We start from the raw sequence: 72089 nt of genomic DNA, 5'->3' as shown, positions 1-72089 counted from the left end.
AAAATCAGGAAATCTTTCACGAACTGAAATGGATGTCCGAAACTGTGCATAATCCTTTCCTAGACCATTCAAGGTCACAGAAACTAAATCATCATCTTCCACTGGTGACCCAATGGAAGCAAGTGCATCTGCAATCTTCTTCACCTTCATGTGGTAGTCGTTGATGCTCATATTTTCTCTTTGCACATTGTGTAACTCTTGCTTGAGCTGCATTTTCCTGGCTTGTGTATTTGTGCTATACATTTTTGACAAAGTATCCCATGCCTCCTTTGGCGTACTTGCATCCTGAATATGCACAATCATAGAGTCTGAAATGCTGATAGACAGCCAATACATAACTTTCCTGGCTCTCTCATGCCATGCTTTAAATGCCTGCATTTGCTGTTGATTGGGAACATCAGGAAGAACTGGTTCTTCTTCATTTCCTGCAACAAATTCCCAATATCCTTTTCCCATAAGGAAATTCGTCATTCTAAACTTCCATGCTTGGAAGTTGTTCTTATCAAGCTTTTCACTGACAATCTATGAAAGAGAATCAGATGCCATTACAAAAGACTGCAAAAAATTCTGTCAGTGCAAAAACCACAGCTTCACCCTCACAAGGGAAAATCTGCAAAACTGGCGAAAGTGGTATTTGACCACACAGTCACTTCCTAGTGACGATTTTGCATCAACAGGCAACAGGGATGATTGTGTAACTCCCAATGTCTCTGCGCACAAGCATACAATGCAATTTTTACAGTAACTATTCACCGACCTGTAGAACAGTGGCTGCACAGCATAAAACTGGGCCTTTTCCTGAGTGCGTGCAGAAAACTTCCGCCTCCAAAACAGGCCCCGAAATGGCCTCAAATCAAAAAAACAAGGTCGCCAAGGGGTAAAGCCCTCTCCCGCAGCATATACTGCCCTCTTGCTTCACCGTGAAGGACGTCTCAACCTGAGACAATGCACTCCTGCACTTTCCGGCTGTGCTACCTGCAGAGATCTGCTCCCAAAACAGAAAATGAAAGCAACACTGCTCCTCTTACCAGAACACTGCGAGCTTGGCTTGCTTTCTTGAGCTCCTTACCACGAACAAGGCTCTGATACCATGTCAATATTGTGGGAGAGAAGGAAGGAGTCTCACTTGAAGCTTTCTTGCTTGCACAATGGGGAAATACACACAAGGGTGGAGGCTGAAAACAGTTTTCCTCTTCTTAGTTGTGTAAGCCAAAAAGAACTCAAGTACAAAGAAATAGAAGAACCCTATATATGGGTCTCAAACCAAACTCAACTAACTAAGGTGGCATACTAACTGAGCCACGAACTAGAGTAGATAAGGATAGCTATCATGTAGCTATTATTCATGGGCGGTGTACCAACCGCGTCTGCAACTGACAAGTCGGTGACATAAATACACAATGGTCACCCTGGCGTATCACGAGTGGAGCTCGATATCTCAACAGTAAGTTGTCATGAAAACTGTCATGAATTGCAGGAAACTGTCCTAAATAGGAAGAAAGTGGTCCTAAACTATAGGAAAATGAGTCAATTACTTACAGGTTGTATACATCACTGAGTACCTAAGTTGTAACTATGACAAATGCTCAAGTCACTAATAATATCACTCAAATTGTGGGAGAAAAGTTGGACAACAAAAATTTTGCTTTATGGAAGTTCCGTATGAAGAATTTTTTGGTTGGAAGAGGTTATTGGGACTTATGTACAGGTGATGAGAATGGACCTGAAATGGATGAAAGGAATCTGACAAATGATCAGAAAAGGGCTCACAAGCTATGGACTGAGAGAACATCCAAGGTATTACATTGGTTTTCCTTATGTATATTAGGTGCTATGGTTATACAGATTATTGGATGCAGTTCTCCAAAGGATGCATGGGACATACTCGTGAAGACTTATGGAAATGATGCCAGGAGGCATATTCCACGGTGGATTCCGTGAGGTTTTACGGTGGATTCCGTAAACTTAGATGACCGGGGCTCATACACAAAGAGGATTCTTTGTGTGAGAAGTTGATGGGGACGCCTGTCCTTTTCAGGCGTTTCATTAATTTAGTGTGTACATGGGTGATTCCATAGCGGGTGATTCCGCAAAATGCATATTAAATTAATAAACGTTTATGAGTTTAGAGTGCGCACTCGTAATAAATTAAGGTTAGGATTTATTTCTAACCAATTGATTTATTTATGTAGCTGAAGACTGCTAGGTATTCACTTTTGTCGGTTTAATTGTGTTATTTTACTAACGATTGTGAATGCTTCAGTTGATGTGTAGAGATAGCAGCAGTGGCGGAGGAAAGCATTGGAGTCTAGCGGGTTTTCGACTCTTGGACTAGATTTTGATAGGCGCCACGCCTATATTTTGTTATGTCTATTGAGACATCGATTATTTATTATTATTTTGTATGCGCTTATGCACCTGGATATGTTATTTCTATTTGGACATTGAGATTGGGCGTGCCAGACACTATGGGCACCGTCCATTAGCTTTATTTTACTATTTTTGTAGAAAGCAAACTCAAAAGCTAAAAGCTTGTCATATTTTTGTAATTGGGCTATTATTGAACATGAAGATTGGAAATATACATAAAATACATACTTTGTGAAGCGCTCACACAAGGCATGGGGGAGATTGAACCCAATTTGTCTCTTGCCTCTTGTCGTGCTTGCTTTTACATGGGTTTTTGTGCTAAAAAGTAGAGTACTTTGTTCTTGGGGACCTTCCAGGATTCACCACGTGAGCTATCTGCGACCGATCTGCGCACCAGTGGTATCAGAGCGGAGCAGAGATCAAGAGCTTCCAATCGCTACCAATCTCGGGCGAAGGCGGAGCTCCAGGAACAAACGGCCTCTACAGTCAACCTCGTCACGAACCGTCGATACAGGCAGACTTCTGGCGATCAAGAACCCCTGTTTCCACTGTCAGATCGCGAAGGACCAAGCTCTGCAAGCGGAGGACCACTCAAACATCTCCATCATCAAGTCGTGGAGTTACAGAGATAAGCTTCATTAATTTTCTTATTACTTCATTGGAAAAGCTTAAGACAAAGCTTAAGAAGCTTAAAAGCTCCTAAAAATTATCATCGTGGCCTCAGAGGAGGTCCGAATTTTTCACGCGGCTAAAAAAACGGACCCCCCCCCACGAAATTGACGACGGCCTGCCATTAAGCTATTAAGCTTAACTTCTTTAAGTTAAGCCAAATCACTCCAGTCACACAGGGCAAACAAGTCTGTAAACTCCGGGTCCTGCGCATCAGAAGTCAAGTTCAGCAAGTCAATTGGAATCAAGTACTGCAAGTTCTGCAAGTCGGCCTAAGTCCAGCAAGTCAACAACTCTGCAAGTCTGCTAAGTCTGCAACTTTGCAAGTCAGACTAAATCAGAACTGACTAGTGCTTAAAACTCATAGAAGACTTGTTCGTATGCAAAAACTCTAAACTGGAAAGTTGTTCGCAGCAAGCTGTTCTATCTATCTACAAGTTCGTTGAAGTACTTTCAGCAAATGGAGACAGAAATATTGCAGAATTTCTGAAAATTGAAGAAGAAAATACCCAAAAATACATAGCCTTGTAACCCCAAATTTGAGCTACGCTCATTCCGCTAACTGATTTTGAGTGAGAAAGGTTTGTTGAGTTTTATAGGATGACTACCCCACATATGGATGATCCTATGGCTGAAGACGATCTACCCGAGCCTACCATGGAACAAAAGCTGGATCTTATCATGCTGCAATTGGAAGAAGAGCGAAGAGCTAGGCAAGCCTTGCAAGCGCAATTGACAAAGCTACAAGGAGCGTCCACTGACAAAGAAGAACCCCAAGCTGAAGATTTGATTCGCCGTACCATCAACGCCACTCTTGAAGCACAAACAATTCTCAAGGAATCCAAGATAAGTAAATGAAGTTTCAAGTTTCGCACTTTCAATGGCATAAGAGAAGGAAAGACTGTTTTATCATTCATTAGCCAGTTTGATGACTATTTTCATGAGGAAACTTATCCTGAAAAAGATAAAATCAAGTGTGTTACTAATCATCTGATAGACAGAGCATCACTTTGGTGGACTGTAGTCCGCAAGAGCATAGAATGTCCTGCTACATGGGAAGATTTCAAGAAGAAGTTCATGCAAAATTTCCTACCACTGCAATTTCATGAGAAGGCTATCAAGCAATGGGATTTACTTCAACAGCGCGATCGTGAGCCTATTCCACAGTATATAGAGCGTTTTTGGAATGCACTCCTACAGCTACGCATGCTTGAAGACGTACCAGAGACGACACATAAGCGGAAGTATATGTCTGGACTTCTTGGACATTACTACGCTGAAGTGAACATGTTCAAGCCTGCTACCCTTGAAGACGCCATCTCCTTAGCCCACGACACTGAAGATAAGTTACGCGGAAGAGATCGACGACCACAGCCATTCCAAGCAAACGGTAATTATGGATCTAAACAATTCAATTCCAATTTCAGAAGGTTTAATCCAGGTCGTTTCTCATCACCATCTTTCCGCAAGAATTGGCCTAAACCACCTGCATTACCATCCACTGTCAATCCAAATTCTAAACCTATTCCACAAGCAAATCCAAATATATCCAAACTCCCAGCCATTGCAAATAATGTGATCAAAGCCAAGCCCATCGTATGCTACAAGTGTCACCAGCCAGGGCATCTCGCAGCAAATTGTCATTCAAAGAAGCCATCAGCACATATCAACTACCTTGGAGCTATGGACGAAGACGAGCATGAGGATATGCCGGATTTCACTGAAGAAGAAGATGATCCTACCACTACTTCCGACACTTTACCAGGTATGCCTACTTCACATTCATTGTTGACTATGAAATGTATGGTGCATGGAAAAGAAAGAACTATATTGCATGATGACGGTAGTACCCATGACTTTATTTCAGCAAAATTGGTAAAGGAATTGAAACTGCATACTGTACCTACGCACTATCGCATAAAAGCTGCATTTTTAGGCACTAGGTACAATGGCACACAAGAAGTTCAAGATTTGGAAATTCAAATTGGTCCATATATTGAAAGAAGAAATTTCTTAGTTGTCCCATTACAGTCAAGCGACATTATTCTAGGAATGCCATGGAGACACCAACATAATCCCAATATAGATTATTCCACACACACAATGAATATAAATTTTCAAGGAAAATCTATTACATTATTTGGTATGCATGCATCTCATATCTTTCCACTGCTTTCGCATACTCAAGCAAAACGTGCACTGCGCAAGAATACTAAATCATATCTCATTTGGGTAAATGAATTGCACGCAAAGGAAAATCATATGCACCCTAGGCATAAGGAATTTCTCGCATATTTTAAGGACTGTTTTGCAGAAGACCTACCACCAGGTTTACCTCCATTCCGTCCAGAAGACCATAAGATTGACCTAATACCTGGCACACAACCACCTTGCAAAGCCCCATATAGGCACAATCAAATAGAGCAAAAAGAAATCCAGAGTCAAGTTGAAGAATTACTAAATAGAGGCTTAATTCGACCTAGCAGTTCTCCATTCGGTGCACCTGTGCTCTTAGTCAAGAAAAAGAATAATACTTATCGGATGTGTATTGACTACCGAGCATTAAACAAGATCACTGTAAAGAATAGGTATCCTATACCTAGAGTTGATGACCTTATGGACAAACTGCAAGGATCTTCTATATTTAGTAAAATTGACCTTAAGTCTGGATATCATCAGGTGAGGCTAGATAGATCCGACATATTTAAGACTGCATTCAGGACACAGTTTGGCCATTACGAATTCTTAGTTATGCCATTCGGATTAACTAATGCACCTGCCACTTTCAGTAGAATGATGAATCGTATTTTTCTAAAATATCAATATTGTGTGATTGTTTTCTTTGATGATATTTTAGTGTTCAGTCAAAGTGAAAAAGAGCATTATGAGCATTTATCATTAGTTTTTCAATTACTGAAAGAAAATCAATTGTTTGCAAATCCTGACAAGAGTGAATTCTTTAAGACAGAAATAGAATATCTAGGTCATATTGTATCAAAAGAAGGAATAAAAGTTGATCCTAAGAAAATTGATGCAAGATTGCATTGGCCTGTTCCTAAAAATGTACATGAATTACGCTCATTCCTTGGTCTTGCTAGTTTCTATAGGAAGTTTGTACGTAATTTCTCATTACTTGCCTTACCATTGACCAAACTTCTTAAGAAAGGCATTGTTTATCAATGGACTGAAAACCAGCAGAAATCCTTTGACTTACTCAAACGTGCATTAACCAATGCCCTTGTTCTACAATTGCCTGACTTTAGCAGACCATTCTTTTTAGTTGTGACCGATGCTAGCGGATCAGGAATAGGAGCTGTGCTAATGCAAGACAACCATCCAATAGCATATTCTAGTTCTAAGCTGAAACCCTCTGAGCTCAAACATTCCACTTATGACAAGGAACTCTTAGCAGTTGTCCAAGCATTAAAACAATGGAAGCATTATTTAATGGGTTCAGAATTCATGATAAAGACCGACCAGCAAAGCATTAGACATCTACTTAGCCAACCCCAAATTTCTGACCGTCATATCAAATGGGCTTCATTCATTCAAAGTTTCCATCCTATCATTCAATACCAACCTGGAAAAGAAAATGTAGTTGCTGATGCATTGAGTAGAAGACCTGCAATTCATAACATTTCTATCATATCTTTTGATTCTTTGATTGCCATGAAAGACACATATCACCAAGATATTACTTTTCATTCTGATTGGCAAAAATTAGTTCAAAATAATTTCATTCCTGTTGATTCATTGTCATATAATGATGGATTCATGTTCTTTGAAAAGAGACTGTGTGTTACTATTCCATTCCGATCTTTTGTTTTGAATGAAATTCATTGTCCCCCATATCAAGGTCATAGAGGTATCATTTCTACATTACGCATGTTAACTGAAGATTTTTATTGGCCGCATATGGATGCAGATGTATCTAATTTTGTTTCTGAATGTTTGATTTGTTAAAGAATAAAGAGACATCATGGTAAACAGTACAGACTATTAATGCCTTTGTCTATTCCATCTAAACCTTGGGAACATATATCTATGGATTTCATTACTTGTTTACAAATACTAAATCAAACCATGACATGATTTGGACAATTGTAGATAGATTTAGTAAGCAAGCATATTTCATTGCATGTAAGAAAACTTTAACAGCATCACAAGCAGCACAGTTATTTTTGAAAACTATTTTTACTAACCATGGATTGCCGAAAGTGATTATTTCAGATAGAGATTCTAGATTTTGTAATAATTTTTGGATTACACTGTTTGCAAATCTAGGCACAAAGATTGATTTCTCATCTGCATTTCATCCAGAAACGAATGGACAAACAGAAGCCACAAATAGCACCATTCTAGATCTTTTACGTGCATACACTATCTCTAAACCTCAGACATGGGATACTCATTTACATTTATTACAGTTTGCATATAACAATACACCGCACACATCTACAAAGAAAGCACCTTTTGAAGTTATTTATGGATATAGATTATCTACACCTGTTGCATCTTTGTCTAATAGAATACAAAGTGCCCATGATATTGCTACTATGCATAACTCTATTTTTGATGAGGTAAAGGATATGATTGCTAAAGCCCAACAATCATATACCAAACAAGCCAACAAGAAAAGACAAGCCATGAATTTCAAAGTTGATGATTATGTTTGGCTTAGAATAGAAAAGCGTAGACTGCAAAGTGTAGATAGACATCCAATTGTTAAATTAGCTCCTAGATTCTACGGACCATTTAGAATCATTCATAAGATTAATGACAATGCATTCAAGTTAGAACTGCCATCTCATTGGAAAATTCATCATACATTTCATATTAGTTTATTGAGACCATTTAGAGGCCAATTACCTATCCACCCTGTCTATGAAAACCCACCTTTACTAGAAGAAGAGACTGAAATACTTAAACCAGAAGCCATTATAGACACTAACTATATGACCACTAGAACTGGCCGAAGGTATTCTAGATATCTAGTCAAATTTAAGAACCATCCTGTAGAGGAAGCACAATGGATGCACGCTAGAGACCTAAATGCTTTCCCCACTCTGTTAGCTCCACATTGAGCTAATAGCAATTGAGGTCAATTGCTATCCCACCCCGGGGGTATGATGCCAGGAGGCATATTCCACGGTGGATTCCGTGAGGTTTTACGGTGGATTCCGTAAACTTAGATGACCGGGGCTCATACACAAAGAGGATTCTTTGTGCGAGAAGTTGATGGGGACGCCTGTCCTTTTCGAGCGTTTCATTAATTTAGTGTGTACATGGGTGATTCCATAGCGGGTGATTCCGCAAAATGCATATTAAATTAATAAACGTTTATGAGTTTAGAGTGTGCACTCGTAATAAATTAAGGTTAGGATTTATTTCTAACCAATTGATTTATTTATGTAGCTAAAGACTGCTAGGTATTCACTTTTGTCGGTTTAATTGTGTTATTTTACTAACGATTGTGAATGCTTCAGTTGATGTGTAGAGATAGCAGCAGTGGCGGAGGAAAGCATTGGAGTCTAGCGGGTTTTCGACTCTTGGACTAGATTTTGATAGGCGCCACGCCTATATTTTGTTATGTCTATTGAGACATCGATTATTTATTATTATTTTGTATGCGCTTATGCACCTGGATATGTTATTTCTATTTGGACATTGAGATTGGGCGTGCCAGACACTATGGGCACCGTCCATTAGCTTTATTTTACTATTTTTGTAGAAAGCAAACTCAAAAGCTAAAAGCTTGTCATATTTTTGTAATTTGGCTATTATTGAGCATGAAGATTGGAAATATACATAAAATACATGCTTTGTGAAGCGCTCACACAAGGCATGGGGGAGATTGAACCCAATTTGTCTCTTGCCTCTTGTCGTGCTTGCTTTTACATGGGTTTTTGTGCTAAAAAGTAGAGTACTTTGTTCTTGGGGACCTTCCGGGATTCACCACGTGAGCTATCTGCGACCGATCTGCGCACCAAGAAATGTAACACATGCAAGAAAGATTCAACTAAAGCAACAGTTCAATAAGATGTCTAGGAATGGCAAAAGCATTCAAGCCTACACTAGAGAGATCAAGAACATAGTGGAACAGCTTGCCACCATTGGATCTTCAGTGTTTGGATGATATGATTGCAATGACATTGAATGGACTTGGCAAAGAGTATAAAATATTTGATAGGTCTATTTCTATGAGAGTTGAATCCCCTGATTAGGATGAGTTGATTACTTTTCTCTTGCATGAGGAAGTTAAGCTTGGGCTGAATACAAGTTCTAGTACGTCTCAAAGCAAAGACATTGTTCTTTACTCTAGCAAGCGTGGTAGAGGCGGCAGAGGCCGTGCTTCTTTTCAAGGTCGAAGAGACACTCAAAATGCTTATGGACAGCGTCACCAAAATTCTTGGCATGGCACAAATACATAGGGCCAGCATGGATCTGGCGGCTTTAGAGGCAGGAGGAGATCACCCCATGGTAGAGGTGGTGGATTTGGTTTATGGCAATCAAATGATCAGTCAAATAGAGATAAGGATTGTCATTATTGTGACAGATATGGACACATTGCAAAGGATTGTTACAAGAAGTAGGGAGATATGAAGACAAAGGGCAAACAACATGGGCATTATACATCTTCTAGCAATGCTCATGATGAGTAGGTTGACATATTGTTTGCCATGCAGCATTCGTCTAAGAATGCATCTAGGCAGAACAAAGATGAGAGATGGTACATTGATTTGGGGGCTTCAAATCATATGACACCCCATGGAGAATGATTTGATGAGATGGTTGCATGTTCACATGGTTATGTGTGTACTTGGGATGACACCTAGCATGACATTCAACACACAAGAATTGTTTCATTGTTGATGCTGCCTAATGGCAAGAAAAAGAGCCTGTATAATGTACTACATGTACCTACAATAACCAAAAATATTTTGTCAGTTGGACAAATGGCAGAATAGAATCTGCAGGTGAGATTTAATAGAGATGAATGCTTTGTTGAAGAATATGGTAATGGCTGCAAAGTAATTGCTAGAGGTCGAAGAGATGGAAGAATGTTTACTCTTGATACGTCAATTCAAGAATTGAAAGCGGCCATGTTTGCACATGATGATGGTGCTGGGGGATGTTGAGATATGGCATAAGCGGATTGGCCATGTGAATGTACAAAAGCTAAAATCTATGCAGTAGAAGGAGATTGTGCTTGGACTACCTAGGTTCAAGTATCATGACTTTGGACATGTATGTGATGCATGTCAATTTGAAAAGCAGACACGATTTCCATTTATGAGACATGTACAAAGTAGTTCACGACCCTTGCAGTTATACATTCAGATGTTTGAGGTTTGTCTCATAATGCTTCATTTGGTGGTGCTTGTTACTATGTATCGTTCATTTATGATTTCAGTAGATATACTTAGCTTTACATACTAAAACATAAGGATGATGTGTTTGATGCATTCAAGGATTTCAAGAAGCATGCTGAAAAGAGCTATAAAATTTTGATGTCTTAGATAAGATGGAGGTGGAGAAAATGTCTATAATGACTTTGGTAGGTACCTTACTAAACATGGGATCAGAAGAAAATGGTGTAGCAGAAAGGAAAAATAGGGTATTGATGGAATCGGCAAGAGCTATGCTGAATGAGAAGAGTTTGCCAAATGGTTATTGGACTGCAGTAGTAGTGATTGATGTCTATGTGATGAATAGAACCCCTACAATAGGGATTCACAATGTAACTCCATATGAGAGGTTGTATGGTCATAAGCCTGATATTTCACACTTGAAGGTATTTGGTAGCATGGCATATGTGCATGTTCTTGATGAAAAGAGGAAGAAATTGGATCCTAAAGCTGTCAAGAGTGTGTTCCTTGGCAATGCACAAGACCGGAAAACTTACAAGTGTTATGTACCATCTACACATGAGACATTGATTATAGCAGAGATATTGTTTTTGATGAGCTGGCATTGTGGTATGGTAATCTTGTTGCAGTGGCTACTAATGACGCAACTAGCACTAGTAATGTTGAAAATACACCTACAATGAGTACATCTATGAGTGGTCCTACAGGTGATGGGTCACCTATAGTAAGTCCTTGATCAGGAAACTTGCGGAGTCGTACCTCTACGTCCACTGACATGGATATGTGAGTGAGGGGGAGATTGGATAAGGGAAAAGAAAAGATGCTTGAGGATGTGACAGGTCCACTTATAGTAGGTTATGCATCATCCATTAGTGATAGTTTGGATAGTGAGTTGGGTATTCCATTTGTTATTATGCCTGGAGCAAGCATAGTCGTTATGTACCACCTCATGAGAGGCAAGCTTAGAGTGAGCCATAGTTACGGAGATATGAGAGAGTCAAAAAACTAGTTGATAGGTTTACATACACTAGTTATTCAGCCCGCCATTATGCATATATGGCTAGTGTGGTAGGATACAAAGAACCTATAAAGTTTGATGATGCAGTTAACATATGATAACTGGTGTGCTGCCATGGATGAGGAATATGCAGCCCTGGATGAAAATGAGACATGGGAATTGGTTGAGTTGCTTGAAGGCAAAGTCCCCATTGGCTGCAAATGGGTTTATAAGGTTAAGTGCAAGTCAAATGGTTCGTTAGAATTCTATAAGGCCAGGCTGGTTGCAAAAGGGTTATGAGGAGACTTTCCGTCCAGTGGCTAAAATGGCAATAGTCAAAACTGTCACTGCTTTGGCAGTATGCAAAGGCTGAGAATTATGGAAAATGGACGCCAAGAATGCTTTCTTGAATGGTGATTTGGTTGAGGAAGTATATATGGAGCAGCCTGAAGGCTATGTTCAGCCGGACTTTCCTACACATGTATGTAAGTTGAAAAAGGCTTTATATGGACTGAAACAGGCACCTAAAGCATAGAATGCTCCGATCAATAGTTATTTATAGCAACATGGATTTTATATTGGGTGGTGCAAATCACAGTCTATTCACGAAGAAGACAGATCATGGATATGTGTTTCTAGTGGTTTATGTAGATGATCTTATCATCACTGGAGATGATAAAGAGGGCATTGCTTAAATTAAATCATGTTTATACACTCAATTTAGAGTCAAAGACCTTGGTGAACTAAAGTATTTTCTTGGGATTGAGGTAGTCTCTACACCTCAAGGTGTATGGCTGCTATAGAAGCAATATACTCATGACATGTTACAAAAGTATGGTATGGCTGAATGCAAGCCTATGGAGACACCTCTTGATTAGAATGGTAAGTTGCAGATTGATGTTGGGAATGACATAGAGAATGTGACCATATAGCAACATATGGTGGGCAGCTTGATATACTTGACTATTACCCATCCTTACTTATGTTATGCAGTGGGGTTGATTAGTCACTTCATGCACTTTACCACCTCTTTATCTTAATATTGGGTCTTAGTGAGAAGGAAGTGAGTGGATTTTGTAAGACGATCAGAAATAACAAATATGTTATTTCAACCATGTTTAGGAGTTAGAAGTCATTTGATGAAATCCATGGATATATCTATCCATTTTCCACTAGTGGAAATGGACATGGCTATAATAATCCCCTTGGTAAAAGAGAAGAATCCATGCTCCACTATAAGCACTAGGAAAAAAAATTCATTTACATTTCTCCAAAGCAACTTCCAATAAAAGCTCTTCTGAACCTTATTAAATGTCTTGAAAAGGCCAAAATTCTTTACCATTGGAGAAGAATGCATGTCTTGAAGAATATTTTTCTTGAAGCTAGATAAAGGTGTTAAGTAAAGTTGACCTCCTTTAAACTATAAGAGACCATTATGCCACTTATAATTTGAGATTTCTCCACCATCTCCTTGTTGTGATTTTTGCATAGATATGGGTGCATGGTAGTCCAACAAATACTCTTCTTGGATGTCATTTATCCAATCTTTATAAATAGTGGAGATGGTTAATAATGAGAATATCCACATGGATGAAAGTGCATGAGCCATAACATTATCCTTACAATCATGTAAGAGATCTAAAAATCATAATTTTGAAGGCTAGCTGACCATCTTCTTTGCTCTAGAGAAAGTGTGGGCTATGATAGGAAATATTTCAAGATTTGATGATCACTTTCACATTAAAATGGCTGACATAAAGGTAATGAGGATATTTATTGATGGCATGAAGTATTGCTAGCATTTTGTGCTCATAAAAATGTAAGATTCTCTCTTTTTCATATAGCTTTTAGCTTTCATGGCAATGACTCCATGGTCCTCAACTAAAATAGCCCTAATACCACAACCACTTGCATTAGCATAGATTGTAAACTCTTTACAATAGATAAAACAAACCAAAATAGATGTTGAAATGATTATGGTTTTTAGCTCATTGAAGCTCTTTTTTATTATAACATCCCAAAATAATATCCATTTCTTTATTTTATAGGTAAGAGGTACTATAACTATCCATAGTTCTTGATAAGCTAATGATAAAAAGAAGAGAGTCCAAGAGATCCCCTCAGTGAAATAGTAGTAGTTCGAGTAGTATGGTTTTTAGCTCATTGAAGCTCTTCTTTATTATAACATCCCAAAATAATATCTATTTCTTTATTTTATAGGTAAGAGGTACTATAACTATCCATAGTTCTTGATAAGCTAATGATAAAAAGAAGAGAGTCCAAGAGATCCCCTCAATGAAATAGTAGTAGTTCGAGTAGGCTAATCCTTAATGCATTGGATGTTCATGAGATCCACAAAAATACATTGTTCACTAACAATATGACCTAAATACCGTATCTTATTTGCCATAAAAGTGCAATTTGATTCCTTTGCAAAGAATTTATGTTGCCTTAAGAGCCTAAACACTTCTTTGACATGTTGTAAAAGGTCATCTTTTTCTGATTATAAATCAACATATTATCACAAAATACAATGATTTTTTTATAGAGGAAAGGCTTTACTATTTTATTCATCAAACTTTGGAAAGTAGAATGAGGATTAGGTAACCCAAAAGACATCATTAAGAAATAGTAGACCCCTCTTTGTGAGAAATTTAGCTATTGTATACTCATCCCCTTCCTTCATTTAATTCAAGACTTGAACATAGAGTAATCTTGGTAAACATTTTGGTATCTTTGAGTGATGCTAGGAGGCATAATCACGGTGGATTCTGTGAGATTTTATGGTGGATTTTGTAAATTTTATTTATTGACCACGGCTCATACATAAGGTTGATTCCTTGTGTAAGAAGTTGACAGGGACGTCTGTCCTTCTTGAGGGTCTATTAATTAATGTGCACGTGGGTAATTCCATAGTGGGTGATTCTGCAAAATTCATATTAATTATTTAAGCTTTTATGAGTTTAGAGTGTGCACTCGAATTAAACTGAGATTAAGACAGTATTCCAACTTTCTTTTAATGATTTGTATTTAAAGACTGCGATGTATTTACTATTGTTTGTTTATTTTATTTATAAACAATTGTGAATACTTCAGTTGATGTGTAAAGAGGAGGTAGTAGTGGATTTGGGTAGCACTAGGCATTAGTGTAAGTCCAAGTGTAAATTTTAGAATTATGATTAGTTATCTTAAGTATAATATATAATATTATATATTTATATGATATTGTATTATTAAAATTATTACTCTATCTGTAAGTTATAAGTTTAAACTTCTTTAGTAATAATTAGATCATTGTCCTTAGTATTATTAATTTATTTATTTTTAATATAGATTATTTTAGAATATGAGATTTAAGATATGATTTTATTGAAATAAGATTTCTTTATGGAATACCTTGATATTTTCTTAATGTGGTTACGTTTTAAAAGGCTTTTCTAGCTTTCTTTATAAAAGCAATATGATCACACATAAAACAGGAGAATAGGGTGAAAACTGACTTTTTTTGTTAATCCCTCAATTGGAATTGGAATTCAGAGCTTCAAGAGTTGTTTTGGGGGTTTTAGCATGCTCGGACGCGACAATGATGTCAAAACGTCAAGATTCAGAGCATAGAATTTTCAGCACAAACTGTACCATGTTATAGGATACCTCTTAACTCTTAAAACTCTCTATTTTAATTCATATTTGTACTTTCTTTGTAATTATGTGTAAGATATAAATGTAAATATCCATGTAAAATGATAATATGTAACTAAGGATGGAAAAACATGGCTTTTGCCATGGGGGAGGTTGGACCCAATCTTGTGTTTTTCTCGTCTTTCTCAATCTATTGAGTTATTCAAATCCTCTTATATATTATAATGTTATTTGTATTTAACAGTTGAGATGTTTGATTTGTTAGATATCTCTACTAAGTTCTATTATGTGTGTCATAAAGTTGTTTATAATTGAGATTTTATTTGCTAGATTTGCTACGTGTTCTGCTTCATAACATTGGTATCAGAGCTTGCCTACGCTCCGAGTTTTCAATTGTATGATATCAGTGTATAAAGGTGAACACTGTGGAATAATCACAATTGATCCGAGAAAATCACAAAAAAATATTTATCTAACACTTTGTTTATTTTTTTGCACATTTAGAGGTTTGAAATAAAGAAGAGGGTGGGAACAACCTCTTGGGAAATCCAAGAAATCACTGGATAGAAATATTTCATGGACCGGTTTACCAAGGGGGGGTTAAAGAGTAAAGATCGATGAAGGAAGGTGAAGGGAAAATATGTAAATGTGAAAATAAAAGTCATGAAATGGATTTGGAGCCATCCAAAGGGCATGTGAGGCTCATAATGTCATGGCTTTGGATCCTTATGATAATTCAAACAAATGGAACCCTTCTTGGAAGCATTAGTGAAAGAAAAATCAAGCACACGATTTTGTAAGATTTTTTAAAAATACTTTCACTCCAATCAAAAAACAATTTTCAACATGAAAGTTGTAGTGCGTGAGCTTAAGTTTTGATTGGTATTTTTTTATAATTTTTTGGAACTACAAGTCTGGAGATATGGCCAAAATGGTGGACGCTAACTTTTTTCAATTACGGTGGAGACTACCTCCCAATTTTATACACACCCATACTTTCTTCCCCACACTTCACACTTCCATAAAACATCATTCATTAGACTCCCAACCCTTTCCCCTCTCTTTTTTTCTCTCTCAAGCTAATAAACCATTAGAATTCCCCTCTTAAATCACCCTCAAATCATCCTTAATTGTAGTAGTAATGTATGAATTCTCACTACTCTCTCTCCATTATTGTTAGATATGATCTTATTTTATAAAGATTCTCTATATTTTTTTATAGGAGAGCTCTTGGACTCAAGCTATGGGGGGAGAATGGAGACAACTCACCTATGATGGAACTTGATTAAGTACAGAATTGGTCAATAAAACATCTAGATGGAGCTTTCACATTAGTGGAACTGCCTTAATGCAGCTTTGGTGGTGTTAATTCCTATTCTATCTTAACCTCCTCCCTAAACACCCTTAAGGCTCATATAAAGAGGCATTCTTCTTTGTAATTTGCAAGAGAGAGCCAAGAGGAATTATTTGGTCCTATTGAGCCTTCCCCATTCTCTCTCATGAGCTTATGCAGTTCATTCCCTTACTATAGCTTATGCATGCTCTAGAGTGTAATAAACCCATGCTATTGGTGTCCATATTGTGTATATTGGTTATATCTTGAGAGTTCTCCATCTCTTGTGCCCTCTTAAGTTTTATTGATTCATCTATTTTTTATAGTTTTCTCTCTCTCTCTCTCTCTCTCTCTCTCTCTCTCTCTCTCTCTCTCTCTCTCTCTCTCTCTATCTCTCTTAGTTTTCCTCTCTTCTCCCTCACAAGCTCATCTCCCTCTTACATAGCGTCCTAGTCCGCTCTTCCATGACTAGGTGGTGCCCTTACCTCATTCACTTTGTGGCAGAAGGGAGTCTGGCATAGTATAGAGGCTACTATACTGAATTTCCTTCATCATAAATTTGTGCCCCCGCTAAGGACATTCTCATCCACAATTCTCTACCTCATGCGAGAAGATACAATACATAGTGGTGCATCCTCTACAACAAGTGCTCCAAGTGGCTCTTCTCCAACGCCTACACCAACTCTTTTTGAAGCTGGTTAAAGTCCAAGACTCCCACAATGGTCTCCTAAGGAAGCCGAAGAAAGGAAGTATGCCTACCGGATGACGGCAAGTATGTGGGTAAAAGGTGTTCACCTTAGAAATTCAATTCTCTCACAACGGAAAAAATCATGTTTCCATCAATTGCTAGGTTCTCATAATTGTGGTGAGTGTTTTGCAAACAAAGTGAAGGCCCTTTTGGAAGGTACTCGTCTCCAAATCATCAAATCCCTCTCTCTCTCTGGCCTAATCCACATCAAAGGAGGACAACTATGCATGAACGGTGTGGATTTTTGTAGAGGTGCAAAGTATGGAGACTACCTTCAATTGTTGCTAGCTCGAAGGTTGGGTGTGGTTGAAAAGGTACCCATCACACCTTATGCAATATATGTCGCTGAGAATGGACACACTAAGGCAAGAACAATCAATGGTGAGAAAATTCTCTATATAGCAAAGTTGGTGGGTTTTTTTAAAAAAACACTTTGGAAAAAATCTTTTATAATTCAAGAAAGTGCATTCTCTCTGCTTCCTTAAGTAGTCTCTACTTAAGAATAATAATAATGGCCCGAATTTCTATATCTTCCACTCTGTACAAAACATCCGAGTTAATGTATACATCAGTAGGAAGATTTTCTTCCAGCAGCATCTTGTCATGTGCTTTGGGGCTGAAAGATTAAGGGAGATTCTTGTATCACCAGAATCTATAATCTTCCCAATGCTAGACTACAATGCATCCTTCAATGTACATGTCTTTATTTTATTATAATAGTTTCTCATGAATCACCGCGAGTTGTATGGACTAGTCCAACCTCTTGCTATGCAAACTATGCATATTATAGCCAGCATAAAGCTTAGATTCCAAGGCATTATTAGAAGCATATTGGGGCCTAGACGTCTTGCTGAAATCAATGCATCTATGAACCCATTCATCCTTCCCTTCATAAAATACAACTTAAGCCTAGACGTGTTCATCTTTGTACTCTACTAAGACAACATGACATTTCCAAGCTTCTTTGGGCGCAATGGGAAAAATGCTGTGGATATTTTGTACAACCTTGAGATGGCCTTCCTTGTCTCTGGGAGGGATGATGAAGCATTAAAGTTGAGGGATTTTCCTTTGGTGCTCAAGGAAGAAGCTAGAATGTGGTTCCAAAATCTAAATCTGGCCCAAAGAACTAAATGGGAGGGATTGAAGGTAGCTTTATTGCAGAGATTTCAACAAACTAACTCAGCAAAAGAGTTATGGCAATGTCTTATGGCCCTCCATCAAAGTGATCATTATGGTTATACAACTTGTGAGGAAGGGTTTTTGAAGCTTTGGGGGCAGTGGTCAGACTCACTGAATCTTGGTGAGAGAGCTCCAAATTGCCTTCAAAAGGATTGATTTATTTCAAGTTTGTACCCCTTGCTCAAGGAGAAGGTACATGTGAAATTTTCAAACACTTTTGAAGATGCTTTGAGAATCACTAGGGAAAAGAATCGAAAGATTCTTTACCAAGCCCAAGCTAGCCAAGCAGTTTTGGGAAACAACATCACAATTATGGAGACCTCTCAAGTTTCCCCAAATGTATCTAATGCACCAGGCCTTGTTAGAGGTCAAGAAGACGTGATCCAACAAATAAACAATCTTACTAATCAACTAGAGGATTTGAGAGTGAATCTTGTGTAAGGTGCAAGAAGACCTATCGAGGGGAATGGTGGGAATTGACCATAAATGCAACGATAAGCAAGGGAAATGTTGTGTTACAACCGTGGAGAAAATGGAAAGGGCATGTACAATTGTCCTCACCCTAGAAGATATGATCACCCTGCTAGAGGTCCTCGACAACAAGTAAGCCCTCCTCATGCTAGGACTCAAAAGCAAGAGCAGTCACGACCTACAATTTTACAATCACCTTATGTTCAAGCTGAAACCACTACTATTCAACCAAATGTTAATTTCATCAAAATAGAGGAGGTGGTTAGGGATAGAAGGCTCCATAGCGAGAGGTAAGATGAAGGTAGATGTAGTAGAGACCATGCCTATCAAGTGGATACGTGTCCAAACTGACGTAAGCAAGGAAGCAATCAATGAGGCAAGTACATCATGGGCACCTAGAGATGAAGGGAAGAAGAGAAAGACTCGAACTAGGTCTAAAATTGATATCTCCAACTTCCCTTTGGGTTCTTGGACACAATCTTATGATCTGATAGTAGATGTGAGCTCTCAAGGACCAAAAATTACTTGGCCAAAACTACTTCATGCCTCTCCAAAGCTACGACGACAATGGTAAAAAATGGTAAGCACAAGGGCAAGGCAAGGTAAAATGGTTAGTGCAATCAAGGCATATGGCCTCCAAGATATAGTGCCTTTAGTGGAGGCTCAAATCAAAGGTCAACGGATTCGAAAAACATATATCGATAGTGGAGTAGAGGTTTGTGTCATGATAGAAAAGCTTATGCATCAATTAGGCTTAGAAGTAATGGAATCCTCAACCTTTAGGGCAAAGATGGCCAACAATGATGCAGTCACATGTGTGGGTGTAGTGAAAGCATTGAGAGTTTCTGTTTTTGGAATCACTACAACAGTGGATGTTTATGTGATGCTAGTAAAGGGAGAAGGATATCCCCTCATTCTAGGGAGATCTTGGCTTATGGGCATCGGAGCTAGGCAAGATTGGGCAATAGGGGATCTGGAGTTGATGCCACGTAAGATGGGTAGCCACGATCAAAAGGTGGTTTACAACTTGAAGAGTGGGCATCAAGATAACCTTGAACTAGAAACGTTCTGCGGATGAGTTAAGCTCAAGTGGATGTTCCTCATCGATAGAAGAGGAAGAGAGTTCAAGTGGAGAGAGTGATAGCACTCTCAAAGTTATGGGCGTCACCTTAAAGGAGCCTACCTCATCAAAAGACAACCCAAGAATCCAAGGAGAAGATGTGTGGGATGCTAGCCTAGATAAGATGATATCCAAGGATATAAAGGATGAAGAAAGGGAGGGTTATGTGAATGTTCTCAAGAAGCATGCATCATTTTTTATTTCTAATTATACTCACATTACAGATGTCACTGCAGTGAAGCATCACATCCAACTCAAAGAAGGAAGCAAACCTGTAGTATAAAGATTGAGAAGACTGGGAGTTGTGCAATAAGATGCACTGTTGACGGAGGTGAAGAGACTCTTGAATGCAGGATTCATATACCTAGTGGGAGATTCAAAATGGGTCTTCCAAGTAGTAGTGAGGCCAAAGAAAAATGGTAAGTGGTGAGTATGCATAGATTACAAGCCACTCAATGTTGCAACAAAGAGGGACCACTTCCCTCTCCCATTTCAGGATGAAATCTTGAATGAAGTAGCGAGACATGAGCGGTATACACTGTGTGATGGCTACTCTGACTACTTCCAAATTTGCATTGTAGAGGAGGATCAAAACAAGACTACTTTCATCACACCATGGGGCTGTTTTGCCTTTTGGGTCATGCCCTTTGGTCTCACAAATGCCCCAGTAACCTTTCAACGATTCATCAATATGGTCTTCCAACCTTAATTTGGTAAGTCCATAAGGGTTTTCATGGATGACTTTTGTATTTATAGCTCAAGGAACATACATCTACATAAGGTTGATCAAGGATTTACTCGCTTAGCTAGGTTGGGTGGACAACTAAATAAGGATAAATGTCACATTGGGGAAAGCAAGGTTACACTACTAGAGCATGTAGTGTCAATTGAAGGACTTGAGGTAGATCCAAAAAGGTAGAAGCATTGCTAGCTCTACCTTCCCCAACCTCCATCAAACAATTAGTCTCCTTCTTACAAAAGCTAAGATATTTGGGTAGATTTATACACTTACTCTCTCAGGCCATATATCCCCTGCAGCAACTGACACGCCAAGAAACACTTGTATAGAGTGATCAAAGTGAAGGGCATTTTAAGGAGATAAAGAAAATGTTGGGGTCACTTTCTATAATCCTCCGACCTTGTTGGGAAGAAACATTCTTTGTAAACCCTAGCATGGAAGAAGAGGCCATTGGTGTTGCTCTCCTACAAAAAGATCCAAAAACATCCTTCATGAGGCCTATGTATTTTGCCAGCCACCTCATGAAAGCCTTAGAGAAGGCTTACACCTGCATGGAACAACTAGTGTTGGCCCTCATGTTTGCAGTAACTGAATTTCGGTCATATTTGCTTCCAAAGAGGTTTGTGATCATCACTGTTGAGGATATGTTTCCCTATGCACTACAACATATAGAAATCTCTAACAAAATAGCAAAGTGGGTGGTCCAACTTCAAGAGTTTGATTATATAGTGCGGGTTGAAAAAACAACTTGAGCATGTGTGGCTGATATTTTGACAAACAAGTGCTATGAGAAAAATCTCAGGGTGAAAAGAAAGGACCTTCCACCACCTCCATCCATAAAGACTCTTGTAGATGCTTATAGCCTCTACTTTGATGGTGCATACAAGAGAACTAAGGATAAGGAAGCTGCAGGCATTGTTGTTTTCTCTCCTTTAGGAGAGAAAATCTATGGTGAAGGAATCATCTTGGAAGGTGTCCACTCTAACAATGAGGTAGAATATCAAGCTTTAATTCATGGTCTTTGTTGGTGTCTTAGTCATTCAATCAAGAGGTTGAATGCTTTTGGAGAATCCTTGCTATTGATAGGGCAGATGCAAGGTACATGGACATGAAAAAATACAAACCTCTCTATTAAAATGAGAGAGGCCAAATCTCTTATGAGAAGATTTAGGGAGGCACAAGTACATCATGTGCCAAGAGACCAGAACAAGGATACTGACCATCTAGCATCATCAAATCTGAATGAGTATCAAACCCCCACTTCAGCAAGGCAAGGAAGACTTAGAAGATATTCTACACCTCTTAGAGCAAGGAGAAGCTCCCAAAAACCTGACTAGGGAAGAAAGATAGTGGCTAGCTCGGAAGGCTAGAAGATATCACATGGTAAATGATAGTTTGTATTGTCTTGGTAAGGATGGTGTACTTAGGAAAGTGCCTTCAAAATGGGAAATTGAAGAAATCTTAAAAGCTTGCCATGATGATGTGTATGGAGGCCACTTTGCACACGACATCACAAGTAGAAAGGTTCTACAAGCCGGCTTTACTTGGCCCAGGCTACATCGAGATGTCAAATATTGGTGTCAAACATGTGAAGAATGTCAGAAATAAGGATCACGACGGCTCATAGCAGAACCCCAAACCCCAATCAAGGTCTATGGACCCTTTGAGAAGTGGGGAATTGATGCCATAGGGCCTCTACCATGCACTCCATCAGGAAAAAAGTATATTATCATGGGGGTAGATTACATGACTAGATGGGCCGAGGCTATGCCAACTAGAAGAATCACTACTAAGGAAGTGAGTAAATTCATCTTTGACCACATTTGTTCTAGGTTTGGTACCCCTCTTGAAATACTATCAGATAGAGGACTAGGGTTTAGAGCTAATGTGGTGGGTGAACTTATGCAAAAGCTAAATATTCAACGACGACACTCTACCCCTTACTACCCTCAATGCAATGGATTGGTGGAAAAGGTAAATGGAATGATTTGTAAAACCATCAGCAAACAGGTTCATTCAAGGCCTCGGGATTGGGACAACCACCTTAGTGGAGCTCTATGGGCTTACAAAACCTCCTTCAAAACCATGTTAGGGCTCACACCTTTTCATCTAGATTATGGACAAGAGGCTCTTTTTCCTATTGAGGTGAAATTAGCTAGCCTTCGGGTACTAGATGGCACAGTAGGCTCTCAAAAGGAGAAGTTACATCAAAGATTACTGGACCTAGAGAGGCTACAATTGGATCGTGAAGAAGCCATCAACCACTACTCCCAAGAAGCTGAGAAGTGTAGAGAAAATCTCAACAAGAAGCTAATAGATAAAAAAATCAAGGAGGGATATTTAGTGCTTCGATATGACAATTGCTTTGATAAAAGAAAGGATGGCAAGTTTTTCTATAGGTGGGAGGGACCGTTTTGGGTCACAAAAAAATTCAACAATGGCTCCTAAAAATTTCAAGACATTGAGGGAAAAGTGCACAAGACCAGGGTAAATGGATGGCGCTTAAACCCCTATCACATTAGGGTGGGGTCAGCTCAAGATACCAAAGAGTGTTTAGAGACATAAATACTTTAGCCAGGTTGGGGGGGGCTATATGATCCGAGAAAATCACAAAAAAATATTTGTCTAACACTTTGTTGATTTTTTGTACATTTTGAGGTTTGAAATAAAGAAGAGGGTGAGAACAACCTCTTGGAAAATCCAAGAAATCACTGGATGGAAATATTTCATGGACCGGTTTACCAAGGGGGGGTTAAAGAGTAAATATCAATGAAGGAAGGTGAAGGGAAAATGTGTAATGTGAAAAGAAAAGACATGAAATATATTTTGAGTCATCCAAAGGGCATGTGAGACTCATAATGTCATGGCTTTGGAGCCTTATGATAATTCAAACAAATGGGACCCTTCTTGGAAGTATTAGTGAAAGAAAAATCAGGCACATGATTTTGTAAGATTTTTTAAAAATACTTTCATTTTGATCCAAAAATACTTTTCACATGAAAGTTGTAGCGCATGAGCTGAAGTTTTGGCTGGTATTTTTTAATAATTTTTTGGAGCTAGGAGTCGAGAGATATGGCCAAAATGGTGGACGCCAACTTTTTCCAACTGCGGTGGAGACCATCTTCCAAATTTATACACACCCACACTTAGCACTTCCATAAAACATCATTCATTAGACTCGAAACCCTTTCCCTTCTCTTCTCCTCTCTCTCAAGCTAATAAACCATTAGAATTCTCCTCTTAAATCACCCTCAAATCATCCTTAATTGTAGTAGTGATGTATGAATTCTCACTACTCTCTCTCCATTATTGCTAGATATGATCTTATTTTATGAAGATTCTCTATATTTTTTTATAGAAGAGCTCTTGGACTCAAGCTATGGGTGGGAGAATGGAGACAACTCACCTATGATGGAACTTGATTAAGTACAAAATTGATCAACAAAACATCTAGATGGAGCTTCCAGATTGGTGGAACTGCCTCAATGCAACTTTGGTGGTGTTAATTCCTATTCTATCTTAACCTCCTCCCTAAACACCCTCAAGACCTATATAAAGAGGCCTTCTCCTTTGTAATTTGCAAGAGAGAGACAAGAGGCATTCTTTAGCCCTATTGAGCCTTTCCCATTCTCTCTCATGAGCTTATGCAGTTCATTCCCTTACTATAGCTTATGCATGCTCTACAATGTAATAAGCCCATGCTATTGGTGTCCATGTTGTGTATATTGGTTATGTCTTGAGGGTTCTCCATCTCTTGTGGCCTCTTAAGTTTTATTGATTCATCTATTTTTTGTAGTTCTATCTCTCTCTCTCTCTCTCTCTCTCTCTCTCTCTCTCTCTCTCTCTCTCTCTCTCTCTCTCTCTCTCTCTTTCTCTCAGTTTTCTTCTCTTCTCCCTCACAAGCTCCTCTCCCTCTTGCATAGCATCCTAGTGCACTCTTCCATGACTAGGTGGTGCCCTTACCTCATTCACTTTGTGGCAGAAGGGAGTTTGGCATAGTATAGAGGCTGCCATACCAAATTTCTTTCGTCAACAATCTACAAGACAAATCACTATAGATGATTATTGCAGCTGCATTTCTTGTGTTTTGGACAGTCTTATATTCACAGTTGATTGATTCGAATTGATCCAATTTGTTTTTCTCTGAATTTGGATTATAACATAGACTTGGCTATGCAAAGAGGATGTTATATCCAAAAAGCTCATAAATTTTATTTCATAGTAAATCATAGCTTTATTTTATTTGATAAAAGTTTCAAGTTAAAGCATATTAAGGCTGTATTTATCCTACAGGCTATATAAAAGAGACACTTGAAAGCAGTCTAGCTATTGCATATGCTTTACCATAACAATCCTCTCGAACAACTATTTTTCAGGTAATGTAACTTTTTACTGGTTCATATTTTGAGGATGGTATAAAAACAAAAGTTTTATCCCTTAGAAATATCTATATTTTTTGTTAAATACATATTTTACAAGTTCTTAATATTTAGCGAGTTATTTGAGTCCTAAAGTGACCCTGAATGCAAATTTCACAACAATATATAGAAAACTATGTAGTAGTTAACTTTGAGCCCTATTTTTTATGACCTTACCTTCAGATTTAGTAATCCATCATAGGGAAATGAATTGTAGACCTTTTTTTTGTTTGAATTTCTCTAGTTATCATCGTGACCTAATTTTATCAATAAAGAAAATTATTTATCTTGAAAGTATGTCTCACAGTTAACCCGGACTTAAGTGAAAATTTGTAAATTCCAACCTATACAGACATCTAATTTCCTAGTAGGATAGCTTTTAATCCATTTGGAATTTGAGTATACTCCCAAAAGAAAAAGTTTTAGCTTGTACAAAGATCTAAAACTTATATTAGATATGGTTTTGTCTAAATATGCATATATTAAAAGATAATGATATCTAAATATGCCATAGAACTTGAATATTACAATTTTTTACCAAGAGACTAGTATTTTATCCAACTTTAGCCTTAGCTTTAATATATTTCTTTTTAAATTTTAGTCTTAGTCATAAGTAAATGTTTTGTAAAATTTCTTATAACCTCTAACTCTCTAGTTATAGACTAACTTGATTCACAAGAAGATATAGGTTTTTTTAATTCAAAATAGGCCTTCAATATGATTCTCACTCTAATTTTTGATGATTATAGCATGCTTTAATGTTGTTATCTTTTGATTTGATAAACATTGAAATTATTTTTTTTCTTAAAAGTACTTTAGAAAATTCTTCAGCTTCCTAATTCTGTTGCGAATTCACACTTTTTAGTAAAGATAGAGATCTCCAATCAAGGTAAGATAGGTAAGTCTTTTACTCTCTTTTTTTCCCTAGAATTATTAGTTAATCTTTTACTTATTGCTAAACTAAAATAATAATTTTATTTGTTATTATCGATACTTTGAGTATGAGACCTAGCATTCATAATATTTATGTCTTATCTTTTGACTCTCTTACTCCCATGAAAGACATCTATGGCACTAACACTAGTTTTTAATCTTATTAGAATCAACTGTTTGCTAATAATTAGACTCTGATTGATTCATTGTCCTATACTAGATACTTGGTTTTTTTTTTTTTTTTAACTCATCCAATTGAAGACCTACAATGGATGACTGCCCGCGCCCTTAGTGCTTACCCTACACTGCTAGCTCCACATTGAGTAGCTAATAGAAATTGTGGACAATTACTATCCCACCCCGGGGTTATGATGCTAGGAGGCATAGTCACGGTGGATTCTGTGAGATTTTACAGTGGATTCTGTAAAATTTATTTGTTGACCGCGGCTTGTACATAAGGTGGAATCCTTGTGCAAGAAGTTGATGGGGACGTATGTCTTTCTCGAGAATTTTATTAATTAATGTGCACGTGGGTGATTCCACAATGCATGATTCTACAAAATTCATATTAATAAATTAATCTTTTACAAGTTTAGAGTGTGCACTCGAATTAATTTATGGTTAGGAGAGTGTTTGAACCTATTATAATTATTTGTAGCTAAAGACTGCTAGGTATTCACTATTGTTTGTTTATTTTATTTGTAAACAATTGTGAGTGCTTGACTAAAAGTAATGGAGAAGAAAAAGGACATCTCTATAGTCAAGGCAAAAAGGAAAGGATTTTTCATTCTTCTTGACTAAAAGTAATGGAGAAGCAAAAGAAGATTGACTTGGTTGAATAAAACATGTATCCAATAGTTCTTTCACCTACTTTCCATCTCTTCTTGTTCATACTTGGACAATTTGTTGCATGGTTTACTGATGGGTTTAGTACTAGGACCCAAGTCAGTTGGATGATCTACTTCTCCTTTTGGTTGCAAAGAAGAATGAGATTAGAAAACATCTCTATATTCTTTCAACAACTCAAAAGGTAAGGATTCATTTATTTGGAAGACTTGAAAGACTATTGTTCATCCACTTTTGATAATATAAGTTCAAAGATATATGACTAAGCAGCATTAATCTCCTTATGAATCTTCTTTAGGTTGAGTAGCTCCATGCTTTTCTTCTCAATACCATGCAATACTACTGGTTGTCCTATCCACATAAAATCCATATGTTTCTCTTCTAAGTCTATTAAGACCTAAGTACTATGTATAGTGATTTGTTATTAGGGTCATGGACCAAAGACTTTGATGTGTGTAAGTTCCATTTGTGTAGGGTAACAGAGAAAGATCCTAAATCAATAGACATCGATGAATCATCATGAATAGGCATTGCACACTTAAATGATATCATCGCATTGACTCCAAATCCAAATGGATGAAAGCAATAAATAGAACAACAATTAATGTTTTACAAAATCTAACTAGTTCAAAGAAAAGGCCACTTCTCTACATTTACTGTATATAGACCTTCATAGAAAGAGCTAAAATCCATTTAATTGTGGTTTGGGTATCTAAACTCATGGCAAAGAAAGTTTAATGACTGCACCTAGTAAAAGGAAACTATTTGGCCTAGTTTGGAGAGTATTTTATGAGGCTACGTACTTAAGGTAAGCAAGGTGAATGTTTTCCTTTCATCCCATCGAACTAAGATTATAGTTTCAATACCAAATTTTTGACTCTACCTATTTGGATAGGTATTTACCTCCAAATTGTTTTAGAATGTATGCATACTTCCGTGAGTAACTTACTACAAAATAGAGCATTCGTTTAAGTCAACCTACAAATGATACAATAAATTCTTACTAAATGACCCTTAAATTGGTTTGGTTTAATCACAAAGCTAATCATATAAAAAATGGTTTAAGCATTATGTTAAGCAAGACAGGAGAATAAAGGGTTGGGAAGTTTGTCCAAGTGCTCTTTTCCAAATGTTTGTTATCTAAACATTTTTACACAAGCTGATCTAACACCATAAAGCTACTAAAAGAACTTTTAAGAAAAAGTAACACAACATTTTTTTTAAAGTTCCAACAATCTTGTTTGTTAATTTTGCATGGTTTTCTTTATAGAAATCATGGCAGTATTGCCTTAGTTACTAAGCCTATGAAATTTCCCTTTTCTACAGAAAGCACCTATCTTAATCATAATAGTATGATCTTCTAAGATTATAAAGGTATTTGTATTTTCTATTAGTTTCAAAAGCAGTTTATTTGTTTAATGCTTATAACATGCTGTCTTTTTTCATTATACTAGAAAGTCAAGATTGCTCGCAATTGACTAATATGTTTAATCATAACCATGATCTCGAGACTAACAGACCAACTAGGTATGAAAGTGGTTAAAAACATTAGGTGTCTGCCCGACTTCATTATTGTACCTCAACTATTAGGCTTGAATTTCTTTCTAAGAACTTGCGAACTAAGCCAAAGCACACGTACTTATTTTTATAAGTGCATACCATCTAGTACTATATGCTATCAACAAACAAACGATACAAACAATTATAAATATAAAAATAGACCTTATGTTGTGCTAATTGCATAAGCCAAAAAAATGAAAAAAATATAACTTTATAAGGAAAAATGACTTTCAACAAAAAAATTAATCCCAAAATACTCACTCAGAGTTTAGGTATGTGTGATTTAATCAAAGTAAGTTATTAAGCCTATAAATTCTTTTCAAAAAATATGCAAAATATGATTTATTCCTTCATGGGAGAACTTGGTAGTCTTGGTTTTTTAGATATTTGTTCTTTTAGTGATTTTTATAGTTATAGAAGAATAGAATAGAATGATATATCTACTTTATGTAGACAAATTACTAATTTACTAGAGTATGAGAGAGGTAAATGTCTTTGAATATATATTCGCTTTGCTCCCAAAATAGTAGAGGAACAATTAGAGTTCTTAGAGAATTTATAGGGATATAGCTCAAGGAAGGCTATTAGGTCCTAGTATTCTTAGCTTGATCATATTGGGTCAAGGCCAACATTTTGCCTTGAAAGCCACTTGGCTAGCTAAGCTCATATTTGTAAGGGATGCAAAAGATGTTGAGATGTAGAGAGAGAAGATATGTAGAGATGCAAGAGGGAGAGAAGAGACACACCATGTACACTCCCAAAGACTATATCATATTGACCACAATCTACATATATCTAGGTGAGACCTAGTCTACATAGGGTGAGCTATATATAGCTCCAATACCCCTACTCAAACAAAGGTCTCTAGCTGCGGATGGAAGAACCCTTGGGGAGCACAAGGGAAAAACCTCATCTCCTATATACAAATGTAGAGAAACCCCATATTAGAGAATTTAGGAATCTCCCAAGTCCTAGTTTCAAATAAGGGGTAAAGATTTGGTCATGTGGCTAAATCTTAACCCAGGCTCCAAAGTGGGACTTGGAAAGAAAACCTATATAGTAATTAGGGTAGACTCTACTTTTAATTAAGGGGATATGATTTGATGATGTGGCCAAATATTAACTATATTGGGAATTCCCAAACTATATGTGAATTCCCAAATTTCCCAATATAGTGTTCAGACATGATGAAGAATGATTATTGTGTGCATGTAAAGTGAATCTATACATGTAAAGAAAAGCTGAATATGTACATGCATATGTGAAGTGTATGGTGCCTAAAAGGAGTATGCACAATTGCACTACAATGCCATAGTAGATTAATTCCCAAAGATTGAAGTTGAAACAACTCCAAGTTTTGAGCGTAGTAGAGTGCATGATTCATTGAGTCCTTTGGTGAATGCATTTGTAGTCATGTGATCACTTGGACAATGTTCAATCATGATAGTGCCTTTCTTTACTTCATATTGAACATAATGATAATGCATTGCAATATGTTTCGACTTATTACCACATCTAAGTGATGTGCTAGAGAGAGAAAGATGACCAATTTCTAATACAACTTGTCGAAGCCATACTAATTCTCAAGCCACTAAAGATGTAGCTACATATTTAGCCTATATAGTGGAAACATCAACACAACATTGTTTCTTGCTAGTCCAAGAAACAAGACAACCATTGATAAAGAAACAATTTCCAATTGTAGAACACATAGATAACTGAGAGCTTTCCCAATCTACATCTATATAACCCAAAAGTTGAAGTGAATGTAGAGAATCAAAGTTTTGTTGGCACCGATAAACCAACCCAAAATCTTTAGTGCCTTTCAAATACTTCAAAATGTGTTTAACTACAATTGCAATCCAATATTTAGTGCATGGAGAACTAAGATATTGTCCAAGAAAATTTGCAGCAAAAAGAATGTTAGGGTGAGAATTTAAGCTAATGAATTGAAGATATCCAATAAGATTTGCATAAGGTTGATGTAATTCTCATTGTCCATCATTCATCAGAAAGTGAGAGTTTTTGTAGAGCTCACAAGACAAGGAGTACTAGCAGGATGTGTAGAACCCAAACCAGACTTCTGATTAATATCTTCAATGAACTTTGTTTGATGCAATAATAAAACACTCTTTTCTCGATACCATTGAATCTGAATACCAAGACATGAGTGTATGTCTCCAAGATTAACTATGTCAAACATAGAAGATAAAACCTTCTTTACTTGTTCAAAAGAGTTGAGATTTTTAGAAACAAGTATGGTATCATCCACATATAGAGCAAGAATAACAAAACTATCATTGCAACACTTTACATATAAGTTAGGATCTGAATAACAAGAGATAAAACCTTGTTTTGTATGGAAGAGATCAATCTTTTGATACCAAGCTCGTGAAGATTGTTTGAGACCATAAAATGCTTGATGAAGTTTGCAGCAAGATTTTCCTTATGTTTAACTACAAATCTATTTGGTTGCTCCATATATATCTCTTCCTTCAATTTTCCATTAAAAAAAGTAATTCTCACATTCATTTGGTGAACCTCCAAATCAAACTGAGCAACAAAAACTAATTAGACCCGAGTACTAGTAATAGGAACAACAAGGGGGAATGTTTCTTAATAGTCAACAATAACAACTAGCCTTGCTTTGAATTTGTCAAATTTTCAATCTGCTTTTGTTTTAGTCTTATAAACCCACTTGTATTTAATAGCAATACGTCCAGGTGGCAACTTAGTTGAAACCCATCTACCTTTAGAGAGAAGAGATTCATACTCAACTTCCATAGCCTCCTGCCATGGTTCCTTTTATCGGGATGACATGGCATCACTATAAGAGACATGGTCTTCACAAATATTGAGAACATTCTCAAGAATATCAGCATCATAAACATGACAAGTGCCATGCTCATTATCAATGGGAAGATCAACATAAAGATCAAGGCCAAGGCCATCATCAGCAGCAATAATAGGTGTAGGTTGTGAATCCTAATTTGAAAAGTCAATATTATCATGTGAAGGTGGTTCATCATCATCTAGAAAAGGAAAAGAAGTCAGTAATGACTTTGTACCATCAATTTTCTCTAGTGACCATGTCTGCCCAGCATCCTCCTGAGACCACATGCTGCCATAAGTTGCTCCTTGAAAATAGCATCACGACTTATGATTACCTTCTTAGAAGATGGATCATTGAGCTTGTATCCCTTAGGAAAGAGTTGAATATCCAATGAAAATAACTTTCAAACCGAGAGGATCAAGTTTTCTACGAGTTTCTTTGGGTAGATGAATATAAGAAAGACATCCAAAAGTTCAATAATATGAAATAGAAGGAGTTTCACCTCTCCAAGTCATAATCGGTATTTTACCAAAATGATGTCATGATGGTATGCGGACACAATGTGAAAAAGCAATGTCCGCGTGAAAAAGCATGGAATGCATCATCATCCAACTTCTTTATTGATGAAGAGAGTCAATGTGATCTAAGTCATTAGTATTAGTGTGAGTTGCATGAATTATCCAAAAATACTAGATTTTTGGATAATTTTAGCCTATTTTTGATATTATTTATTGTAAAAATATGAAAAACTTAGAAAAGCTTCTAGATTAGGATGGCATGCAAAAAGTAAGTTGCTTTTTCAGCCAATTATGGGATTTTCCTAAAAAAATATAGATTGACAAAAATGCGTGCATTGCGATCTCTATTGTTAGACTGAAAACTGCAATTTGAACTGGAAGAGGAAGAAGAAGTGATCTGGGAGATCTGTGAGCAAGAATCTTGGGGTTTTACCCCCCTTTTGGAGCCAACCGAGCCATCAGATTTGGGTTCCAAGTAGCAGAGAAGGAGCCGTAATTTTGATGTAAGTTTTGTTCTATGAAGAAGCTCCAAGAGATCTAATGCCTGGAGATTGCTTCTAAGTAGTGCAAAGATTCTAGGTTCTTTCAATACATATTGATTCAATTCATTGTGCTTTGTCTTTGTCATGTTTACCTCTTCTATATTCTCTTTCTTCTCTTCCATCTCCTATCTCTACTTCCTTTTACCTCTGATCCTCCGTGGATTGACCTTTCGACCTAAACTATAATATTTCCACAATGAAATATTAATCAGCCATAGACCCTGCACACCCCACGCAAAAATTAGTTTAAAATAATCTCCCCACGACAAAAGACCTTTGGCTAAGTGCTTACTCTACATGCACTAGCAAAACCCCAGCTCCGTGGCATGCATAAGAGGCCGTGGCTTAAAGATCGCAAGCTCACACGGGAACACCCTTCACGGGGAAAAAAAGGGATAATGGTTAAATTTTGACAATTTTTTTTAAATAACCCTCTCCCCCCCAACCGATGCATGGTGGGGAGAGGGAGTGTGAGAGGACCGTGAGAGGTGGAGAGCATGGGGGAGGGAAGAGGCATGTAGCTAGCCACGTGGGTGGCTATCCCCCCCCCCTTCACAACCTATATGACCGCCCCCCCCCCCCCCCCCCCCTTGAAGCTTGAGAAAGAGAGAAGAGGGAGCTTCCCTGCTGCCCTATGGATCACGTTGCCGCCACGCCACGCTGCAACACCGCCAGGCCACGCTGCCAGGCTGCCTCGCCTCCACCTGCTTCATCATCATCATCATCACCATCCTCGTCATCATCGTTATCATCCTCTCCCAATCATCCTCAACTTCTCTCTCCACGTAATCTCCTTACAAAAGCTTGGAAGCTTCTTTGGAAGCTTCATTTAAAGGCCTCCTTAAGCCTTATTCACCCGTGCTCTCGGGTTTTTCAAAAACCGCGACTGTAAGGCCCATTCCTGTGCAGAAGAAGAGAACCTCGGGTAGAAAGAACTTCGTAACGCGTAAGAGACCCAAGAGGAAGTTGCTGAACTAGGATTCGATTCGTCAATGGCTCCCAAGAAAATGGCGAGAGGTGCACATGCGGGAGCTTCCACCCCGAGTACACGTGTGGACAACACCCCAAACCTCAGTACCCAAGTTCTTAAAAATTAATTTTGCATGAAAGGATTCATTAGGCATGTTTAATTTTCATAGGGAAGTTATAAATGCATTTATTCATTTGATTTACAAGATTTAGCTGCATGTCGTGCATTTGAAATTGTTTACACTTCCATGGTCAAGTTGCAATCTTCTTGAATGTATAATGCATAACTTGGAAGATGATATCGTGCTAAGAAGGATAGAGCTTATTTCGCATGATGCACTTATGAAGTAAATTCATGGTCGTGGCTCATATAGAGGATAATCTTAGACGCCCATTGAATGTTGTCCAAATCGTTGCAATGCATGGAAAGGAATTATGAACTTGCTATTGCATGTGAGGATGGTTACATTTTAGGTTCGGTCAAGTGCTAAAGGACGGGTTAAATCATTAATGGTCTCATGGCATTCACTCATGCATGGAGTTCTTTTATGGAAGTTTGTATTTAGGAAAGGATGCATTTTCATATTAAAGCTTGAACTCACTGCATTAAACGAAGGGTTTATAGGCATAGTTCTTGATGTAAGTCAACGTAGGGTTTATACAAGTTAGCCCTGAGTTGTCAATCATTATAGTTTAGGCAAGGAAAAGTAACGATCATTGTAGAACTTATAGCTGCATAGAAGGAAAAAGTCTATGAATCGCATATTTGCATGGAATGTTATATCTTGCAATTATTTACATCTTTTAGGAAAAGTATTTGCATCTCTAAGGAAATTTCACCTCTTGTCGCAAGAAAATTAGATCAATTAGGTAAATCGCTTGTAATGGGGTAACTCAAATGATGATCACCTCAATGTGCTAGGTAGAGCTAAACCACGATAAAATTATGCCAGCTAGTATCGCACTTGGGATGTCTAGTCAAGACTTTCGATCCCAAAGATCCTACCCACATTCACAGAATGTTAGGGTTAGCTGAACGCCTATGCAAGAACAATATAGGGTCGTCACCCTAAGAATCAATTAGCCAAATACTAGACCTCCATATGGATTTAGGAACCCTAGGGCCAAGACTTTTTCAGCCTAGTAGGGTTAGGGTTGGGTTTGGTCAAGAGGACTCCCAAACTCTACATCTTGACCAAAGTATTCTTGACCAAGGAATACTGTGTGATGGGAGAAATAATTTCACAAGTTATGATACCGGGCTGGAAAGGAGAATGTAGCTGTCGATGCACTCAGCCCTGCAAGGCATTTCTAAATTCTCTGATTTTGCAAGATCCATCAATAGCGAGATCTCTAGCCACAAAGGTATCCATGCCAAACAATCCAATTCTTAAGCTAGCTAGAGAAGAGGCATGCCATGGCCCAACCTATCAGAAAATGCTAAGGGAGATCCCCATCAAAGATTAAGTCCCAAAGCTACAAACAAATTATCAAGAATTCTCTATCAATAGTAGACTTGTCTACTATAGGACAAGATTAAGGATTCCAACGAGCCAATCACTCAAGCAAAAGATACTTTGGGAAGCCCATGAATCCCCTTTTTTAGGACATCTTGGCTATGCCAAGACCCTCAACGCAGTCAGAAAGAGCTATTATTGGGAGAGACTCAAAGGTGACGTTCTCAAATATGTCACAGAATGTTTGTCTTGTCAACGCATTAAGGTTGAACATGTCAAAATTCCAGGGAAATTGCAACCACTTGACATTCCCCAAATGAAATGGGTTCGAACTCATTAGTATGGATTTTGTCGTTGGCTTGCCCCAAGTTCAGGGAGGATATAACTCCATTATGGTCATGGTAGATATGATTACCAAGGTTGCACATCTTATCCCTGTTAAGACAAACTATAAAGCCTCAGACATTGCAAGGTTATTTATCAAGGAGATATTCAAACTGCATGGGTTACCCAGAAGAATCATTAACGATCGTGACTCTCTCTTCACATCACATTTCTGGAGGGCTATCTTCGAGACCATTGGGACTCAACTCTATTTTAGTACCGCTTACCATCCCCAAATGGATGGGCAAACAGAATGAGTTAACCAAGTCATTGAAAATATGCTTAGGGCATACTGCTGTCGTGAACCCAAAAAGCGGATCCATTGGTTGAGTTTTCCTACAATGCTTCCTACCAACAAAGCATACAGATGACCCCTTTTCAAGCATTGTATGGACATGATTGTCGTACCCCTCTGAACTTCTCGGATCCAACCTTGAGGGTTGAAGCTTCAAAGCAGATGCTAGAAGACATGGATGACCAAATCAAGTCAATAAGACAGGACATCCAAGCCGCCAGGGACATATAGAAGGCTTACGTGGACCTAAGACGTCAAGACACATCCTTCGTTGAAGGTGATATGGTCTTCATTCGTGTACGTCCAAAGAAGAGTTCTCTATCCTTGGGGAAATGTAAAAAGCTAAGTCCAAGGTATTGTGGACCTTACAAGATTCTTAAGTGCCTAGGGCCTAATGCTTATAGATTACAACTCCCCGAAAACCTTAAAGTTCATAATGTATTTCATATCAGTCTACTGAAAAAGTATGTACCTAACCCTATTCATGTGCTTGATGATCAACAAGTTGTAATGTCTAGCCAAGGAGTCCTTGAGCTATGCCCTGATACGATCTTAGATCTTAGGGAGAGGAATTTGAGATCTAGAACCTTGAGAGAGTACCTCGTCGAGTGGAAAGATTACCCCGAAGAGGATGCCACTTGGATGGATGAAAACACTCTCAACCAACAATACCCCTAGATCTTCCGAGATGAGGACATCTCGATTCCTCTAAGGGGGAGAGAATGTAATATTTCCACAATGAAATATTAATCTGCCATAGACCCTGTACACCCCGCACAAAAAGCAGTTTAAAATAATCTCCCCACGAGAAAAGACCTTTGGCTAAGTGCTTACTCCACGTGCACTAGCAAAACCCCAGCTCTGTGATGTGCATAAGAGACCGTGGCTTAAGGACCGCAAGTTCACGTGGGAACACCTTTCACAGGGGAAAAAAAAAGGGATAATGATTAAATTTTGGCAATTTTTTTTTAATAACCCTCTTCCCCCAGCCCCGATGCATGGCGGGGAGAGGGAATGTGAGAAGACCTTGAGAGGTGGAGAGCATGGGGGAGGGAAGAGATATGTAGCTAGCCACGTGGGTGGCTTCCCCCCCCCCCCCCCCCCCCCTTCACAACCTATATGACCCCCCCCCTTCCCCCCTGAAGCTTGAGGAAGAGAGAAGAGGGAGTTGCCGTGCTGCCCTCTGGATCGTGCTGCCGCCACGCCATGCTGCCACGCCACACCGCCAGGCTGCCTCGCCTCCACCTACTTCATCATCATCATCATCATCATCATCACCATCCTCATCATCATCGTTATCATCCTCTCCCAATCTTCCTCATCTTCTCTCTCCACGTAATATCCTAACAAAAGCTTGGAAGCTTCCATTAAAGGCCTCCTTAAGCCTTATTCACACGTGCTCTCGGGTTTTTCAAAAACTGCGACCGACTGTAAGGCCCATTCCTGCGTAGAAGAAGAGAACCTCGGGTAGAAAGAACTTCGTAACGCGTAAGAGACCCAAGAGGAAGTTGCTGAACGGGGATTGGATTCGTCAATGGCTCCCAAGAAAATGGCGAGAGGCGCACATGGGGAGCTTCCACCCTGAGTACACGTGTGGACAACACCCCGAACCTCAGTGCCCAGGTTCTTAAAAATTAATTTCACATAAAAGGATGCATTAGGCATGTTTAATTTTCGTAGGGAAGTCATAAATGCATTTATTCATTCTACTTACAAGATTAAGCTGCAAGTCGTGCATTTGACATTGTTTGCACTTCCATGGTCAAGTTGCAATCTTCTTGAATGTATAATGCATAACTTGGAAGATGATATCGTGCTAAGAAGGATAGAGATTATGTTGCATAATGCACTTATGAAGTAAATTCATGGTCGTGGTTCATATAGAGGATAATCTTAGGCACCCATTGAATGATGTCCAAATTGTCGCAATGCATGGAGAGGAATTATGAACTTGCAAATTGCATGCGAGGATGGTTACATTTTAGGTCGGTTAAGTGCTAAAGGACAGGTTAAATCATTAATGGTCTCATGGCATTCGCTCACACATGGAGTTCTTTTATCAAAGTTTGTATTTAGGAAAGGATGCATTTTCATATTAAAGCTTGAATTTAATTCATTAATAAATGAAGGGTTTATAGGCATAGTTCTTGATGTAAGTCAACGTAGGGTTTATACAAGTTAGCCCTTAGTTGTCAATCATTATAGTTGAGGCAAGGAAACGTAACGATAATTGTAGAACTTATAGCTACATAGAAGGAAAAAGTCTATGAATCGCATACTTGCATGGAATGTTATATCTTGCAATTATTTGCATCTTTTAGGAAAAGTATTTGCATCTCTAAGGAAAGTTCACCTCTTGTCACAAGACAATTAGATCAATTAGGTAAATCGCTTGTAATGGTGTAACTCAAATGATGATCACCTCAATGCGCTAGGTAGAGCTAAGCCGCGAGAAAATTCTACCTAGTATTGCACTTGGGATGTCGAGTCAAGACTTTTGATCCCAAACATCCTACCCACATTCACAAAATGTTAGGGTTAGCTGAACGCCTTTGCAAGAACGATTTAGGGTCCTCACCCTAAGGATCAATTAGCCAAATACTAGACCTCCGTATGGATTTAGGAACCCTAGGGCCAAGACGTTATCGGCCTAGTAGGGTTAGGGTGGGTTGGGTCAAGAGGACTCCCAAACCATACATCTTGACCAAAGTATTCTTGACCAAGGAATACCGTGTGATGGAAGAAATAATCCCACAAGTTAGGTGCGACACTTGTCTAGTGCAACAAGTTGCAACGTTGCATGGTTTTGTGTTAAATCACAAAATAGTATTGCCACTCCTTAGAACAAGGTTGGCAAGTTCTATGTACAAGTCTAATTTTCTAAAGAATGAATAGTCATCTTGCTACATCACCCTTCCTTGGGGCTGATTTGCCAAGTTAGGGAAAATTATGAATTGCCTAGCAATCAATTGACAAATCAAGTGAGGACAACAGGGTTGTCCAGGATGTGTTGACCTTAATTTAAGGAAACGTAAGGTGGAAACAGTTTGAGTTAACTGGGTATAAACCCTAACCCAAGGATAAAAGGGCAAACAAGCAACTTAGCTTACGAAACACTTGGGATCTTGCCAAGTCGCAATTGATCCCGGATCGAATGCTGGATGTATTCGGAGAAAAGGATTCACACCTTAGCAGTTGGTTGTACAAACGACCGCTGGAATGTTCTTGATTGTATACTTAGGAGCACTATTTTACTTCTTTGCTCAAGGAACTAAAGCTGGAAAATAACTAATGATTCAGGTTGAAAGCCTGGAGGGAGAGGCATCATCAGTTATCCCCGACTGTCTGCCTAACCCTAGCCAAGGGAGTTGTTAGCTGCACCAGGTACATGGACTAAACAGGCCGTGAGAGATCTCTCCGTGGGTTCTACTTGGAGCAGGAGGACGCTTGGGTGCCACGGGGGCTCTGGCCGTAAATCCCTTGCCTCTGGACCCTGCACAAGAGGTTGATGTGACTCGAGATGGGATCTCAAGGCCCACATACTAGTCTAGGGGCGAAAGCTTGGAATAGTGATCCCTCAGGATTGCTGGAATTGCCTTCGGGTGGATTATGGATTAGCCTTTGGGCGGATTATGGAATAGCCTTCGGGCTCGATTATATGATGTATTCCAAAGACTGATAAATAAGATCAATTTTCGAAAAGGAACTTGCTTGACATTGTTTTTCTATGTCAGTGCTTAAGTAATGTGAAGGCTAATTAAGGAAGCTATTTTTGCTTGTCAAACTAAATGTGGTAGGTAATTAGACAACTAAAGAAACCCGAGGAAAGTGAGGTGGATGTGACCATGGGTTTGTCCTATAGAAGGTGGGTCTGTTGAGATGACAAGCTCAACACATGCGGACATTGATGATGGACCACCTGGTTAGATGGGTCCACACGTCTACACTTAGCACGCACCTCGGTGGTCATTATGACTCTCACATGGCCACTGACTCACTACTTATTATATTCAGGTTGTTACACCTATTTATAGCTGGCATAGTTATAGCGCCAGTCGACTAGTGTAGTCGGTTATGCATTGTTTGACTTAGTAGGCTAGTTTCCTTTATGTTATAGCAGTTATTTTGGGCATTTAAGGCCGTTTCAGGCCCCATTTTAGAGCCGCAAGGTTGCGGAAAATAGTTTCAGGGTACACTGTGATTTCGGTTGTTTTGACCGAAAGTGGGTGCGGAGGTTACAGATTGCGAGTCTATAATTCTTGGGGTGTTTGCAGGAAGCAAACATAAGGTTTATCTGTAAATAGGTTGTAGATTGCATGTATTGTTGAGCAGACAGTGAAAAAGGTTGCCTGTAAGAAAACATAAGGTTTATCTGTAAATAGGTTGCAGATTGCATGTATTGTTGAGCAGACAATGAAAAAGGTTGCTTGGTGCATTACTGTACACTACAAGTCAAGGGTTGCAGAAGATTTGCTTGCTGTTTGGCATTAGTTTTGTGATAATGGCAGAGAACAGTGGAAGTCCCATCATTGAGAAGCTCGATAAGAACAACTACCCTTCATGGAAGTTCTGTGTTACAAACTTCCTTATTGGAAAAGGCCTCTATTTTGTTTCAGGTGAAGAAAAGGAGTCGAAGGTGAGTGATCCTCCAACTGTAGAAGAGACGAAGGCACGGAAGGAATGGAACGCAAAAGATAAAAAGGTCATGTATTGGCTGTCTCCAGTAATTGACAATAATATGCTGGGACATATTAGAAATGCAGAGAATTCATATGTAGCTTGGACCATACTTGAAAGTATGTTTTCCGTAAATACAAAGGCACGAAAGATTCAACTCAAGCAAGTATTGAATACATTGAAGAAAGGGAAGATGTCTATCAATGAGTATGCACTGAAGGTAAGGAGCATTGTAGATGCATTGGCAGCCATTGATGCAATGCCCGATGATGATGATTTGATGTTGTCTACCTTGGGTGGACTTAACAATGAAAAGGCTTGGAAGTCTTTTGTAACTTCCATATATGTCAGAAAGCCATTTCCAGATTTCAATGAGTTGGTCTCCCTTATGATCACTGAAGAGATCAACATGCAAAGTGAGACATTTGAAAGAAGTGGTGAATAGGTCCAAGCTTTCTACTCCAGTTCAGGAAGGGGATGTGGTAGGTTCTCTTCAAGAGGCCGTGGTACAGGACGTGGTAGTGACAACCAGCAAAACAGATTGAATCAGCAATTTGGCGATATGCAGGTTTCAGAAGGTCGTGGTAACTTTAGAGGCAGGGGGAGCTTTAGAGAAAGAGGTGGATGGTAGAATAGAGGTTCTAACAACTCTGGTATTATGTGTCACTACTGTGGAAAAACAAGTCATATTGTAGCCCAATGTTATGCTAAGAAAGATGATATTTGCAGTGGTAAGTTGCAACAAGAAAACTATGCATCGTCTTCACAACAGAATGAAGACAAAAATGAACGTCTGTTTGTTATGCAACATATGCTGAATGCTGTTACAGGAAAGGGAACACATGATGATGTTTGGTATGTTGATTCAGGTGCATCCAATCATATGACCAGCCGTGCAGAATGGTTTGGAGAGATGCAGAATTTGCAAAATGTAGGTTGTGTGCAGACGGGTGATAACTCATGCCACCCAGTTTCACACATTGAAAAAGTTTCCTTTTCCTTGCATGATGGTAAGACAAAGAGTCTTTTAGATGTATTACATATGCCATCTATTACAAAGAACTTGGTGTCAGTCAGTTAGATGGTAGAGCAAGGGCTGCAAGTCAGATTTAATGCAAAGGGCTGCTTTGTAGAAGACTTCAATGACAAGTGCAGGTTAGTTGCAAAGGGAAGTGGAGTTGAGCATATGTTTACTTTGGATGCTTGAATTCCTACTATGAATGCTGCTATGTATGCTAAATGAAAAGGTGTTGTTGCAGATATTGAAATTTGGCACAAACGCATTGGACATGCAAATGTACAAAGGCTGAAATTAATGCAATCCAAAGGGTTGGTTACAGGTTTGCCTACATTTAGAGTTGCAGAATTTCATAAGGTATGCGAAGCATGCCAGTTTGGTAAGCAGGCAAGACAGCCCTTTTCACATGACAGAGATGTAAGCAGAAATATCCTTGATGTTGTGCATACAAACATTTGGGGCCCTACACAAAATGTATCTCTTGGAGGCAGTTCATACTTTGTCACATTCATTGATGATTGTTCTAGAAAGCTATGGGTATATTTTATGAAGGAGAAGAGTGAAGCATTTGAGCACTTTAGAACTTTCAAGGCTGCAATTGAAAGAGAAATAGGCTTGAAAGTAAACTGCTTGAGGTTAGATGGAGGGGGAGAGTACCTCTCGAATGAGTTTAGTGATTTTCTGAGGTCTCATGAGATAAAGAGATAGTTCACATGCAGATATACCCCACAAAAAAATGGGGTTGCAGAAAGGAAAAATAGGCATATTGCAGAAGTTGCGCGAGCCTTGATGGCATAAAAGAATATGCCTAAGCATTTTTGGTCTGAGGCTGTTCATATTGATGTTTATATTATGAACAGAACTCCCACAAGCTGTAGTTCATGGTATGACCCCCGAAGAATATTTTACAGGTAAGAAGCCTGATGTCTCACACTTGAAAGTGTTTGGCTACATTGCGTATGTTCATGTGCCAGATGAGTTGTAGAAGAAACTAGATCCAAAGGTTGAAAAGTGTGTCTTTATTGGATACTCTTTAGAGCAAAGAGGGTATCACTGTTATAACCCTATCACATGTAAGTTCAGAGTGAGCAGGGATGTCACCTTTGATGAAATGAGCAGTTGGTATGCATCTAGTGGTGATGCATTGGATGATGATGATGATCATGACACTCATGTGTAGGCTGAAAAGCAAGAATCACGGACTCTTAGTGGACCAGAGACATCATCTGGTAGTCCTTGGTCTGGGAGACTAAGGAGTACCTCTACATCTTCAGGTGCATCTAGCAACACTACAGGTAAAGACAGAGGAAAGAATAAAGTGTCAGATGGCATTGATGCAGTTCTTGATGGAGACTCCAGTGGCTCAGAGAGCTTGGATGATGAGCTTGGCATTCCTTGAGTGAGGACTCCAAGTGTGTAGAGAGCAAGTGTTAATGCAAAGACTCCATTGAGTGATCCAGTGGTACGCAGGTCTAGCAAGGTGAGATACCCTGTTGAAAGATTTGGTTTTGAAGGTTATGCAGCTCACCATTATGCTTATATGGTGAAACTAGTTGAGGATGTTGAGCCCACATGTTTTCAAGAGGCTGTTGGTCATGCTCATTGGGATGCAGCAGTGGATGAAGAGATGGCCGCATTAGAGGCCAATAAGACTTGGGATCTAGTATCATTGCCAAAGGGAAAGAAAGCTATTGGATGTAAGTGGGTTTATAAGATTAAGCACAATGTAGATGGTTCTATTAGTAGGTACAAAGCTAGGCTGGTTGCAAAAGGCTATGCCTAGACATATGGCATAGATTATGATGAAACCTTCAGTCCAGTTGCTAGGATGGCAACTGTCAGATGTGTGATTGCTTTGGCAGCAACCAAAAGTTGGAGGTTGTAGAAAATGGATGTGAAGAATGCCTTCTTGCACGATGATTTGCAGGAAGAAGTGTATATGGATCAGCCAGCAGGTTATGAAGATTTAGAGCATCCCACGTATGTGTGTAGGTTGAAGAATGCACTCTATGGGCTCAAGCAAGCACCTAGAGCATGGTCTGACAAGATCAGAGAGTATCTTGTCAATATTAGCTTTTATGTTTCTGATGCTGATCACTCACTTTATGTGAGAAAGGGAGATGCAGGTTTGGTCATCGTAGCCATCTATGTGGATGACTTGATTATTACAGGTGATAATGATAGTGGGATTGCTGAAGTCAATGACTTTTTGAAGAAGAAGTTTGAGATGAAGGATTTAGGTGAGCTAAGGTACTTCCTTGGCATTGAGGTGATCAGATGTGATGATGGTATATGGCTATCCCAAAGACAGTATGGCTTGGATATGTTGTCCAAGTATGGTATGACAACATGCAAACCACTTTCAGTCCCGTTGGAGCAGAATGTAAAGTTGAGTGCTGATGTTGGGGATGAGATAGAAGACCCTACTATGTTCAGGAGGATAGTGGGGAGTTTGATTTACATGACCATTACAAGGCCAGACTTGAGCTACGCTGTTGGTTTTGTGAGTCAATTTATGCAAGTACCTAGAAAGCCACATTTGGATGCAGTCAGACGCATTCATCTACAACTTCTCCTAAAGATACTATGTAAGGATCTCCCAACTCAATATCCAAATCAAACACAACATCAAAAGGAGTCAACTCTCGACTCATAACACCATAAGAACCAACAATATCTACAAATGGGGTCGTTCCAGGACACCCAGCCACATCACTCAACTCATCAACAATACAAGACTCCATCAAGTCTTTCACAAACAAAGAGTGGTAAACACCTTCCATAGTATCCTTACAAGAAACCTCATAAGAAACTGAAGAAACTTTCACCTCTACATCATCACAAACAACATCTTCACAATGCAACAACTTTGGATCAATAACCTCAACAAAAGAATCCTTGCTACCAAATCCCCAACTACCTCCTCACAAATACCTTTCAACTCTATTTTCTTGATTTTAAACCACTCTTCCCTCAAATTCTCAATTCTTTTCAAAGCCTTACTCAAATTCTCTCTTACATCCTCATCAACGCCACTCTCAAGATCCTCAAAACCCCAATCAAAATCATCACAAACAACATCAAAACCTTTAGGAGAACTTAAAGAAACTAAAAGACCTCAGATGAAGTTTTCTCTTTGTCATTGTTGCCTAAATCAACCAAAAAATTATCTACACAACTATCAAGGAGTAAGAGATTAGGTCTACTCAAAACCACATCATCAACACCACAAACAAAAGCCTCTCCAAGGCTACTCAAAGCATCACCAACCAACTCACAAGACTCAACTGAGTCAACAAGACCAACATCAAAATCACAACATGAGTCAAAACATAAAACCTCCATACTCTCTTGATCAACAAAATCACAACAAATCTCAACAAATTCATTAGGAAATAAATTCGAATTCTCAACTTCATCTTGAAAACTTTTAGTTTTTAAGCCCTCCCCCTCATGGTCTTCTAATAAACTCAAAAATTCATCTTCTATTCTCTCTTTAGATTTCAAGCAATCGGATCCATCTATACTATCACCAAGGAAAACAAGCTCACTCTCTAAATTGTCTTTACTCTCTGCTCGGGGGGGTCACCTTATAGAACATGTAATATACCACGTGAGTTCAAAAGAAAGGGTATTTTTATTATGTTGACTTACAGTTTTCCAAAAACAGAAGGGGTTTATAAATGCACCTCATGTAAAATTTACATTAGGGGTCTTTTTATTAAAAAAAATTCAGAAGCATACTTTTTTAGGGAGACGGGGGGGGGGGGGGGGGGAGGGGGTGTGTGGGGTGGTAAGGGGATGAGTGGGGGGAAGATGGGGGGAGGGGAATCAATACTTAAAGGCATATATATTCTCACGAGACAAATATTTACAACTAGCATGTGGGAGGGGGGGGGGTGGATTCTATCATAGCTTTTCATCAATGTGAATTTACCTTGTGTTCACATTAAAATCTAGAAAACTTCCAAGTTTGAGGATTATAGGCAACATAGGTGCTTTTGTTGGGTGAGGCAAAGCATTCATAGTTGTTCCCTCTCCTTGCAATTTTATTGGCATTGCCCTTTAGGGCATATGCTAGTAAAATGGTGCGTGGCAAGGTAGTGCATGGCTCCAAAAAATTAGACACACTTTATTCAAGTTAAGTGGCTCACTATCTTGAGTAAAGTGGCCCACTTTATGAGTTATGAGTTGTGGATATTGGAATAAAAGAGTCCTTAAAATTAGGCATTGGCTACATCAAGGCATATTAGAAGTGTTGGGGGAGGGCAATCAAGAGGTTTCTCAACTCACTCAACCTTGTAAACTACCATGGATAGTGGTCGAAATAGAAGTGGTACAATAATGTAGTAGTAAATCGCATCTTAGTATGGATAGCACCCCCCCTCTTTGCATAGAAGGCAAGAAGATCAGCCAATCATTGTCTTCCACTCATGTTAAGAAGCCACATTTGTAGAATCTAGGCTCAAGGATTATGGCTTTTGTAATGAAGATGTCATTGTGCATGATTTTCTTGGTTCTCTTATTGATGCTAAGGAAGATAATGCAGCTACTAAGTTGGATTTTCATCACTTTAGACATCGGTATATTTCCTATATCTTGTAGTGGAGCATATAACCTAAAGATAGGATCAAATTCATAATCTTCTTCTTCGTAGTCATCATCTTCCCCTAAGCGTGCTTTCTCTAGAACATTCCAAATTGACAAGTAGGAAAAGGAGACAAATACAATACAACTCAACTTTATCCATTGGGCCTGGTTTAGAAACAAAGCAATTAATGGTTTTTGTGAATTTTTTCTCAGTGGAAATTCTTGAATCCCTGCTCAAAACAAATGCTAGGGCTTCCATATGGGAGAAGAAGTAAACAAAAAACTATAGCTTGAGGAGTGTTCACCAAAAATCCAAGATTTAATGTAAAGTGAATTGAAAAAATTTCAAAAATACCCTCAATTTTTAAAGAAGAAGGTTTTAAACCTTGAACCCTTGAAAATTTTTAGTTATAAAAATGAAAAAATACATGTAATTTGATTCAAGACCCCTTCCAAAGTTATAAGTTAAAGGTTTTTGTATTTGCTACCAAAAGTATTTTTCATGAACACTGAGACCGGGATATTTTGCTACTTGTGACATTTCATAAATAGAACCAACAATCATTCTTTCATAATTTAAATAATTCTGCTAGTTAAGATGTGGTTGCATTAATGTTGTGTGTTACAAATAACGTAACCTTAGAGCTACAAGGGTATACTCAAAGTATCGAAATCTACTTGTTTGACATCAGTTTGTTGAGCTAACACAGAGAGAGAGAGAGGGCGAGCGAGCCACCATGGACATCTCTCCGAGCTCGACAAGCTTGTGCTAGCTCTTCATGAGGCTGAGGCAATCAAATTCAGGAGCTTCAAGCTCAAGAGCGACATCACCTCCCCCAGATACATCAACCTCCGTTTCATCGTCTTCTTCCCTGACGTGCTTGTGCAGGTTGCACAGGCCATCTGGTGCACCGTTTCCTCCCTCTACTTCGACGTCATCTGTGGCGTCCCCTACACCGCACTCCCCATTGCCACCGCCATCTCCCTCGCTCGGGCCGTTCCCATTGTCTTGCACCAGAAGGAGGTCAAGGACTACGTCACATGCAAGTCCATCGAGGGCGTCTTTTGCCCTGGCCAGTCCTGGCTAGTCCTTGAGGACCTCGTCACCAGCGGCGCCTTTGTCCTCGAGACTGTCGCTCCGCTCACTAATGTCTCACCGATGCTATTGTGCTGATCAACAAACAGTAGGGGGGCCGTGCAACCCTGAACCAGAATGGCGTGAAGCTTCATACTGCGCTCGAGCTGATTCAGATGGTGGAGGTGCTCGTGTAGCATAGGAAGCTAAACGAAGATGTGGCTGCCTCTATGCAGCAGTTTTTGGCAGAGAATCAGACTTCCTTGCGAGGTCCAGCACAAAGGCAGGTTCCCCATCCTCCTAAGAGCAGGATGTCTTACCGCCAACGTGCTCTTCTTGCACAGAACGCAACAGCAAAGAGACGTTTTGAGCTCATGGAGAGGAAGAAGAGCAACTTGTCATTGGTTGCAAATGTGACACAACAGAAGAGTTGTTGGTTATATCTGAAAAGGTATGTATAAGCTTTTTTCATCAAGATGAGGATGGTAACTTCTTGTCTTCTGTCTGATGCTATGGCCTATTTATGTGCCCCTTTCCACTCACTTAGTATTGTTGTATTCGATTACATCCACTTGGAGAGAGGGAGACTGAATGCACTGCTGGTCATCACACATGTTGGTATTTCTGTAGCACTGTACTGTACATCTGATGCTTTCATTTATGGATCCTATTGCCCATTCATCATTCGCTATTGAGTTCTTGTTCTTCACTATTTTCACGATTTGTCTTTTATCACTTCTGTTCATTTGTGCATTCTCACATAGTATAAAAAATGACTGTTTTGGCTGCTGTATTTACATTGATTACATGTCTGCAGTCTTTGCATTTGCTGCTTCCCAACCTGCTTCATGTTGGGTGACCTATTTACCTGCTAATCTGAGCTGATGTAACCTACATTTTCTACTGTGCAGCTTCTTCTACAGCTGGATGACATCATTCTTGAATCATGAAACCTGTTTTCTATTGTTATAGATGGCTGCACCTTGTGTTTTTGCTGCTACACCTGTTGTGGAGAGCTGGGACTGCTTTGCAAAGGCTGATTACATTGTTGCCTGTGGTTGTGATCCCTTACTACTCCACTGTTTGGGTTGGTATCTGTGCTTTTTTGATTGTTTGTGTGAGATTGAACTGCGAGCTAATTGTTGAATTCTTGTGTTGTTCAGGATGATTGACCTGAAGTGCCCCATGTTTCTCTCTCTATTCTCTATTCAGTTAGAACAATAGTGAGATTTGATGGTATAACTTAACCAATAACACAAGCAATCGATCAATGTGAGCTTTTCTGTCCTTTACATTGATTTCAAGTTACATAATTGGAAAACACAACAGTTCAAGGAAAAACAAAATGTATGCCTTTTAATTGTTCCTTGGAACTTAAATATACTAACACTTCAAGTCCAGAGACCTTCTTGATGCAATAATTTGCTCCACATTAGTACAATCATCTAGACAAAGAGGAGCATTTCTTCAAGGAGCTGTCTGATTGGACCTGTGTGTGGTACAATTGAAGCCATCTTTACATGTTTCGGTTGTATATACTTATCTGGTGGATGCTGTCATGTGGAGGTTATGTGAGTTTACTATTGTAAAGGCCTTGGTTAGGAACATCACCACAATATTCGATCAAGGCAGTTGCAGTACGAGTTATGAGAGACTGAGGTATTCACCATCACTTGCCAAATATGTGATTAGTAGGCCCACCTCTTAACTAAGGGCAACAAAAGACCACAGCTAGGCTGGGCGCAGACAGTTGTCAGTGCATTAGTTAGTCAAGTGCATCTATGTCTAGTAGGTGCATTTTTTGCATCTAGAAAAGATGAGGTTGTCTAATAGGCTAGATGCAAAAAATGCACCTACTATAGTGGTTGCACTTATTGCATCTATGTCTAGTAGGCTGCTCACTGGAGTGGTTGCTAAAGCTGCCATTGGACAGACTCCAGAGTTAAAATATTATGTCAAAGGGATATTGGAGAATGTCAAATTCTTCATAGTGCTATTTGGTATTATAGAACACCAAGAAATCATAGGTTCAAAGGGGTGTTGAAGGGGGAGTCTCAAAGTATTGTGATCATCCATCATTCTTATGTGGATTATTGAACTTGTTTTCCTCTTTGTGGTGTCGTGGGCTTGAGATGTGAACATTGCTTGACCTATTTCAGCTTGTGCAAGGCTAGGATTTTGGTGCAATCTAGACAAACTTGTACTTAGAACCATCTCCTTAACTTGGATCACAATTCAATTGTTATGTTTGGGGTCTTTTAGATGCTAAATATTTTACTTGCAAAGTCTATTTGGATTCTTGAGTAGAAAGTTCAAAAGATTATCAATCTTGTTGTGAGAAGGGTCACTTCTAAGGAAATGCTAGGGCAATAGAGAAGGCACAATTTTTACAAGGCATATGGCAATACAATCTAATTGAATGCTCAATGAGAGAAGAGTGTATCAAAATGAAGTATGTACAAGGAGGCCTTTGATCTTCATGTCTGGAGGGCTAGGATTGGAGGTGAGTTGATGGAGTTAGAGATGTTGGAAATAGCTCCAAGAGGATGTTGCATTGAGACGAATCCCAAATGTAGTAGCAATAGTTAGACAATGATGATGGGGCAACTTGCACAGGCTAGAAATGGTGACATTTGAGAATGTGTAGTAGTGGATCACTTGAAAAGGGAAATGATGAGCAACATGTTTTGTAGAAAAGGATCATAGTATGTAGGTAGCCAAATTGTTTTGTGAGAGGGCATAATGGAAAGGAAAGTGAACTTGGAGAGAATAGAGGAGGCTTGAAAGAAACTTAAGAGTTAGAAGCAATAGTTAACAAGGTTGCAATAGTTAGCCCCAACATGCAGCTCGGAGCATTTGTGTGGGTGCTAGAGGGGGATGAGATAGAATGAGGAGGGCTGGATGAATGAAGAGTGGATGATGGATTAGTGGAGTGAGGGGGCAAGCTACCTATAAATGGGTAAGTTGTAGTCTCAACTAGTATATCAATCGACTAGGCCCAAAATATTGGCACCTAGGTGAGCTTGCCCATTGCCAAAGTGGCCATCATGATAGAAATGAAATGTATTGGTGCAACTTCCAATAAACACTTAAGCTCGGACACATAGGTAGGAGATGACGAGACATGATAGACATGATTGCTAATATCCCCTCTTAGATCCTAGATGTGGTGGGAGGCCAAAGAAGATGGACTAGATCCAAGGGTGGTAGGAGTGCCACTATCGATGAAGTCCATCAATGATGAATGCCAACCAAGAAGTAAAAGAACAATAGGGACAAAGGGCCATGGAATAGGCATGCAAGTGGTATGGGATGGTATCTCAATGATGAAGGAAAGAGACCGTCACATGAAGAAAACACTTGTGGAGGATTGTAATCCTTGAAGAAGTTCCTCACAATCTTGGGTATCCCTCTCTAAAACACAAAGGCTAGGGAATCTAGAGTTGCATCTTTGATATTGTTCCCCTTTGAAAGGGATGGGGGTCCGAGGAAACGACCAAAATATATGGTGGGGGTGGGGTGGAATCTGTTGATGCATGGTACACAAATGGGAATGAAGGGGGCATCAGGAAATTACCTCAGAGGGCCCTTTACAAGAAGGGGCATGGAACCTATACAACTACAAATCCTATCAACTTGTCATAAGAATGGCTCTTGAAGAAGAATCTGTAGTGAGTATGGCTTTCTTGGTGAAGACAACTTAAGTACCTAGTCTAGTAAGGCCATGGATTGAGAGAAGATGAAATCCTAAGTTGAAAACATGTAGGATTTTCAAAATGGAGCTTGAAGTTGATGGTTGGGCGAAGGTGAGGGTATTTTTTCCAACACTTCTTTTGAAGGTGTGAGGTCTTCCCATAGTGTGGATACTTTGAATACCCGTTGTGGTTCCCTTTTGTATTTGTATCAAAGTCAGAAGATTACTTTGATTTCTTGGACCTCTTCTTCCCTTCCTTTTGCTTGCCTTGTCCTTCTCAAGAAAAATGATGGGATGGCATGCACTCATACCATATCAGGGAGATAGTAGGGATCGCGGGGAGAAACACAGAGTGTATGGCAAGCACTAATATTTAAATCTAAGGTTCACTAAAGGTTGGGGAGTACTCCAAGTTGCAAATGGCCTAGGAAAGCTAATTATGGATGGGCACATTTAATTTTGGACTGAAATTAATTTTTTGAATGATTAAATTTGAAAATTAATTAGCAGCTGGATAATGCTGGAAAATGGGTTTAGAAGGCTACCACTTAGCAAAAATGCCCATGCAAACTGAAGAGACATTTTTGGGGGCTTGAGAGATGGATTTAGTTCACTCAGCCTCCTGCAAGAGAGAGGAAGAAGATATTGTTGGTTTGATCTACAGCCATTGGAGGACCATCTAAGGCAGCCAGGAGCAAAGAAATATCAATGTCCAGAATTGCAGCATCATTAGTAGTTACCCTCTACATGACCCAGCAATGTCACCCACATAGTGATACCCACATGGTTATAGAGTAATGGGACTAGCATAAGTCTTAGATGGGGGGTATTTTAGGATAAGCTAGGCTAGCTTCATTACTTTGGTATCAGAGCATTAGTTTTGATCCTGTCAGAAGTCATTTTCATGCATTAGATCTAGTTACGGTGACTAGGGAGTGAAAACCATAGTTAAAAATTAGTCATAGGAGTTAGTTCTTCCATAACCGTGGTCACACATGGAGATTTGTCACAAACTATGACTAAGATGGAGGTTCTTGGCATGAACTAGTGGATAATGGCGGGCTTCAGCTATTTTGGCAGGTTGTGACTAAAATTTTGACCAAAATCTTGGGTAACATGGACAAAATGAAAGCTACAGTCTTTAATGGAGACCAATCTTGAGTTACTTTTTTAAAAGACAGGGTTTCTTCTCTTTCTTCCAACTTTCTTTCATAGATTTCATGGAAAATTTCTACTCCTACCTTGATTTTATGACTTCTACCTTGCAAAAGCATTCCATACCAAGCTTCTTCATCAACTAAGCTTGCCAACAAGCATCATTTATGGTGGTTTTGCTTCAGATGTGTTGCTTGGTGTGGAGCTTTTAAAGTCTACAAGCACCATTTATGGAGGTTTTGCTGCTTCAGCTGTGTTGCTTGCTGTAGAGCTTTCAAAGGTGTCAATGCACAAGAATTGTTGTTCATAGGGAGCTAGCTTTAAATATTGATGAAGGACAGGTAGAAGGTATCTTATACACTAAGCTTCCATCCCAGAACTGCACCCAGGAGAGACAGACATTAATGAGTTCAGGGGCAAACAAACCGTTCACTGTGTTCTATCTCATCAAATCAAGAGGCACTTGATCATTGGGACGCCATTTCTGACTGTTAGCTTTTATTCCAGACTGCACACAGGAGAGACAAACATTGATGAGATCATGAGTTCATGATTAGTCATTCCAGAATTGCATGCAATGGCAAATACGATGAGGAGATTGAATAACTGGATAGATCATAAGATCTTCCTGTTCAATGTCACATTCGGGCGGCCATTCTCCAGATGATTCATGTTTGGCTTCAGCTACTTGTTCCTTTTCTTAGTAATCCTTCTCCTTTTCCTTTGCAAGCATACAAAGAAATCTGGACTAATGAGGCATCCTTTTGACCATCTTGCATCTTTGCTCGCCTTGACGTGGAGAAATTTGGACTGACGATGTATTCTTTGACCGACTTGCATCTTTGCTAGCCTAAGTCTGCGTCTTCCTGACAAGGGGAGTGTTCTGGCAAGAGAAGACATCGAGTCCCGTAAAGGATGGATAAGTAGGTATTGGAGAGGATGAACCTATTGCAGATGGAGGTGCAGGAAATTGCTTCCCTTCACATCTCGATTGGAATTCTTGTGGCCATAAATGAAATGATTTAAGACGACCTCTGTGTTGTTTGTTTTGAGCACAGATTGGTAAGGAAGCATTAAATGTCTCCAAGGCAAGGCCAGAGTGGTTTGCTTGCATTTGGGGTTTGATATTGCAGGATTGGCAAAGTAGCGTTAATTGTTACTGCAGGACTGGCAAGGCGGCATTAATTGTCTCCAAGGCAAGGCCAAAGTGGTGTGCTTACACTTGGGGTTTGATATTGAAGGATTGGCAAGGTAGTGTTAATTGTTACTGCAGGACTGGCAAGGCAGCATTAATTGTCTCCAAGGCAAGTCCAAAGTGGTGTGCTTGCACTTGGGGCTTAGGGAAGGAGGAATAGGGGTGCCATCGCCTGCCCCTACTTGGGAGGATCCTCCGAAAAACTGCCATGTACCAAGTAAACAACCAAAAGATTGCTCTCAGGAGGTTTTTCCTTACAGGATATGGCAAAGTCTGATGTTATGGAGGTCTTACTGAATGATAATTGTATTGATACATCATCTCAAATTCTTCCTAACCATCATAAAATGTCATTAGGATTTTCCATCATCAAGTGGATAGGTGTATAGGTCGAAGGCCCTTTACGGCCTCAAATAGGCTCCATGTGCTTGGAATGAGAAGATATACTCGTTTCTCCAAGGGAAGTTGGGGTATTGACATTCCTCTTCTGATCTCTAGTTGTATATCCACACCTTAGTTGGAGAGCATGCATTGTTCGTGCTTTATGTGGATGATTTTATCTTGATAGGTGACATATCTAGAAGGTCATGTAGACTAAGGAGGCACTACATGAGGTGTTCGAGATGATAGATATCGGTCTTCTCCATTTCTTTTAGGTCATAAGATTTACTAGACTCCAAGGGGATTTTCATCTCCTAGTAGTTGTATGTGTAAGAGCTTTTGGCCACATTTGAGATAGATGGATATAAGGCCATTTCTACTCCTATGGATCCAAACTAGAAAGCTATGGCCTATGGAAATTCACTAATGGTGGATGCTTCCCTCTATAGACAGTTGATTGGGTCCTTGATTTGGCTTCTTAACACTTGGGTTGATTAATGCTTTCATGTAGGTTTGTTGGCTAGGTTAATTAGTGAACCCAAGGTGGTTCATTGAAAGCTTGCTATGAGGATTTTGTAGTTTCCGAGGGGGCGTTTGATCTTGTACTCATTATCCAAAGGGTATTGAAGATTCACCTTTGGTTCTTACGGGTCGGATGGATTCAAATAGGATTGGAGATGTTGATCAATGGAGGTCAACCAAGTGTTATCTGTTGGAGTGGCAAAAAGTAGCCCACAGTTGCCCTTCCTTTCAGAAAGGTGGAGTATAGAGTAGTCTTCTACCATATGTGACTCAATGTCAAGATGTGTGATGATGCAGAGAGAGAGTAGGGTTTGCGGACATAATGTGTGTACAATAAACACTGAGAGAGAAGAGAATCTTAGAAATACAAGAAGAACATGGTGATAATGCACTAAATCATGCTATGAGAAGAAAAATTGATACAACAGAGCGGAAGCTCTAAAGATGGCTAGTCGTAAAAGTAATGAAGTCAACATACTTATGTATTATTCTTTTTTATAGCATACAACCTTTATCATACTACACAATCCAAATGTATAAGACATGCTTTGGACATGTGGATCTTGGAGTCTTTTGTGTATAGCTCTATGTTACAATGCTATTGTAAAAGTTTCATAATATTAACATCATGTTTGGATATCCATCTTGGATCATTGTGAGACTTCCATGGCTAAAATACTATAGTATTATGTTTTAATTTGAATTGTACAGAAGGGGCCATGAGAATGCACATTCAATTTGAATTTTAGATTTACAGAGGGGATATAACTATTGACTTCAAAATTCACAAAAGGGGTATATAAAATAGTGAAAAAATTTTAAAAAGGGGTTTTTTAAGTATCCTTTGAACGCACGTTATATAGAGGGCTTTTATAAGGTGACCCCCCCGAGACTCTCTGGAACACTACCATGACTATAAAAACTTTCATCTCACCTTCCCTCATCAGAAATATCAAAACTTTCTTGACTCTTATCCTCTCCCAAAGAACATGAAAACTCTTGGTCCTTAAAACAATATGGTCTCTCATTTTCTTCTTAACAACTCATATCCATCTCTAGCTCATCTCTATAGTCCTCAAGCTCCAAAGTATCATCAATCGATCTCTCTTCTTTAGTTGAATCTCTAATCACCGGACTAGAAGTATCCATGGTCAATGGGTATGAATTCACACTCCTAGACTCTTCACTCCAATCAGTCAAACAAGTATTTTTCTTCTCAGCCACCCTAGGGAGTTTCTCCTCACATACTTCAATTGATTTCTCACAAGTCAACTCATCTCTTCTAAACAGAGAATATAGTATATCTCTCTCAGGATAGGCATAACTAACTCTTTTCTCCTTAAAAACTTTTCTCTCAACTCGCCTTGAACTCAACCTTTCCCTTGGTTCATCAAACCCTAACTCTTTTTTTCTTTTGGTCTTCCTCTCTTGATATTGAGCTATCTTCACTGCTTCCTCAAAAGTCTTAGGGTTTTTAACCTCTAATTTGACTCTCAAATCTTCTTATTTCAACCCGTTTACAAAATACATTATCTTCAACATAACTGGGGCCATCTCACCTTCTAACAATGTTAAACTCCATCGATTCCACAATCTTTCATACTCCCTAGCAAAATCCTCAACACATCGATAATCTTTTTGAACACAAGTTTCTACTTTTGCCCAAATCTCACTTTGATTTTCTCTTTTTTTAAACCTAGATAGAAATGCATTTTTAATGGTCTCATAGTCCAAATTTTGTCTCCTAAATTTCAAGCTTCTCTTAAAGTCAAGCAACCAATTTCGAGCTTCTCCCTGTAATTGATATTTAAAAATCTAGAGTTTATCCTCAAGATTAGTCACTCTCTCTATCAAACACCACAGCTCTATTTTTTCTAAAAATCTTTCGGGATCTTCAGTATGATTACCATGGAACTCAGGAAAATTATCAACCATTTTCAACAATCACAAGAAATCGAAACAAACTCACATTCAAAACAACAACAATGTCAATTTCGGCACTCCTCAGTGAGGGCACCAAAAAAGAGATGTTGTGCGAGTGGTGATTCAGAGAAAGCCTCACTCACAACTCGATAACGAGGCGTTAAGGAGTGCCGGTTTGGGTTATTGACTTTGTTGAATGCACAACACAACTTAAAAAAATCAATTATTCAATCATATACTACAAGCCACACAAAAACAAAACAAAGCCTCTTATAGCTCAAAAAGTTAAAACTCGTATGTGGGTAGAGCATCACGCAAGCACACAATGGAAATACCAATAATTTGAAAATAAACCAAGAGGAATATATTCTCCTACCTTAACAACCTTAAGTTGACACTTGGCGCTTCGACATCCAAAAGCTCCAACTTTCAAATTAGCAGGACAAGAGCTCACTCTAGCATGCAACCCTCCACTCTCCTCTCTCACAAAACACAATTGTAATCAAGGGGGAAGGCCCTTAACTCTTCAATCTCCTGGCCTTATATAGTTTTCTATCCACACTTACACACATTAGGCTTTTTGCTTTCAGCTTTTGGCTTTTTTCTTTTCTGTTGCTTTTCACTATTTTCATTTTTTCTGCTTTATGCCTATTTACAACTTGTTTGGATCATAACTTTGTCATTTGAACTCTGAATATAGTCATTCCGATACTCAAAACGATCAGAATGCATCTGGTCGACAAGCCCACATGGGCAGAATTACGAAAATCCATCAAAATGGGGCAAAAATATTGATTTTTGTAAATCACATAATTTTTTATCCATCTTTTATCTTGGATGACTTATTCCCTTCCTTGGCCTATTACTCTTGTGATTGCATACACTTTCACCACACATGTCCTCTTTTTCTTCAAGAAATACTCGTCGCTGATGATGTAAAATGTACTATCTTTTCCTTTGATCCTTGAGTCTTCAAAATATTCTCTGGATATGAACCTGTTTTTTTATGCAGTGTGCCGTAATAGGAATATGGTTTTTTAAAATAAACTCCGTGCATAATCATACATGATTTGAAAAAATATGCAATGTTGGATCTATGATATGCAACCAATCAATCGATGCTACACACAAAATATATGGATGCATTGCAGAAATTGTACCTAGTCTATCTACATGTGATCGTGTGTCATGCAAAATGCAAACAAAATTCATTTTTATTTTAAAATTTCTTATCCTCACCTCTCAACTCTCATAGGAAGATATGATATACTCTGCTCCACCCGCCCATAATCTCACATCACTCTAGAAAATGGTGGTCCTCAAGATGTTGATCAAATATGAACAACCCTTCTCACAATTGATGGTGTCCTTCACGACCCTCGAACCCTCCCAACCACCTTACCCTCTCAACAAGAGGTTCCTAACTTTGTGATGAACATCCCAAATGGTGCGTGCAAGAAACGTGCGTGCTCAATGACAGGTGCTCTCTCAAGTGGGCGTGCATCAAAGATTTAATGCAAATAGTTGCAGTGGACCTCATGCCGTGCTAGTGCTCAATGATGGTGCAAAACGTGCATAATCCCAACCCATGGCATGGCAGTATTTGATAAGAATAGGAGACAACCCCCGAGTGCAGTGCATCAACAAGTGCAATGTGAAGTGCTCATGAACCCTTAATCCCTGTGATATGCATGAGTCGCAACAAGAAAACTTACCTAACTCCTCAATGTTCAGTAGCTAATAGCAAACTCCAACTTTATCCTGCTCAAAAAAATACCAAGCTCGACCAAGGCTATCAAGTTTCACACTCAACAAATCAAACAAAATGACAGAAACAAATCCTAAGCTAAACAAACACAATAAATTGAATTACAAAACAACAAAACAAACTATCACACAACATCTAAACTAGCAAAAAATCAAACCTAACTGCAGTTTGACTAGGGTTTTTCAGTTGTCAGAAAAACACTTGACAGCGGTCTTACTCCTTCTAAACTCCCCTCCGACTGGCGACGTCCCCTCCTATCTCTCAGCTTCCCTTCCCCACTACAGTAGCATGAGACAGTGTGACTGCTTTCCTCTCGACTTCCCTCCGACTGCATTTTATAGCTGAGGGGAGGGAATCCTCCCTCCCCCACGAGGCATCCTGCATGTGTTCACCCCCCCTAGCATCCAGCAAGGATGCTCAATCATCCTTGCTATATCCCTCTCCTCCAGCACGACTGTTGGCTGGGGAGAGAGGGATAATTAAAAAAAAAAAAGTCTTATTTCTAAAAAAATTATCCTTTTGGCCTTCTAAGAGGCGGTTCGTATGAAGAGCATGGGATTTCATTAATCCCTAGTTCTAAGTCTCAATTTGGCCCGTGGATACCGTGTGAGTATCATGGGATTTAGAAATATTATCGTGGAATATTACATTCTCTCCCCCTTGGAGGTATCGAGATGCCCTCATCTCGAGATAAATTGGGGATATTGATGGTTGAGAGTGCTTTCATCTATCCACGTGGCATCCTCCTTGGGATAATCTTTCCACTAGACGAGGCATTCTCTCAAGGTTTTGGATCTTAGTTGTCTCTCCCTAACATCTAAGATCCTGTCAGGCCTTAGTTCAAGGACTCTTTGACTAGGCATTACAACTTGTTGCTCATCAAGTATATGGTTAGGATTAGGTACATACTTTTTCAATAGGCTGATATGGAATACATTATGAACCTTTAGGTTCTCAGGGAGTTGTAGTCTATAAGCATTAGGTCCTAGGCACTTAAGAATCTTGTATGGTCCACAGTACCTTGGACTTAGCTTTTTGAAATTCCCTAAGGATAGAGAACTCTTCTTTGGACGTACGCGAATGAAGACCATATCTCTTTCCTCGAAGATTCTATCTTAATGCTTAAAATCCGCGTATGCCTTCTATCTATCCTTGGTGGCTTGGATGTCCTATCTTATTGACTTTATTTGGTCATCCATCTCTTCCAACATTTGCCTTGAAGCTTCAACCCTCAAAGTTGGATATGAGAAGTTTAGAGGACTTCGACAGTCATGACCATACAAGGCTTGAAAAGGGGTCATCTGAATGCTTTGTTAGTAAGAAGCATTGCAGGCAAATTCAACCAAAGGCAAGTATTGAATCCACCTTTTTGGTTCACGACAGCAGTATGCCCTAAGCATATCCTCGATAACTTGATTGACTCGCTCTATTTGGCCATCCGTTTGGGGATGGTAAGCTATGCTAAAATAGAGTTGAGTCCCAACGGCTTCATAGATGGCTTTCCAGAAGTGTGATGTGAAGAGAGAATCACGATCACTAATGATTCTTCTAGGTAACCCATGTAGCTTGAATATCTCATTGATAAATAACCTTGCAATGTGTGAGGCTTTATAGTTTGTCTTTACTGGAATAAGGTGTGTAACCTTAGTAAGCATGTCAACCACAACCATGATGGAGTTGTATCCTCCCTGAACTTGGGGTAGGCCAACAACAAAGTCCATACTGATGAATTCCCATTTCATTTTGGGAATGTCAAGTGGTTGCAACTTCCTTGACATCTTGACATGTTCGGCTTTGATACGTTGACAAGACAAACACTCAATGACATATTTGAGAACGTCACCTTTAAGCCTCTCCCAATGGTAGCTCTTCCTAACTGCATTGAGAGTCTTGGCATAGCCAGGATGTCCTGAGAAAGGGGAATCATGAGCTTCCCACAATATCTTATGCTTAAGTGACTAGCTTGCTAGTATACATACTCTCATTCTATAGTAGACAAGTCCACTGTTGATAGAGAATTCATGATACTTAGCCTGTAGCTTTTGGTCCTGATCCTTGATAGAGATCTCCTGTAGCATCTTTTGATAGGCTAGATCATGGCATGCTTCCTCTCTAGCTAGCTCAAGTATTGGGTTGTTTGGCATAGATACCTTTGTAGCTAAAGATCTAGGTGTTGATGGATTTTGCAAGATTACAGAATTAAAGAATGCCTTGCGACTGAGTGCATCGGCAACTACATTCTCTTTTCCTGGTTGGTACTTGATTTCAAAGTCATACTCCTCCAGTACTTCAATCTACTGACGTTGCCTCATGTTGAGCTCGTTCTGGGTAAAGATCCACTTGAGACTCTTATGATCAGTCACCACTAGAGTAAACTTGCTACCCAATAGGTAGTGTCTCCAAAGCTTTAGAGCATGGATGACAACTACCAATTCTAGATCATGGGTAGCATAATTCTTCTCATGACTCTTCAGTTTCCTTGAAGAGTATGCTGCAGGATGACCTTCCTGCATGAGCACACATCCTAAGGCAAGTGTGCTAGCATCAGTTACTACCTCAAACTTCTTAATACTAAGGTCTGGAAGTTTTAGGATAGGTGCTGATACCAAACTTTACTTCAATCTATCAAAACTTGTTTTTTCAGGAGTTGACCATGCAATGGATGTTTGCTTCTTTAGTAGATCCGTCAAAGGTGGTGCAATCAAGGCTTAATTTTTTATGAAGACCCTTTACCATCCTGTCAATCTAAGAAAATTGTGTATTTCTTTGACAATTGTTGGTATTGGCCATTCTAGCACATCTCTAACCTTGGCTAGGTCCACTCAGATTCCTTCCGCTGATACGATGAATCCTAGATATTCAATCTGACATTTGAAGAATGCACACTTCTTCATCTTAGCATACAACTTATGTGCCCTCATTGTCTCAAGGACAATCCGAAGTTGGGGTTCATGATCTTCTTCCTATTTAGAATAGACTAAAGTGTCGTCGAAGAAGACGATTACGAAGTCATCAAGATATGGCCTAAAGATATCCTGTATTAACCTGTTGAAGGTGGCAGGTGCATTCATAAGCCCGAATGACATAACTAGGAACTCAAAATGCCCATATCTTGTGTTGAAGGCCGTCTTTGGGATATCTTCTTCCTTGATTCTTATTTGATAGTAACCAAACCTGAGATCAATCTTGGAGAAGATCTTCGCACCCTGAAGACGATCAAAAAGCTCATCTATTCTATGAATAGGGTACTTGTTCTTGACAGTTGATTGATTCAGCCCTTTGTAATCAACACATAGTCGAAGTGTTTCATCTTTCTTTTGAACAGTATTGGAGCTCCCCATGGTGAACTACTAGGACGGATGTAGCCCTAATCTAGGAGTTGCTTGAGTTATTCCTTCAACTCAATCGCTTCCGATATGGACATTCGATAAGGTCTCTTTGCAATTGGCGCAGCTCCTGGTACTAGCTTGTGTTAGAAATCAAGCTCCACCTGTCAGTTTGTCTTGGTGTGTAATCAACATCTGTGATAGCTAGTGTACAGCTATCTCCATGTGACTACATTAAATAAGTTGGGTTAGTAGTTAGTCAGTGACTTGATTAGAGTTAGTTAGTCTCTAGTTTACTTTACATTGTATTGTGTGGTGGTGTGTCATTCTGAATAATGAAGAAAAGACATTGAGAGCCTGAAGGCTCGTGGAGATGGAGTTTCCCCTATCTCTCTCTCTCATCTTTGAACATGGTATCAGAGCATCCACAAGACTGGGCTCTGTGGAGTAGAGCATTGTAGAAAGACTTCAAGACTGACCTGAAGGGCTAGAAAAAGAAGAGGACTGGCTGTCATTTTCACTATTTTGGTCACACAGAGATATGCATTGTTGAAGGAGAGTAGCCATTGGTCAAGAGGCTGTTGGTGACCTTGCTGGAGCATTTGAAAGGCCCTATTGCGCCTATGCAAGCCTTGTATAGGCTCAGATCAGCCATTATGTACAGCAGCAACCCGTGCTGAATCAGCGTGAACTACACCTTTTGAGCTGGGTGGACTGCAACCTGTCAAACATCAAATGGGGCACTTGGACAAGACTCATAAGGCATGTATGCTCAATCTTGAAGGTATTTGAAGAGTACAAGAGGAAAATGCTTGTGTGGGAGCTCTGTTATGAGCTGGAGTAACAAACACAGATCTATAATCAGTTCTGAACTACTGTGAAAATGAATGGACAGCATGCATTCAGTCATTATTGACATAGAGGAGCCTTGTACTACACTCAAAAGGCATCTTTAAAGCACAAGAATGTGCCAAAGCATGTATACATTGGATCAAATTTCTTGGAGCTGATATTTCTTGCTCAAAACACTCAGATTTGAAAGCCATTGACAGGCTAGAAACTGTCATACACAGTGAATAGCAAGGATTGTATCTTGCTGAAGCAATACATGTCACTTTGGAGCTTCTATCACCTATATGAACTGACATATGCATGATGAATGTATGGAGGATTATGGAAAGCATTGGATGTTGCTGAATACTCAGATCTGGACCTAAAATAATTGCCTTGATAGTGCTTGGGCTGGTTATGAACAGTCATGTATTCCTTGATAGTGATTAATGAAGACAGGTTGTCTATGCCTACCCAAATGCTCATGTATTGAATCTATCACTTCAAAGTGAATGTATGACATGATTTGAAGACTTTTTGGAGCTGCTTAAAGCTTGTTCTGCTAATTTTTGGTTGACTGCAACCTGCAACCAAATTAGTTGACACTTGTACCTGCTGGTTATGCATTGTTTTGTGCTTCTATACTTATGTATGGCTTGATACATGTACTAGCAGCTATCTGGGAAGTTTTAGGACATGTATGACATGTATGCATGTTGTTTTTGGACTTGAAATTGTTGCTGGTTATACACAGTTTATAATTTTGAGACTGCATCTTTGGTCCCTGGCAGTGAGGTTGCAGGAGTTTAAACTAAAGCAAATACATAGCATATGTATTGACTGTTGTACCTACGGGTCAGACCATTTGTTTTGGGACTGTTTTGGGTTATCAGTGGGCTGAAATACCCTGGCTTTTTACTACAATTAGTTGCAGAAAACTGTCATAAACTGTTGTGGAATGAACTTGGTCAGTCATACTTACTGGGTTGTAGGTAGTTAAACATCTGACTGACAGTCTATTGCATCATGGCTAATGCACATGGGACTGATAATATCACTCAGATAGTTGGAGAGAAGTTAGACAACAATAACTTTGCATTATGGAAATTCAGAATGAAGAACTTTTTAGTTGGCAGGAGTTATTGGGATCTATGTACAGGAGATGAGGCTGCTACTGAGTTACCTGCAATGAATCCATCTAATGAACAGAAAAGAGCTCATAGGCTATGGAATGAGAGAGTATGCAAGGTGTTGCATTGGGTTTCTCTATGTATATTTGATGCTATGGTAATTCAAATCATTGGATGTGAGACTCCGAAGGATGCTTGGGACATATTGATGAAAATTTATGGAACCATGACACATGCACGAAAGATCCAATTGAAACAGCAATTCAACAACATGTATATGAATGGCAAGAGTATCCAGGTGTATACCACGGAGATTAAGACCATAGCCGATCAACTTGGTACCATTGGCTCAAGTGTATCAGAAGATGATATGATTGTTGTTGCCTTGAATGGATTAGGGAAAGAGTACAAAGCCTTTGAGACATCCATTTTTGTTAGAGAAGAGCCCCCTACTTGGGAAGAGCTAGTTGCTTTGTTGCTGCATGAGGAGGTCAAGCTTGGTTTGAATACATGTTCCAGTGTATCTCAGAGTAGAGACACTGTGTTATACTCTAGCCAGCATGGCAGAGGATTTAGAGGTCGTGGTTCATTTCGAGGTCGTGGTGACACTCATAACGCTTATGGACAGTAGCAACAGTAGGGTAATTGGCATGGTGCAAATACAAAAGGCCAGCGTGGATCTGGCAAGTTTAGAGGCAGGGGGAGATCACCCTGAGGTAGAGGTGGTGGATCTGGTTCATGGAAGTGCAATATGAAGTAAATAAATGAAGGTGCCAATATATAGAGTTACAAATAATATAGCCCAATCCAAAATGGTGGGAGGAGACAATCACACATAGATAAAAGGATAATGGTGGTGAGGATATAGGAAGAGAAAGAGGATGAGGGGTGGAGAGGATAATGATACAAAGGGAAACTTAGGGGTAGTGGAATGGGGAGGACAAAGATAATGGAGGGATGGAGAAAGAGAGAAAATGAGGCAAATGATAGAAGAGGGTGAGGATATGATGAAATAGGGGGAAAAGAGGGCGATGGAGTTGAAAGATGGATGGAGGGATGAGGAAGAGGGAGAGGGAGATGGCATATGTGATGGAGTGGATAAAAATTGTGGTGAAGTGGAGAGGTCGGATGGGAGAATGGTGAAGAAAACAAAGATAATAGAGATAGTGAGAATAGTAGTAGAGTGGATTATGTGTGTCCCTTCCTTGAAGGCTCAAATGGGTCTTATTTTATAAGCACTTGAGTGGATTATATTATATGTTAACCCCAATTAATTAAGTATAATCTTGATTGATTAGCACTCCAAATTGAATGATGCACTAGGTGATATAAGACAATGTAGAGAGTCTTCCTTCATAATGCATTTTATTGTCTTGTGAGTATAATTCTTCATAGTTAAACTTCCCAAAATAATAAGAAAAGGGAAGGTAAAATACAAAGATTGAAAAATGTGAGGAAGAGTTGTGTATGTATATTACTAATATAATGCAATATTTCACAATATGACATGGATAGTTTTACAAGGCTTTAAGTAGAGAAAATGTGAAAAGGTATTACACTTCTTACAATGTACTCCATCCTCCAAAAGGAGAGGAAGCTTGCTTTGGAAAGAGATTCATGGAGGAAAAACCTTTGAAATATGAACTCAGAAGAGTCTCAAATTTCCATCATATCTTTCTTCTTTTGGTGGGCAAAGCTTGTTTCATACATGTACAATTTATAAAGCTTCAAATATTAAAATGGAGAATATTATAGTTAATAGGCTCAAAAAAGTGAGATGCATGAAATGAGGAGAATATAAGAGAGAAAAAAAACAAATTCTGATGTACGCACCACATTGGAGAGTTATTGGAGTATTTTAAAAAATACTCAAAGACATGTGTGTCCAATCTTGGACCCATGTCCTCCTTTTATTTTCAAAGATCATCACTCCAAGTGATTGACAACTTTCAAAATATTTTAGAAGTTATCCTCATATCTCCTTGTCCTCCATGTTGACTTTCTTATATGCTCAGCACCATTTTTTTAAATGTACGGAGACTTTTATGCACCACTTTGAGGTTTTATAAATGTCATGTGGCTCATCTCCAAATTAGTCCAAGCCTAATGCTATAATTATTATAGATAAATATTTCTAAGGACAATTACTTTTAGAGAGAATTTTCCTAACAAAAAAGTGGAGAACTCTTATGTAGTAGAAATGTGCAAACCTTTATAAACATTGGTTTCCTATATAAGGCGTAAACTATGCACCCATAAGCTATGTACACCTTTCATGATTCTAAGAAGAGATTTACATAGAAAAAATAAAAGGTTGTGAAATGTAGCCATCATATTTAGCCCACTCCTCGAGCTAGAGATATTCATACCTCTAGCATCATCTTCATATTTTTGTTTATATTGATAGATTCACAATGTCTTCTTCCTATGAAGACACACAATGTTGAAAGACCCTACAATGATATAGTTTCAAGCTCCAATCATTCACTTGAGTTTTATGCATCTTGTATGAGATGTCTTGTAACTAATAGTAGCTACCATTGGAGTACCTCTCTAGTATAACAAAATGTCATTTCCATTTGGCTTTAAACTTACCATCCTTCCTATTGTCAAACCTCTTATCATACCTAAGCATAAGAGACTCTTTCATTATCTCCTTATTTAAGAGCTTTTCCTTAAACTTATTTTTTATTTTCCATGCTTGGGTGACATAAAGTTGGATTGATTTTTCCTTGCCTAATTGCAATATCTTAAGGTCTAGAATGTATTGTTTGATATTCTCCTTTTTTTAATTTAGCACCCGCAAGCTAGATAGCTTTATCTAAGGACAAAGTAGGCTGATGGGTGTGACTTGAATAGTCTAAAGAAAAATCCGGAGGGGAAAAGGGCAAGGGCTCAGGGGGGAAAATTAAACCGGGAGGGGAAACAAGGGGGCTTAGGGAGGAAAATTTAAACCCGGGGGTAATAAGGACTTTTGGGGGATTAAAATACGGAAGGGGAAAAACAAGGCTTAGGGGGGGAATTAAACCCGGGAGGGGGGGGGGGGGGAAACAAGGGGCTTAGGGGGGGATTTAAAAACCCGAGAGGGGAGGGGGGGGGGGGGGGGGGAGGAAACAAGGGCTTAGGAAGCCCACCTTGGAACCTTCCAAGGGGCTTTCTGGAAGGTCACGTGGGGGGGGGGGGGGGGGGGGGGAAGGCTTCTGACGGCGTGATGGCCAGGTGGCAGGGCCTGCGAATGCAAGCGGCGTGCTGGGAGGCGGCTGCTGCGCCAGGCTCCCCAAGACGGAATGGCGGTTGTAGATGGCGATGTGGTGGAGACAGATGGCGACTCGTCTTCCTCCTCGGCTTGGAGTTATGGCGGCACGGCCCAGCCTCCCTCAATCTGGCATGCAGCACGGCAGCCTTACCTTCCTCACGGCTCCGCCTCCTCACGCTTTATATAGTGGAGGGAGGGGGATCTTCACTTCGTGCGTGTCAACACGCATGTCCTTCCTCCCTCCACAGGCTCCACCAAGGAGCCTAGTGTCTCATTCTATTCCCCTCTCCCTCTAGCTTGTCAGTCGGCTGGACGGATAAGGGGGGAATTAATTTTTAAATTTTTTTTCCAAAATTCCGATTAATTTTCTCCACGCGGAATTTTACATTCCCAAACTCACTAATGTTGTGTTCCTATCCATCTTCCAACTCCATCACCCTCTCTTCCCGCCACTTCATCATACCCTTACCCTATCCTACCCTTGCCCTCATCCTCTCTTATTCTCCATCCCTCCATTATCCCCTTCCTCCCCATTGCACTACCCCCTCCCCATCATCCTCTCCACATCCTCCTCCCTTCTCACATCATCACCAATATTATACCTCTACTTATGTGTACATCTTTTCCCTCCCCACCACTTTGGGTTGGGATGCATTAGTTGTTGTAACTCTAAATATTACAGTCTTAATTATTTGCTTCATATTGCACCACACATTCTCCTCTCTTTCTATTTTACATTATTATCTCTTGACTCATGTGTAAAAGAAGGTGTTCTAGTCCACTTTCAAATTAGCTAGTTTTGATATCTCTTTCACATCCCTTAATGTGAGAAGATTTAAAATATCTCATTTGTGTAGAGGCCACAAGTGCTCATTTTCTCCCTTATTAATTGGTGCCCCCCGTTGAGGACGTTTTACAAGAAACCTTTAATTTTCTCTTTGAGAGGTGAAAGTTTATATTTTCTTTCGAAGTTTTTATAAAAAATGGTGGTACAATAAATTAACCATTTAGATAGAATATGTTATTTGTACCTTCTCATTTCAATCAATTCACATTACCTTCACTCGAAAAATTTATTTTTAATAACATCTAGCTTTCATGTTTGGGCCACAAAGACTAGCTGAATTAATGCTTCAATGGAGCCATTTATCATTTTCATCATCAATTAACTATCAAAATTAATTTGATGTCATGATCTTCATCTTGCAATAGACTACTTTGTGAAAAAATAATCTTTATCCAATTTCTTCATGCTTTCTTACTTTGAACAATAATAATTTAGTAATCATGTCATTCCCAATTTTCTTTGGCCATCCAAGGGAGAATGCTACGGATTTCATGGATAGATTGAAAATGGCTTTCATTATCTTAGGAAGAGGTTATAAGGCCACAAAGCTTCATGGCCTACGTTTGGTTCTTAAAGAAGAGGCAAGGGTTTGGTATTGTGGCTTGGGTGATGAAAATAAAGCCACATGGGAGGTCCTTAAATTGTATATTTTCTCCGAGATGGTGGATTTGATGCTCTTGAAGATTTTTGGAGATAGCTCTTAAAAGTATACCTACATTCTCTCAAAGATTATGCTAATTATGAATGTAAGTTTGTGAGCATATAGGTAAGATGGTTCGCTACTACCCTACCCAATGGTGAGAACGTCCCTAATTTTCTTAATAAAGAAAGTTTTATGATGAATTTTTTACTCTTCTCCAAGAGAATGTCAAAAGTAAATTATTGTATACATTTGACAAGGCAATGGAAGTGGCGAGAGCTAAGGATAATAAATTGAGATTTCAAGCTCAAGTGTCAAAGATGGAGTACTTGCAATTACAACCCATACCTTCCCAACCCATGGTTGCCCAACCATCACCACCATCTACTATTCCCACAAAGTCTTACATGGGGGATATTAATTAAGTTTATGTCAATGCAATGGTTGCATGGAGCTTTGACCGCAGCATCTTGCGAAGGGGCAAAAGTCTCAACTGAGTAGTGGGAATTTTGGAGGGGATGTAGTCCAAAGATGATGACATGTTTAGGGCTTGTCGTATCTATATTTTATATACGATAACTAATTGAGTGTTTCAATGTATAGTACAAAATATATAGTGCAGCATGGTCGTGCGGACAACATTTCTGCATGGAGTATATTGAAAAAATGTGTTCCACAACAGATTGTAGTATCATGGAAAGGTTCGAGCAAGAGAGCCGATGATGAGCAATGGATCCAAATACGGTTATAGATGAGATTGAGTATTTTGGGAATTTGCAAAGTATTGTCACAGTGGATTACCATAGCTTCTTCATGATCCTATTCGATGTGCAGTGATTCAAAATGGTACTTGAAGGAGCTGAAGCAAGAGTTCGACGAGGTCCATCTAGATTTCTTGAAATAGATTCCGAAAAAAAATGGAGAGATTTGTGCAACACATTTGTATTGCTGGCCCATTGTGAACAGGTGCATGAACTCATGTGTTTTTTAATTGTATTATGATATGATACATGTCACAATAGTTAAATATCTCTTATACCTGATTGTGAACATGTAATTTTCTATCCAAATCCTTGACCACCTTGATGGTGGTATGTTATACCTTCAGCTCCCTGAAGTGCAATAGTATATGATTAAAGTGATGTTTTGAGCATAGATGAGGACAATATGCAAATAGAGGGGTTGATATTACAAGGGGTGAAGGCCACCTAAAGCTTGGAGCATGTAGAGGAGCCATTATCGGGTAACAATGATGGAAATACAAGATTCCAAGATTTCTTTGAGAACGAGGTCAACTCATCCTTTTGTGGTGACATGTCTATCGACCTTCCATTGTATGCAGAGTTGTGTCAGGAGATTGACATGGGACCATAGGGTACTTCATACTTGGAGCATCCACCTACTCAATTTATTGACGAATCACTTATAAGTAAAGATTGATATTACCGTACTTTGTATGATTTACATTGATTATGCTAACATCATTTTTTGTATGTGCAGGTGACCTTTGTGGATATTTAGATCATCAAGATGAGTCAAGGGATGAGCAACGAGGAGCTAGAGGAGATCTTCACACGTATGTCTCGAGATCATATGGCGAGATTCAGAGATATGGCAGACCAAGAGCTGTCTTGGACACCGTCAGGCGGCTCTATTAGATCTACTTTGGCGCGCTTTGATGCTTCAGTTTCTAGCAAATGAGGTTGATGCTCTCGACTTGGGCTAGACGGAGGGAGTGGTTCAGGGGGATGCTGTAGAGATCCAGATGCAGTGAGCCCACGGTCGGCTCGGGATACAGGTGCTACTCCTCGCTCTTGTGGCAGTTCGAGAGAGCGTGGCTCAGGTGGTTGCTGTGGAGGTATGGACGCAGTGTCTCCATCTCATCCTTCTACTGGAGTTGCGTCACCTCCGGGAATTCTCACTTGTGGGGACGTCTTGGGGGGGTCACTCATGAATATAAGTATATATAACGTAAGTTCAAAATAAGGGGTTTTTAAAACACCATTTTTATACATTTTTTACATACAAAAGGGTGTCATATAAAGCGGTTACTTATAGATTGAATAGAAAAGGGTTGTGTTTTATTCAAGAAAAATTCACAGATTAGGATATTTATAAATAGGCCATGAATGCATGTTATATAGAGAATATATATATAGTGAACCCCCCAAGGGAGACGTCTACTCCAGTCACTCTGTCTTTTGTTCAGTCGTCCATAGGTGGCACCCCTATGGGTGCTACTTCGATAGATACTAACCCGATAGGTACACTAGATGTATAGGGGTCTCTTGGATATGCCCAAGAGCATGGTCGTAGGTGGGAGAGGACTCATCTTAGGCACATCCTAGAGGGGTATGCCTACCTTGTAGATGATAGGTCAGGAGCCATCATCATGAATGATGAGGGGAGGAGGGTGATGGCTCGCATGAGAGAGTTGTGCCAACAAGTTTTTTGGCACAACGTCTTGGATCATTGGAAGAACATACCAGAGGGGAGCAAGGACTACATACTAGCATCCTTGCATGAGGAGTTTCTGGTACCAACCACATCAGATAGGTTTTCTACGGGCTAGATGATGGAGTGCATGCGTGCATATATGTCACAGGGATGATCAGACGCATGCAAGGCACTCAAGAGTGGGGCTTCAAAGCCTCAATGGCTAGACACGGGAAATTGGCGCCAACTCAGGGAGGAGCCTATAGATCCTTCAGGACGTTGGAGACAACAGCGTGAGGTGGCGAGGGTACAACTAGAGGCTGGAGTGGTCCATGATCTTGGGAGTGGCAGCCACATGACATATCTGGAGGACTTTGTAAGTTTTTCTTTTGTTTCACTTGCTTTTTTTTTTGCAATATCATTTGTACTGACAATCGCGTTTCTAACAGTTGTATTTTGTTTTCTTTGCAGCACTCCATCACAAATCGCGATTCCACCGGTCTTGAGACTCGATATGTAGAGAGGCACGGTCTCACTGCATTGATCGAACAATTGTATGGATACAATGGCCCTGTAAGTCACTCATCTTTCTTGTCTATAGTTACTATGTTTAATTAGAATGCATTATTGTATGGTGGACTGATGTATAGTTGTTTCTTTTTTTGCAAAGTCTGTTCAATGCTCCTTGCAGCGCGATGAGGTTTTGGATGGCGAGGATCTATGGCTCGCCCTTGGATCCCTGGAGCTCACATATCCTTCTTTTTTGGTCTTGTGATATGTGTAGACATTTTCTATGTAGTAGTAGTATCTTGCCATGATTGTACCGGTCGCTTTCATTATGCGATCATATATTTATTTTATGTATCAGTGTTATGATTCAAGTACACTTTGCCTTTATTTACACGAGCATTGTACACATTATTGGAACTATTTTGTATGGCCCAAATAAAGTACATCTTGCTATATGATACCTTGCAGACTTCCATTTTCTTGCATAAATTCATTCACTCACTTTTTAAATCTTTTTGTGCAAGTGCTCTCATAGTTGAGCTTTGTGTTCTTAGTCTTATCAAACAAGCCGGTGTCCACACACTCCCATGCCCTTAAAAAATCCAAGTCATCATCATGGCCTCATATGGTATCCCGTAAGGAAGAAATAGCCATGAGATAAAAGATATGGAGGGAAGTAGAGGGAGTGAAGGAGGAATAGTGGGAAAAAGGTAAAAGATAAGGAAGGAGAAGACGGTGGAATTCCAAGAAGAAAAAGGAAAAGGCGATTTCACATTCGAACTACGATGCCGCCAAAGAAAGTCCAAGGTGTAGCTGCGGGAGAGTCATCTCCCGGTATCCATGTGGATATCTCACCTCAAAGCCAGGTTTTTCTTCTTGGTGTTAATTCGTTTTTAAGTCAATCATGCAAAGAAAAATTGTTAAGGAAAGATATATTTGTTCGAGTTATTTTTAACGAAGGAGTTAGCTTATGAATGACAATGTATACAAATTAGCTTTCTTCAAATTGCATTAAGCATTATAGAATTATAGGCAAGATTAACCATTTACTATAGTAATATATTCCTAAAGTGTAGAAATTATATCTTGCACCATTAGTCTTATTCCTTTCGCAAAGAATCATGGTAAAATGACTAAATTCATGAAAGGTTTCTTTCGATGCTCAAATTACTAGGGAGTTATCTTTGCTAGTTGCACATCTTAGCAAGGCAACTGTTGTTATTTGGCATGAGTTCATCTTTAAAGAAAATGGAAGTTAAATGTTAGGAATTAACAAGTATATAAATTAGATATACGAACTCATTTGGAAAGAAAATGTAATGGGAAATTGATGGATGACACTCTATTAACACTTTTCCCCTGCTATATGAGGACTTGGAACTAATAAAGTGTGTATACACCAATTTCTCAGCTAGGCCTTTGTCCCAAGGAGTATCGTCGCTCTTTGTATCATCATGGCATTATGCTATATGCCAAATTAAACTGTATTGATTGGGAAAGTTAATTGTCACAAAGATAGTAAAACTGTGACAAGTCGAGTAAGATTACCTTCCAAAAGCTAACCGAACCAATCTTTCCAAAAGCTAACCGAACCAATCTAAACATAGAAACATTCATACCCTAAACACTTGACTACTTTCCTTACCGTAAGGACAATAATTTCATAAAGATAAGAAACTAGGGTTTGTCCCTAAATGAAGAAACCCTAGGCCTGACATACGTCAG

General features: G+C 39.2%; 1 long non-coding RNA gene and 1 pseudogene across 2 annotated transcripts; both read left to right on the top strand.

The window, feature by feature from the left end:
* The first annotated feature begins 32919 nt into the window (after positions 1-32919).
* LOC148026722 (uridine 5'-monophosphate synthase-like) lies at positions 32920-48296 on the top strand (annotated as a pseudogene). The gene is made up of 4 exons (XR_015692758.1): positions 32920-33070; positions 46377-47201; positions 47723-47837; positions 47914-48296. The product of XR_015692758.1 is annotated as a uridine 5'-monophosphate synthase-like (transcript).
* A 20484-nt stretch (positions 48297-68780) lies between these two features.
* Positions 68781-70712, top strand: LOC148026721 (uncharacterized). Its single transcript, XR_015692778.1, has 3 exons — positions 68781-70230; positions 70326-70427; positions 70525-70712. It is a non-coding gene; the product is annotated as an uncharacterized LOC148026721 (long non-coding RNA).
* Positions 70713-72089: the final 1377 nt, after the last annotated feature.

Source organism: Lygodium microphyllum, chromosome 13, assembly GCF_053477565.2.
Source record: "Lygodium microphyllum isolate KBCC chromosome 13, Lygodium_microphyllum_v1.1.10, whole genome shotgun sequence".
Taxonomy (NCBI): Eukaryota; Viridiplantae; Streptophyta; class Polypodiopsida; order Schizaeales; family Lygodiaceae; genus Lygodium; species Lygodium microphyllum.
The sequence above is the reverse complement of the archived record's forward strand: the minus strand, read 5'-3'. Positions and strand labels throughout refer to the sequence as shown.